Source organism: Eschscholzia californica, unplaced genomic scaffold (assembly GCF_041429995.1).
Source record: "Eschscholzia californica isolate CP2 unplaced genomic scaffold, dmEscCali1.0.p SCAF_3, whole genome shotgun sequence".
Taxonomy (NCBI): Eukaryota; Viridiplantae; Streptophyta; class Magnoliopsida; order Ranunculales; family Papaveraceae; genus Eschscholzia; species Eschscholzia californica.
The window spans coordinates 36281598-36353384 of NW_028238420.1; the positions used below are offsets into that span (position 1 = coordinate 36281598).

At 35.5% G+C, this 71787-nt stretch overlaps 5 protein-coding genes and 2 long non-coding RNA genes across 13 annotated transcripts in view; 4 read left to right on the forward strand and 3 right to left on the reverse strand.

Moving 5' to 3' along the window:
• Nucleotides 1-975: 975 nt before the first annotated feature.
• On the forward strand, nt 976-3114 carry LOC147549898 (uncharacterized). Its single transcript, XR_015237722.1, has 2 exons — nt 976-2409; nt 2904-3114. It is a non-coding gene; the product is annotated as an uncharacterized LOC147549898 (long non-coding RNA).
• Nucleotides 3115-15639: 12525 nt separating this feature from the next.
• On the forward strand, nt 15640-18347 carry LOC147549899 (Excinuclease ABC, C subunit, N-terminal). 2 transcript variants are annotated; one of them, XM_086665626.1, is made up of 4 exons: nt 15640-16074; nt 16782-16920; nt 17204-17337; nt 17450-18347. In XM_086665626.1, the coding sequence occupies exons 1-4, from the start codon at nt 15917-15919 to the stop codon at nt 18222-18224; spliced, it is 1206 nt and encodes a 401-aa protein (XP_086521752.1). In that variant the 5' UTR covers nt 15640-15916; the 3' UTR covers nt 18225-18347. The 2 variants fall into 2 exon arrangements, with proteins under 2 accessions (XP_086521752.1, XP_086521753.1); XM_086665627.1 differs by having other exon boundaries at nt 15884-16509; nt 16560-16920.
• A 157-nt stretch (nt 18348-18504) lies between these two features.
• On the reverse strand, nt 18505-23491 carry HEME2 (Uroporphyrinogen decarboxylase). Of its 2 annotated transcripts, none has more exons than XM_086665629.1 (6): nt 23306-23491; nt 21414-21554; nt 20323-20433; nt 19902-20090; nt 19317-19442; nt 18505-19151 (listed from the first exon to the last, which is right to left on the reverse strand). In XM_086665629.1, the coding sequence occupies exons 2-6, from the start codon at nt 21438-21440 to the stop codon at nt 18636-18638; spliced, it is 969 nt and encodes a 322-aa protein (XP_086521755.1). In that variant the 5' UTR covers nt 21441-21554; nt 23306-23491; the 3' UTR covers nt 18505-18635. The 2 variants fall into 2 exon arrangements, with proteins under 2 accessions (XP_086521755.1, XP_086521754.1); XM_086665628.1 differs by lacking the exon at nt 23306-23491 and adding an exon at nt 21614-22050 and having other exon boundaries at nt 21414-21535.
• Nucleotides 23492-23646: 155 nt separating this feature from the next.
• On the reverse strand, nt 23647-26807 carry LOC147549901 (uncharacterized). Of its 5 annotated transcripts, XM_086665634.1 has the most exons (7): nt 26317-26424; nt 25669-25747; nt 25431-25565; nt 25081-25223; nt 24703-24879; nt 24544-24603; nt 23647-24035 (listed from the first exon to the last, which is right to left on the reverse strand). In XM_086665634.1, exons 3-7 carry the CDS (start codon nt 25537-25539, stop codon nt 23871-23873), a joined length of 654 nt encoding a protein of 217 aa, XP_086521760.1. In that variant the 5' UTR covers nt 25540-25565; nt 25669-25747; nt 26317-26424; the 3' UTR covers nt 23647-23870. The 5 variants fall into 5 exon arrangements, with proteins under 5 accessions (XP_086521760.1, XP_086521758.1, XP_086521759.1 ...); XM_086665632.1 differs by lacking the exon at nt 25669-25747 and having other exon boundaries at nt 26317-26807; XM_086665633.1 differs by lacking the exon at nt 25669-25747 and having other exon boundaries at nt 25431-25529; nt 26317-26434.
• An 802-nt stretch (nt 26808-27609) lies between these two features.
• Nucleotides 27610-30136, reverse strand: LOC147549902 (WEB family protein At2g38370-like). The gene is made up of 3 exons (XM_086665625.1): nt 29639-30136; nt 28037-29502; nt 27610-27885 (listed from the first exon to the last, which is right to left on the reverse strand). Exons 1-3 carry the CDS (start codon nt 29819-29821, stop codon nt 27855-27857), a joined length of 1680 nt encoding a protein of 559 aa, XP_086521751.1. The 5' UTR covers nt 29822-30136; the 3' UTR covers nt 27610-27854.
• Nucleotides 30137-34285: 4149 nt separating this feature from the next.
• LOC147549903 (uncharacterized) lies at nt 34286-35552 on the forward strand. The gene is made up of 3 exons (XR_015238531.1): nt 34286-34440; nt 34816-34915; nt 35344-35552. It is a non-coding gene; the product is annotated as an uncharacterized LOC147549903 (long non-coding RNA).
• Nucleotides 35553-46823: 11271 nt separating this feature from the next.
• LOC147549904 (uncharacterized) overlaps nt 46824-71787 on the forward strand; it is a 32986-nt gene continuing 8022 nt past the window's right edge. Inside the window, exons 1-3 of the mRNA XM_086668396.1 lie at nt 46824-46931; nt 47160-47283; nt 47429-47571. Of these exons, the coding sequence (XP_086524522.1) occupies nt 46824-46931; nt 47160-47283; nt 47429-47571 (375 nt within the window). The remainder of the gene's footprint in view (nt 46932-47159; nt 47284-47428; nt 47572-71787) is intronic.

Here is a 71787-nt window from a genome sequence, read left to right on the forward strand (position 1 = left end):
GTTGAATACGTGGAGGGGATTCTACTGGATCAACAGAGACTAATATTTGCTGGGAAACCGCTTGAAGGTAGGCAAACTCTATATTACTACAACAGCCAGAAGGAGTCAACCCTTCACCTTGTTCTTCGTCTCCGTGGTGGTTGTCTTTAAGTTTATTTGCACTTCATGAAAAAATGAGATGATATTTCTGACGTTAACTTGTAGTTAATTCAACACTTTATGAAATCTTTCCATGAAACACTTTTCTTCCCTGTTGGATCCAAGATCTGGATATATTACCAAACCTTAGTGGAATAACCAAACCTTAGTGGCATGTGTGATGTTATAGCTCCAGAGGCCAGCTTAGATACCCTTCTTTTCTTTGATTACTAGTTTATCATTGTTCTCTATTTGGGGTCATATGCAGTTCTTTATGCATTCTTTGGATTGCGTCTGCTGTATATTGCTTGGAGATCAACAGATTCAAAAGCTTCCCAGAAAAAGGAGATAGAGGAGGTATGTCGTATCGTCTTAAACCTGTTGCATAACATATGTCTTTAGAGTTGTAGAAATTAATTTTGGTTATCTGTCTGTAATTTTTTGTCCTTCTATTGCAGCTCACACTCTTATTTTTCGTAATTTGAAAGCGAAAATAGCGTGCATCAAAACAATAGGACATTCATATTCATATTAAAAAAAAAAGAACAGCAAATATAAGTCTTGGCTACTTTATTGAATGGCGATTTCTTTTTATATGTGGGATGTACATCTCTACTTCTTAATCCCTGTAATTGACTTAATTTGCAGGTAGAAGAGAAACTGGACTCAGGTCATAGAGTAACTACTTATCGACGCATATTATCAAGATTTTTTACTCCCATCTTTCTGGAGGTACGAACTTGCTATTTGTTCATCTAAGATCTCGGGTCATGCATTGTGGTCAACTACACGGATTACCTTGTTTTACCTTGATGAAAAATTCATCACCTAATGATAAACATATAAGTCTTCGATTACAAACCCATGAATGCAAAATTCTGCCTAAAGCAGAGGTGAAATAATTAGTATAAAGAAGAAGATGAATCAATATAATTGGCATATGGTCGGACCAACATAGCAAAATTCTGCCTAATGTTGGTTACTGAGTTGGTTGGTCATCCACTCAGAAAACTTGCTCAGTTAGTTGTGCATCCGCTCAAAAACTTGCTCAGTTGGTTGTGCCTTTAATGTCAAGAAAAGTTTGGTTCTTTCTTCCTTGATTTTCTATGAATCATGGTCATCTATGAAAGCGGAATCTGCAAAGTAATTCTGATTTTTCTTTTCTTTCTTCCTTGCCAGATTTCTGTTGATGTATGGTAACTTTCATTACTACTTTATGTTGATGTATGGTGACTTTCATTACTACTTTACTTTCTCCTTCCCAACCGGGTGAAATTTCAGAGAAAGGCTTATAGTCCTGTAGTAGATTTATCTATTTTTAGAGATACTAGTACAATTTTCTAAATTGTAATGAAGTTTGTATTTGGTCGTTCACATTTGAAGAGCTCATGTCCGGTAGGGTCTTTTTAAGGGTTTTTATATAGCCACAAAGACAAAAGTTATCTTTGTGATAGTAGTTATGATGTACCTCTGTCATGCACTAATATAATGACTTTTGAGTCGATATAAAAGAATCTTATATAGGGATAAATGAAGGATTACATTAGTAGTTTAGTACCATCCCACATTGTCCGGGCAATAGAGTTTTTGAAGTGGATAACTATTTTCTTGCAATTTGGTTTAAGAAAAAAATTGGTGATAGATTTTTGCCGATTTCTGTTCTACTAAAGGTCATCAATTAGAGGCCTTAGTCATTCTAGAACTCCATATCCACCATATGAACATCTGAAATTTAACTCGGTTGGGCTGCAATTAAGGACTAAAAGAACTAGTTTAATCCTTAATGAGTTACCGACATAGCAAAACCACGTTAGTGTCTTACTCCAGCTTTACATTGTCAAGTATTTCAGATATCTGACCTAGTTGTTTATGTATGCGTAAACTTGATCAAAATTTCTAGTTTCTTTATCTACAGGGGGCAAGTTATGAATAGATTATGTATCAAATTTTGCATTATTATTGATCCTCTTCTGCGTCTGACAGGAATACAAGTTGTACATTAACAAATAGTTCTTGGACAACATGGTGATGCACTGTTAATTTTCATGAATGCTTGCTCATCCTTTACCTATCTCCACCTGAAGTTATACATGCATTTCAGATGTCTAAGATTGCTTATTTCTGTGATGATTGACTAACTAGAATAACCATTCTCTCTCCACAGGGAAGAGGCAACAAGAGTAGTGGAGATAACTTTCATGCTGCTCCAAACATCGATCATTCACAAGATTTTGTCAGGAACGACTTGAAAGAGTGGCTTCTCTGGCTGAGGTTTGTGAAGATATTTTTACGTAATGTGGCAATGCTTGAGTACTTATAAGCAAATTAAGATTAAGTTTGTTGTGTACCACATTGCTTACCTTTCAAGGGATTATAAACTAGTTGAAATACACATAAACTAATTTGATCAGTTATAACAAACAATTTAGATATAAATCAAACAGTTATTACAAAAAGGAAAGTCATGACACAAGCCTGAGTGAGAGAGAGATTTGAAGGTTTAGATTGAAGAAGATAAAACGCTGATTCAAGAAGGAGTTGGTTTAATCTTCCGTTGTCGTTTGTTTATATTTGTCGAATCTGATTTATGTTTTAATGAACTTCTAGGTTTAGGTTGCTGTTCTGAGTTGGGTTGTCGTTTGTTTAAATTTCATTTGATCTTCTTCTAATTGTGGGTTTTGAATCTAATTTGTGTATTAGTTTTGGGTTTTAGACTATAACTTTCGATCTATTGAGTTGAATACGTGTTGTAACTCTTATAACAGTTATATGAGTTAAAGATGATGCAATGTGGAGCTATACAAGGTCGGGGTACGAAGTGGTCTAACTCCTGCTGATGATTTGAATGTAACATGTGAAGGGATAAGCGTGTGAGATTTTGATTTTTTGTGTAGTATGTTTGGGTTGGATCGAATCATGTGAAGGGATGAGTTGAAACTTGTGTTACTATCAATCAATATGAGTTGTTTCGTTTTATTTATTGTGTGGTTAGCTTGAGATGTCTGCTTTGTTTTGGTTTTCTGAATTATAAACAGGGTCATCAGTAAAAGCTGCAATATTTTGCTAGCGGGATTCCAGAGCTTTTGAATTTTTTTTTTTCAAATCAGTCATTTATAACGGCCTTTTTGGACAAAGCCGTTACAAAAGGTGGCATTTATAACGGCTTCTTTCAAAAGATCCGTTACAAGAGACAGCATATATAACAGTTTTATTAAAATTTGCCGTTACAAATTACCCTTCTCATTTGCCGCCACCAAAATTCCCGCCAGTTTGGTGAGCCTTTTTATAACGGCTCTCCCACACCAAGCCGTGATAAAAAGAGTAACTGTAACGGCCTAAAGCCGTTACAACTGTATTTGCAACGGGACTTTTTATAACGGCCCATTTATTTTATATAACGGTTCTTGGCCGTTATAAAAAGCTTTTTATAACGGCTTTCCGAGCTGTTGTAACGGCTTTAGCCGTTATAAAAGTGACGTGTTTTTGTAGTGGCATGAGCGTACACTTATAGTTCAAACTAGTTTGTGAGCATTATGAGACCATTACAATGTCGAGCATGTGTTACCATCATCAGATTCGATAAGGGGCAATTACTGAAACCCCCACCTTTTCATAATGCAGATTACTGAAACCCCCACCTTTCATTTATAATTACAAAAACCCCCACCTTTTTAAAAATTCTGTTAGATTTAACTTTATACTTTTAAATATTACTTTGTTACCCCTCATACTAAAACCACCACCTTTTCTTAATAAACTTACTAAAACCCCCACCTTTTCTAATACACTTACTGAAACCCTCACCTTTTCTAAACAGACTTGTCCTCTTACTAAAACTCCCACCTTTTCTAAATACACCTGCTAAAACCCCCACCTTTTGACCACTTTTTGGCTATTTTTTGCTCCTTTTTATGCAATTTTTTTTCTATTTAAACCCAAGTTTGAGACCACTATATAAACTTCACCCCTTCCATCAACAAGTTTTACTTTAGTTATTTAATGGCTTCTTCAAGTTCATCAAATGTGTATCAAAATGCAAGATCACAACAAGAGGTAGTTTTTTTTTACTTTAGTTCTTTTAATTGATTTATATAATTACTGATTTTTCAATATTCACTATGTTTAGGTTATTTGTCAACTTTGCGATCAACAAGGACATTCGGTGTTAGACTGTTCATGGATGTATTCTAGATGCACAAACGACAATTGCAATGGAATTAGGAAAATGATGGTATCCGGCAAACCTAATTCATTTGGTGAAAAATTTCTTACTTGCCAATTTCCCGAATGCGTTAAATTTTGGTGGTTCAAGAATGAACTCAAAAAAGTTACTTTGTCGTCTTCGTCAAAAAAATCGATATTTCAAAGTGGTTGTCATGGTTGTGGAGAACAAAACCACTTTCTCAAGCATTGTCCTTAGAATTTATATCCATGTGAGAAAAATGGATGTAAAGGTAGGATGAAGTTGTTGATTTCACAGAAAGTTCCCAACGATGGTATTCCATTTTTGAAATGTTTAGAATGTGACAAATTTCTCTGGTTGTCCGATGTTATATCGAAGAAAAACAAGTCCAAATTAGATATCACATTAGATGATATATGCTAAGGAGTTGCACAAAAACTTAAATTTAGGTTTTAATGTCTATTGTGGTAGTTATGTCTTTTAGGTTTTCAATTTAAGTTTTAATGTCTACTTGTAATTTCATTTTATGTCTTTTAGTAGTTGTAGTTCTTATTGTGGTAGTTATGTCTTTTAGGTTTTAAATTTAAGTTTTAGTGCCTACTTGTAATTTCATTTTATGTCTTTTAGTAGTTGTAGTTCTTATTTGTATGTGTGTTCTTATTAAAAAAGATGATATTCATAAAAAAAGAGTACATACCATTCCAATCATTAAACTACCATAAAAATCTAACATTCATCCATTTCTTTAAAATCTAACATCCATTCATTTCACAAACATCCATCCGATAAAAAACTAACACCGATTCAACAGAAAACTACCATAAAAATCAACATAAACTAAAAGTGAAATGTAAAGTTGTTGTTGCTGATGACACCTGCATCTCCTATTGTCTGTGTAACAGACACTTGAGGGCCCACTTTTGCCTTACCTTTATCCTTGTTAGATGCCCGTGATGCTGCTACTGCTGCTGACGCCCGTAATGCTGCTAATTCATTCAGAGACCGTGCTGGTGTTGATGCCCTAGGAGTACCTGTTTCCCGTGATTGTGAAGCATGATCTACAGATTGAGTTGGAGTTGCAGACTCTCCAACTTGTGAAGGATTCCCTATTACGGGTGTTGTACTCTTTTTTGAGTTACTTCCGACAGCACCCCCTTTACAGCTCCTGACATTATGACCAGGCTCCTTGCATCTTGAACACTTCCTGAGTTGGCTTGTTGGCGTTTGATTTGGTTCTCCGGCAGACCTATACCTATTCACCTTTGGTCTATCCGGTTGTCTCCTCAATGGAGGTGCATTGACTGTTTCAGTGGTAGGCTGCATATTCAAAATAGGATAGAATAAGAAACTAGAAACCCTAACCTCTTTATAAAGGAAGAAAACCTAGTTGCATAACGTAATAAACATCACAATACAAGGCATTCATGCACATAAAAGAGTCCCCCACATTAAACAACAAAATTCATTGAAAAAAACAAAAGTCTTTAAAACAACAAAGCAAATATTAAAAAAGCACATTTAACATTAAACCATACCTTTACCCACTCAGTAGAATCACCAATTGGATGTATACTTCCTTCATATGAATTTTTGTATGCCCCACATCTATATAGTGCACTACACATGCTACATAAAAGATAAACAAATGTGAGATATAAATCTACATCTACATAAAGGATAAACATAAGTATAAATAAGTAGGAAACCATACTTTTCATATACTGCACCACCAATATCCATTGTAGCACATATAGCATGAACACAAACAAACTTTCTCAGTTGCCACTGTCCACAAGTGCAAGTCATGTCGACTAAATTGACTGTCCAACACTTTTCAGAGTTGGTCAATTTCACTTCAGACTCATTCAAGTTAGCCCAATCAACAGTGTACAGGCAAACTGTAGATTCCATTAACTCCACTTCTTTTTGCATCCTCGGGACCAACTAATCATTGATCCAGTTGTTACTTTTTTCTTTCCTATGTGTATGCATAACCCTAAGCATTTGGTTATGTTTGATGAATAACACACATATCGGTTTGTCCCTCAACAATTTTACCCAACTATTAAAGGACTCGCTCATACCATTGGTTGTATGCTCGGACTCTGAATCTTTGTCATAGAATGCTCGAGCCCAAGTATACTTCGATTCCTTCATCAAGTAGTCATATGCTTTTAGTTCAACTCTCAAATCTTAGTAATGTACTTTTCGAAATTTACCTCTTTGTGTGCTACTCCGGCCCTCCACATAAGACTCTACACGGAAGAATCCTTACAATACTTCCTAAAGTTTGCAAAGAAATGGCGTAAGCAAAATCTAGAGCAAGCTTCAGGAAACACTTTCTCTACTGCTGATAGAAGGCCTTTTCCTCTGTCGCTCATAAATGTAATACTTTTTCCCGACAACATCAAATGCAGCTTCAGTATTTCAAGAAAAGAAGTCCAGTTGGCTTCATTCTCTACATCACAAACCATAATCGCCAACGGGTACAAACCCCCTATTGCATCTAATGCGATGGCTGCCAACAAAGTCCCACCATACCTACCTTTCAGAAAACATCCGTCTAGACCTATTATAGGTCTGCAAAAGTTCCTGAATCCATTCAGTGAAGATTGATATGCAACGAAACAATACTTGAACTGCCTAGTTACCATATCTATACCATATTGTGCAATACTACCAGGATTTGTTTCTAGAATTTTTTTCACACAATACTGGTATCATAACAAATGACTGTTCAAAACTTCCGAAAATCCTATCTTTAAGAAGACACCCAGCTCTATAACTTTTCATGTAATCTATTTTGACTTTGAAATGCCTCCATATATAGTTTTGTACATCTACCGAACTAAAACCAGACGGGTTCTTCCTTGCATGTTTTTCTACGGCATCTGCACAAAACACATAAGAGGCACTACTATTTTTCAAACTAATCCTTTTTCCACATGTATGCTCATTATGTACTCTCTTGACTTTCATTGTCTTTGTACCTTGAACTTCAGACGCATACATATACCATGGACAAAGTTTGACATCATTAACTTCATGAACACCATGATTAGGTTTGGGTTTTCCAATACAAACACACTTTATCCTATCACCTTCGCTCCTTGGAAGTCTCATTTCAAATTTATTCAAAACAACATATCTTTTAGCCATCTTTCTAAATACGCCAACAGATGAGAAAACCATACCTTTTTTAAATTCAAGGGGGACTTGACTTTCATCATTGAACTCCACTTCGAAGTCTTCCAACACCTCAGTGTCCTGAACAAATTGACCAAACTCTTCATCTTCTTTTGCTTGATCAAAATACAGTGGAGGTTGTTGGGTAGAAGGATTATCATTCTCCATAGCCCCTTCGTCTTCTGGTTCATCTCCAGCATCCACATCAGGTTCTTCTTCATGGCCCTCACCCAAAAATCCATGTTCATCCCAATAGGTATCTTCATCTTCCTCTTCAACACAAATATCATCTAATCCCACAACATTGTTAATTACCGGATCAATTTCAACCTCAAAAAATACGGGTATAGGATCAAAAGGATCATCTACTGTATAGTCATCAATGGTTAACGGTGCGTTGCTGACAGTAGTAGCACCACTTATTACAAGACAAATACAATCATTTTCAAACAATCTCATAAAACAATACTATAACGAAATTAGAGAATGTGAAGAAAATCGATTACTTAGTGTTGCTGACAGTGGAGGTGTTTCAGCCATTCGCTTACGAGTACCTTTACCCCCAATTGGGTTCCTGTCAGTCAAGTATGTTAATAAACATATTCTGACATGAAACATACATCACAAATCAAAAAAAAGAAAGGGTAACTTACATTTTGTTCGACGAGCTCATAAGGTCGTCGGAAGATATGAAAGGTACCTTACATTTAATTTTATTCATAAGTTAGATATCATTTGACACGTATCAAACTGAAAATTGTACGAAATTCTCTTTAGAATCTGTCAATAAATAATCCAACTCCAATTATTAAAAATGGAATCTGATCCAATTAGGTTAAATATCATAGTATTTGTATAGTTATAATAATTATTGTATATCAACTGTTGAAGCATTGCATATCAAATTCAGAACTTTAACAAATTTCACTGAAAATCTATGATTTACCAACACATAATCCAATTCTAATTAATAAAAATGGGTACCCAACTAAACCCTAGTCCTGAAAACTTTTTTGCTAGGTTAGATGTCATTGGATTTGTTAATTGTATATCAGTTATTGAAAACATATATATTTAATTCAAAACTTTCATAGTGAAATCCTAATTACTGGCTCAAAACTAAAACTTTAGATGTTAAATGCCATCACTAATCACATGGAAGCTGGATATTCAAAGAGAGAGAAAGTATTTACTTGATTCCAAGATTAAGAGCTTGATAAAGTAATTGAAAATGAATACTACATAATTACTTTAGGATGATCAACAGAAAAGAAATTAATACAAAAGCACCTAAAAGAGTTTTCCCATTCTAAATGCTTCTTAGAGCATGGTACTTAGAGTGCTTCCTTTCTCTCGGTTTGTACTAACGATTTTCCTGAGGAAATTGATACAAAGGAACACGACCATTTGCCACAAAATGCAATAAGAAACTAAACCAATAACTCAAAGACAGATCCAGAATTTCATTAGTCTCACACTCACTGAAATTATCAAGGGAAAAAACTCTAACATTTCACTGATCTCGTAAAAGTTAACCCCAATTTGAACACAACCTCGAAGTCAATCATTTAAAACCCTAAAACCCACGTATCATAGTTGCTTCAGAAATCGATTTAGCCAACAAGATTCATACTTCGAGTAACCCTAACTTGATCAAGCACAAGAAGTCTTACCTCTGCTCGGTTTTTGCTCCCAAAATTTGCTCTGTGGTAGCTCGGTTTTTGCTCCCAAAATGTCCTCGGTGGTAAAGAATGAAAAGGTGGGTTTGCTGTTTGGGAGAGGGAAGATAAAGTCGGTTATTAGTGCCCCCATAATTTTTTCGAAGACGCTCAGTTTTTTATTTCAGAAACGTGGGAGCTTGTTTAACCAATGGATATTTTCGTCATTCCACCTCACTAACGGCCCTACCCCGTTAAATGTGACGGAAAAGTTCAAAAAGGTCGGGGTTTTTGTAATTATAATTGAAAGGTGGGGGTTTCAGTAATCTGCATATTGAAAAGGTGGGGGTTTCATTAATTCCCCCTTGTTTAACTCTATTAGGGGTGGGAATCGGGCGGGTATGGGCACCCGCGGGTAATTCTGAGTCGGGCTCGGGCGGATCGGGTAAGTTTCTCCTCTGTCCACTCGGGTTCTCGGGCGGATTCGAGCGGGCATTTCTGAAATCTCCTGTGATCAAAGCCCGCCCATGCCCACTAAAGCATCGGGCAAGTCGGGCTTCGGGCAAATCGGGCATCGGGTTTCTTTATCTGATATTTTTCTACCTGATCAGAAAACTCTAGAAATTTGATATTGTTCAAATAAGCTTCTCTAAACAAATTGATACCAAATCTTTACAAAACTTATAAATCAAGAATGAAAGAAATACTCAGATTCCGTAACATAAGAAATCAACAACTGATATAGATCTATATATGCAAACATGAGACTTAGTTGTCTTCCACTTTTTTTCTTGTCTTTGTATGTTTCATTAGTTCTTCTTTGTTCTTCCTTCACATCAAAATAATCTTAAAATTTGACCACTACATAGAGATGGAAGATGTACCCAATAACTTATTTATAGAGAAGAAGGTTGGCACAAGAAGGTCTAGTAAATAAGAGAGAAACGGCTAGAGAGACAACGTAGATTCTTTTTCTCTCTCTATGCTACCGAATTTTTCAAATTCAATGTGGTAAACTATTAGGGTTGCTTCAATGTGTAGTTTATATATCTTGGGAGAAACCTTAAATCTACTTTGGGCTTTATAGTGAAATATAATCGACACTCAAAGTGATTGGCATCTATAGGCACCCGTCGGGTGAGCATATCGGGCTCGGGTATGGGCGGGGTGGCGGGCAGAGCTTTTCACCCGAGCCCGCCCACGAAAAATCATCGGGCTGGGCGGGTAGTACCCATCTTCGGGCGCGGGCGTCCATGGACATTGTCGGGCGCGGGTAAACGTGACGGGTATCGGGCTTTCGGGTAGAATTCCCACCCCTAAACTCTATCATTTGCTGTCTTAATACAGCATCATCTCCTCTTCTCTCTTCTTTTTCCTCTCAATTTCTGTTTATTCTTATCTCCTTATTCAACATCACCAAGATCCAGACAAACCCTAACCCTAAATTTCTCATTTTAATCTCTAAAGGGGAGAATTGTGATACGTGCCTAAGTTATTTACTAGTCTAGTATTTCTTATTTGAATAAGTCAAAGTAGTTATTTGTTTCAGTCTAGGTGTTTCTTGTTTGAATTAGTCAAAGTAGTTCGTAGTCTTCCTTGTATCTAGGAACTAGTGTTTGACTAAAGGTGATCACTATAAAAGAGAATCATAATCAATAAAAAGATTACGATCAATTTATTCAAAAGCTTGTTTAGGAGGTTGCTACCCTCGAAGTAGTTTTTATCTTTCAATTCACTGCTATATTCCGAGTTTCTTTAAAGCTTGGTTATTGAAGAACTGAAGGCCCATATCAGTGGTACCAGAGCCTAGATTCTGCGACCTATGGCAGATCCAGATGTTCCAAAAACTCGTTTTCGAGAGTTGTCAGATGCTTTGGCTAAACAAGGTGAGAAAATTCAGCAACTCGACAATCAAAATAATAGTTTTATGCAGGAGATTAAGCAGCAACTTGCTGCGATTAATCTAGCAGTAGAAAAGAACTCCAGAAGTTCAGTAATTGAGAAGAGAGATCACTCAATTGGGTCCACGACCAGCAAATCCACATCTTTTGACTCCGTCGGACTACATAGCAAAGGACCAAGGGTTGATCTGTATACTTATGATGGAAGTGAGGATCCCTCTGGTTGGATTCTACTAGCAAATCAGTACTTTATATTGCATCAGATACCTATAGCACAACGTTTGGTTTTTGCGTCCTTTCACTTGAAAGGAGCAGCCCTACAATATTATCACTATTTACAACATGCTGGTGAACTTAATGATTGGGCTTCTTTTATACCAGCTCTTGAGAAAAGATTTGGTCCTACAGAGTATGAAGATCCAGAAGGAGAGTTGTCTAAACTCTGTCAAACTACTACTGTTGCTGCCTACCAATCTCAGTTTGAAAATTTGGCCCAACGGGTGGATGGTCTTCCGGATAAATACCTCACTCGTATGTTTATAAGTGGCCTTAAAGATGAAATTAAGTTGATGGTCAAGTCTTTTCGACCAGACTCCTTAAAGGATGCAATCGGTCTCGCTCGATTACAAGAAAAACTGTACACAAAGGAGCGAAAAACACTTACAGTTAAGCCACCCAATATTCAACCAAAGACGAAAAGATTATCATATGAGGAAATGAAGGCTAGAAGGGACAAAGGACTTTGTTACAACTGCGATGAAAAGTTTAAACCCGGTCATCGTTGTAAATCTGTTACTTTATTTCTTATGGAAGGCGACAATAACAGTGATGAAGATATGGATTGCTCACCTGAAGATAGTGATGAGATGCCCCCTGAGATATCCCTTCATGCTATTGAAGGGACTGAATCACCTCAAACGATGAGAGTTACTGGAATCTTATACAACAAGCCAATCTATATCCTTATTGATTCAGGTTCAACGCATAACTTTTTAGATCCACTAATTGCATATAAGGTTGGTATTCATGTTTATGCTAATTCCCGTTTTGATGTTATGGTGGCTAATGGTGATAAATTGTCTAGTGAAGGAAAATGTTATGATGTTCCATTAGATATACAGGGGACTCCACTCAAACTTGATTTTTTCCTCCTCTCTCTTGGGGGTTATGATGCAGTATTGGGCACGAGTTGGCTCAAAACTTTGGGGCCCATTCTGTGGGACTTTTCTAAGATGCAGATGCAATATATCAAGGAAGGTGTTCCGGTTAAATTCGAAGGTGTGTTGACTAAGGAGATATCTCTCCTTTCCTGCCCTCAATTACAACAGGCAATCAAATCCACTCCACCTGGGTTATTACTACACATCTCTCAAACTTGTACACTTGGAAAAACAGTAGATCCTCCTCCTCGAATTAAGGCAGTCCTTACTGAATTTTCTGATGTGTTTTCCCCTCCTACCGGACTACCGCCAAGCCGATCACATGATCATTGCATCCCGCTTTTCCCGGGAACAGCCCCAACAAATGTTAGACCATATAGATACCCTTTACTTCAGAAAAGAGAGATTGAACGCATCGTCAAAGAGATGTTACATGAAGGTATCATAAGACCAAGTCGCAGCCCATTTTCTTCTCCAGTTTTATTGGTGCGCAAACACGACGGGAGTTGGAGATTGTGTGTCGATTATAGGGCTTTAAACAGTGCAACTATTAAGGATAGATATCCTATACCTGTAGTGGACGAGTTGCTTGATGAGCTCCATGGTGCTGTTATTTTTTCCAAGTTGGATTTAAGATCGGGATTCCATCAGATTCGTGTGGCTAAAGAGGACATTCCAAAGATGGCATTCCGAACACATGATGGTCACTATGAATTTTTAGTGATGCCTTTCGGTCTCACTAACGCTCCATCCACCTTCCAAAGTCTTATGAATGAGGTATTTCGACCTTTCTTGAGAAAGTTTATATTAGTATTTTTTGATGATATTTTGGTTTATAGTTCATCAGAGATAGAACACATAAATCATCTCAAACAGACTCTACAACTACTCCAAAAACACAAGCTTCACGCTAAAATGTCAAAATGTCATTTTGGGAGTTCGGAAGTTGATTATTTGGGACATGTAATATCAGCACATGGAGTAGCAGTTGATCAAAAGAAGGTTGAATCCATCCTTCATTGGCCCTTGCCAACGACACTGAAATCATTACGAGGTTTCTTAGGGTTGACAGGATATTATCGAAAATTCATTAAAGGGTACGGTGAAATTGCAGCACCTCTGACCAATATGCTAAAAAAGGGAGCTTTTCTTTGGACCGATCATTCAAAGATAGCTTTCGATGAACTCAAGAAATCCATGACCAGTCCACCGTTCTTGCCCTTCCTGATTTCAAGAAAGAATTTGTTATCGAATGTGATGCTTCTGGATTCGGAGTTGGTGCTGTTCTAATGCAATCTGGTCGCCCTCTAGCCTACTTTAGCCAAGAACTTCGCGGTAAGCATCTTCACCTCTCCACTTATGAAAAAGAATTATTAGCTTTAATTCTTTCAGTTCAAAAGTGGCGACCATACTTGCTTGGTAGCTGTTTTGTGGTGAGGACAGACCACCATAGCTTGAAATATTTGTTGGAACAACGAGTTGGTACTCCTTTACAACAAAAATGGTTATCTAAACTCCTTGGTTACGATTATAAGATCGAGTTTCGTAAGGGGTCTCAAAATTCAGCAGCTGATGCATTATCTAGGCGTGATCAAGACTTAAACTTGCACGTCCTATCTCATATGGAACCAAGGTGGATTCATGAGTTTGATCAACTGGCCCGCCTAGATCCTGATATTAAATCTAAACTTGAAGCTTATCAGAATGGAACATTAGATTCTCTGAAATTTTCTGTTGTTAATGGTCGGTTATTATATAAAGGGAGACTATATGTGGGAACTGATTCAACCTTTAGAGAAGCTGTTTTGAAAGAGTTACACTCTAGCCCCATTGGTGGCCATTCGGGTTTCCATCAAACATGGCGTCGAATCAAACAGAATTTTTTTTGGAATAACATGTGTTCTTTTATACGGAAGTATATCCAGGAATGTGAAGTTTGTCAAAGAAATAAAAGTGAAAACAGGAAACCTGCTGGACTTCTCCAACCTCTTCCAGTTCCACACAAAATCTGGACCGACATTTCACTTGACTTCATTGATGGTTTGCCTAAATCAGGAGGTAAAGATGTTATTTTGGTAGTGGTGGACAGGTTATCAAAATACGCTCACTTTATTGCTTTGACTCACCCTTATACAGCGAAGTCGGTTGCTCATGCTTTCTTTGATTATGTTTTTAAATACCATGGCATGCCAAAAACTATTGTGAGTGACAGAGACCGAATATTCCTTAGTGAATTTTGGCAGCAATGTTTCAAATTACAAGGGACTAGCTTGAGTTTAAGCTCTGCATATCACCCTCAATCTGATGGTCAAACAGAAGTGGCCAACCGTTGTCTTGAATCGTATCTCCGATGTTTTGCTAGCCTCAAACCTAAAGAATGGTTTAAATTCCTTACACTGGCAGAGTATTGGCACAATACAAATGTTAATTCTTCTACAGGATTCTCCCCATTTGAAGTTGTTTACGGCTATAAACCACCAACATTACTTTCTTATGTTGATGGCTCTAGTAATTTACCTCTATTGGATGAGCAACTACGGGATCGTGATTCCGTTCTTAAGTTGTTACGTCAGAATCTACTTGAAGCCCAAAATCGAATGAAATTCTTTGCTGATCAGAAGAGGTCAGAACGTGTCTTTGAAGTAGGAGATTGGGTGTATTTAAGACTCCAACCTTACCGTCAGAGTTCTGTAGCTGTTCGGAAGTCCCTTAAGCTCTCACCCAGATTTTTTGGTCCTTTCGAGGTTTTGGAAAGGATTGGGACAGTAGCTTACAAGCTCGACTTGCCACGCTCAGCCCAAATACATAATGTATTTCATGTTTCCCAACTGAAGCCCAAGTTAGGTAACCATAACGTGCCACAAATTTCTCTTCCTCAAGTTACAGATGAGGGTATTTTGGAGCCTAAACCTTCTCGGATATTGAATAGGCGCATAGCTCGCAAAGGTAGGCGAGATATTACTGAAATTTTGGTCCAGTGGGAAGGAACTTCAGCAGACGATGCCACATGGGAGCGACTTCTGGATATGAAGCGTCGATTTCCAGATCTTAACCTTGGGGACAAGGTTAATTTCGAGCAGAACGCATTGATACGTGCCTAAGTTATTTACTAGTCTAGTATTTCTTATTTGAATAAGTCAAAGTAGTTATTTGTTTCAGTCTAGGTGTTTCTTGTTTGAATTAGTCAAAGTAGTTAGTAGTCTTCCTTGTATCTAGGAGCTAGTGTTTGACTAAAGGTGATCACTATAAAAGAGAATCATAATCAATAAAAAGATTACGATCAATTTATTCAAAAGCTTGTTTAGGAGGTTGCTACCCTCGAAGTAGTTTTTATCTTTCAATTCACTGCTATATTCCGAGTTTCTTTAAAGCTTGGTTATTGAAGAACTGAAGGCCCATATCAAATTGCTACTGGTCATTAGTTCTTTTCTTTCGGTCAAGTTCGTGAAGTAGCTCAAATGGAGCATGTAGCCTACTTCATTTGGAACTAGGGTTTCTCTTGAGGAAGTAGAGCGAGATACATTTAAAAACAACTGGAGAGGATTCACCCGACCCCTTAAGTGAAAGCTCTTCAGATAGTCAGATGGGTAAACTCGTAATTTAAATTCAAAATTACCAAAGTATCCAACGGTCGAATTATGCCGTCAATTTAAGAGAGAGAGAGAGAGGGGGAGAGGTAGAGCGAGAGAAATGAGGAAGAGGAAAGAACGAACGGAGGAAAGATCAGAAATAGATAAAGAAGGAGAAGGAACTGAAGAAATTGATAAAGAAGGAGACCAGAAAGGATTCTTCGCCTGTTACCTACTTTGCTCCTTGTGCCCTAGATTCAAAGGCCACACTTATATTGGGTAACCCATCCCTCTTTCATATCAAGTTTCAATTTTTAACATCTTTACATGAAAATTTCAATCCCCAAATTAGGGATTAACTCTATTAGCTTCAGATTAAACCCTCTGTTTGTAATTTTCTGATTCATATCTGACTCCCCGCTACAGATAAATCTTGGGCATTTATGATTTTAGTGATCCCAGATTCAAGATCCAGAACTGATTTATAATTTGTAGGATCTTGAATCACTTTAGTAGTTAGGAGAATATTGATTCAGTATCTAGATCAACCTCACACGAAATTACATTGTTCTAAAAGCTTTTAGCACATCAATTGATTGTGTTTATGAGGTAAAATAGATGATTTAGTTAACAACTCTTGGCTGGAAAGGACTTACCAAGTAGGTTTCCACCTTCTAGGTCTAGGGTTCGAGACACGGATTCATACACCTTAAAGTATGGTGCCTTCTTCAGAAAGAAAAAATATGATTTAGAAAACTTTAAAGTTCATCAGTTCATGATGTTATAACCTGGATGAGATTGTCCTGCCCCAAAAAATCAGTCTTTGGATCATCTCCATATGTGCACCAAATTAGGGTGTAAACAGAGTGTAAAAGTATATGGGGGTATTAGAACGAAAATAATTCGTTTCTTTTTTCTTCATATTATTCGTATAAGTGGTGTTGCAATAACATTATTATTTCTTTTTAAATTGTGGGTAAATGTAGGTTTACAGTGAATCCTTGCCGAAGGATTAAGCAACACAATGGTGAAATGACTAGTGGTGCATGGCGTACGAAAAGAAAGCGACCATGGGAAATGGTATTATGCATATACGGCTTCCCAACAAACGTATCTGCACTTCAGGTAATTTATCTTAAGACGTAGGTGTTTTAATCACATTTTTTAGAGCCTGATTCACTTCAGGATTTGGCCTAATCCTGTTCTTTATCAACTACAAAGGAAGTTTTAGGGTTTAGGGTCTAATTAGCTTCCGTAAGTTCTCGACGGATGTTTTTGTTTGAAGATATAAAGGTATTCGATAATAGAGTTCACTTGGTTCGTAATGTTTTCTTTTTATCTTTAAGTTTTAGGCTTCAGGGCTTAATTATCGTATTCTAAACTACTTATGTCAACCGAAAAACTGCAGTTTGAATGGGCTTGGCAGCACCCAAGAGAGTCTTTGGCGGTAAGGAAGGCAGCTGCAAGTTTCACATCCTTTTCTGGAATTGCCAAGCATATCAAACTTGCTTACACAATGCTTACACTTCCGCCATGGCAAAGGTAAAATGTTTCAGAATGGCAGACCACCTTGCTTTAATTGCATTGTTTTATCTTGCGAGGGAGTTTAACCTAAATTGAATCATTTGTTAAAATGGTTGCTTTTCTGCACCAGCTTGAAGCTCATTGTGAACTTCTTCTCGACAAAATATACTAGCCACTGTGCTGGTTGCCCAAGTTTGCCGAAGCAAATGAAAGTCCAAGTTTGTGCTATGGATGAACTTCCATGCTATATTGAAGGCAACCAATTATTTGATGAGAATGAAGCCGAAGAAGAGGAGGAAGATAAAGATGATGGAAGTGGCAATAGTAATGAACATATTAGTGAAAGATTGATCAATACATCAGTTGATAATACTGCTGCTGTCGATCAAAATATTTATCATGATTGGGAAAAATGGACCAAGGATGACTGTTTAAGACACCCAAATTCTCCAAGTGAAGAAGATAATGAGATACCGGATACTGGTTTTGACAATCAATCACCATTGATGAACCGTAATCTTTCTCTCTCTAGTGAAGATCGTTTCGGACGTCTAGCGGGTTCCTTCACTCAGAAGCATGATGAAGAATGTGGACGTTCGTATTCTTTAGTTGATTCACCTGTGGGAACCCCATTATCTAGTATTAGTAAAACAGCAGTAATAGATGAAGATAGAGATCGTTTTCTGGTGGACGAAGAGAGAAGTAAACTTCAATCGGAAACTCCTAAAGTTACTGATAACGATCAACCACCTTCTTCCTCCAAAAGTTTTGATTCGTCTCCTGAAGTTGAGGTAATAAGTTTGTTGACTCCTTCACCAAACTCTATTGTTCATTATTTTCGTAAAAAGAAGAGACCTTCTGATATAATTGACTTGACTAAGTCACCGATGTTCGTTCAATTATAGAATTTAATGTATTTTTACCGCCTGCAAATGTTTCTAGTCTATGAAGAAGCATTCTATGCTACTCTCTGTACTTGTATTGTTACAGTTCCCCTTTGAATAAAACAAGTTGAGTTCTTAATGAAATATCTTGTTCTTATTCTTCTCCGAATTATTTACGATTAGAGAGACCCTAAACTTATATAGCCCGAACCCGAGGAACTACTTAGCTCAAGAGCTAGTTTCCCTCTGTTGCCCTACCTTTAAAGAGGTTAAGTTCATAGAAACTGAAGGAATTACTTAATTAAAGATAAATCCCTCGCTGATAAAATTAAACAACAATTACAAAGGACAAAATTCCACAAAAAATTTCAACATTTTGAGCAAGAACTTACAACACAGAAATGACCATGGATATTACATTTCTCTCTTTACTTAGTATCTGATACTTTTGGCAACCTCAAAGAAATGGGCTACATTTTCCTCGGGTGTACCAACCACTATTCCATGTCCAAGATTCAATATATGTTTACTTTTGCCTGCTTTCCTAACCGTCTCATTGATCCGATTTGTAATAAACTCTTTTGATCCAAAAAGAACTCCTGGGTCTATGTTACCTTGGACTGCTATGTTGGACCCTATTCGTCTTCTTCCCTCAGCCATGTCGACTGTCCAGTCCAAACTTACAACATCAACACCCGTTAAAGATAATCTTTCGAGCAAACCCCCTGACCCGCTTGCATAGAGGATAAGAGGTAGGTTGGGATGGGTTTTCTTTACAGAATCTACAATTTGCTTTAGATAAGGTAGACTGAACTCCTCAAAGTCCACGGGACTAAGTTCTGTAGCCCATGAGTCGAAAATTTGAACGGCTTGTGCTCCATTATCAGCTTGGTATTTGATGTAATTGGCCATAGAATCGGTAAATTTTTGGAGGAGTGCGTGTAGGACCTATAAGACAAAGAAATGAATGTCAATTGAGAATGAGAAACCTTAACATCCAAAGAAAATCCCTGTGTTCTGACCTGGCCCATGCATTCTTAAATTGCATATATTATAGAATATTATATTTTGCATTCTAATAAAAATAGTAAAATGAGTGACCACATGATGTACCTTGGGTTGTGAAAAAGCTAGTCTTTTTATTTTTGAGAAGTGCTTCGATGAACCACCTTCAACCACATACGACGCCAAGGTGAAAGGAGCACCAACAAAGCCAAGAACTGCGGCTTCATTGTTTATCTGACAAGGTGAAAATACAAACAAATTATATTTGATAGATAAAATGACACCACAGCAATTAATAACCAGTCAGGCAGAAAGTTTGTAGAGGGTTTCTCTGGGAAGGACTTGCATAGTTACGAAGAGCTCTTAGTCCAAGACTCCAAGTATATCATGGACAACGTTTTGGCAGAGCTGAGCCAAGCTCTATCAAGAGCTTTTTTCTCAGACGAGTGAGCCAAGCCATATATAAAGTTTACATGGTAATGTATTCTAGATTACAGCAGACACAATAGAATTTGAGTTGTAAAACCATCAAATTTACACATTAAAATTTCGTCTATTCTAATTTTCAAATCATTAATTTTAGAAATTAAGTTGGAAATTTAACCCCATACTAAGTCCCAGCCAGACAAGTTACAGAACTAATGTACCAGAAATTTAGCAGATAAGTAATTACAGAGTTATATGCTGTCAAACCTCTTTCCGCAAGATTGTCAAGGCTTCCCCGACATATGGAACTGACTCTTCAGGGACAAATTCTGTAACTTCATTAACATCTGCAGCTTCTCGAAGAGGATTGAATATGACTGGACCTTTTCCTTTCACAATGTCAAAAGGTATATTCATGCCAGACAGAGGTGTAAGAATGTCCGAAAATAAAATAACCTGTTACAGGATGGTAAAAATATTAGCGAAGTGATTGTTAACAGTTAACATGTATATAAGATGCTCAAATTGTAGAAAAGGAAACAAGAGATTGAAATATACTGAGCCCAAAATTTTCATAAAGCAAACAGGGATGCCAGCTACGGCATTGAAGCATCTGAAATGGAGTCCCAGATATGCAGGAAAGACAACAGAGGAACAAAAGACGGAAAACACCGAAAGGGCATCTTACCCCATCAGGCTTAAAAACTTTCCATGGTTGTAGAGAGATCTCAACAACAAGGTCAACATTTTCTGATCTTTCACGGAAGGAAGGATATTTTTCGCATAAGGTCATGTAACTCTGTTAACGACAATAAACAAAACATTATTAGTTCCAACTCTGAGATATTTGAATTCACTAGTAATATACTCAAGTAGAATTGCAGGACAGCAGGTATAACAGACAGTGACGAAAATTTTATTACTTTTAAATGATGGAGTTGAAAGAATGCAGGACAGCAGGTAAAACAGACGTTGACGAAAATTGAAATGTTGAAGATTGTAAGTACAACAGTAGTTTAAGAAGTTACATTCTAGACAAATAACTTAGAAGATACTGGATAACCCTGATCGGTAGACCAAAATTCAGCTCAGACTCTAAATACGTAATAACTTGAAGGAAACATAGACCATTTACATGTACAGGATCTTATACCTAAGTAACATACTAACATAGCATCGGCCTAAGTTTCGGTATACGATGAGTTGGAAAGTCAAATGAAAGAAACACAATAAAGGGTTCGACCGGAAGTGCACACCAAGCACTACCCGATATTGGTTTTGTGGTCTTTACCTCTATCGTTTGCAGATAAACACAATATATACATACAGACATTATACCTACTGAAGTAGTTACGAGTGTCCAACAAGAGTAGTTGTGTATCCCACACAAGTATTCAACTGTCAAAGTATAACCCACACGCCAAAAATACAAAAAAGAAGTAGTACCCATTTCATATAAGTTTCCTATGACTTATGCTCCTATATCCATACATAAAATTATGGTTCAAACATTTCGAATATTTCTCTACATTTTGTGGGAATAGAACCATCTAACTATCTTAGTTTGTACCCATGTCGATAGGTGTTGTTAATCGAATATCTCAATCCTTCCTAAACAAAACATTTGGGTCAAACTAGATTGTCATGTTTAACAATCTTCAATTAACAAATCTACTGCAACTCAAATGAGGGGGGATAAGATAATAGGCTTATGAACAATCTTTCATTAACAAATTCTCATAAGCTTATAAATTAAAATGAGAATTGAGTAAAACATGCCTTCATGTACCTCCCTGCTTGTCTCATAAGCCAAACTGGGGGTCTTTCAACATTTTCCCCTCTAACAGCATTTAGCAATAGTGGTTCAGAAGCACTAACAATTTGTGGTTCTGCTACAATTCCTGAAAAATTAGATCCAATCTCAGTTATAATAACAACCCTTCAAAATTATTAAGAGAGATTGACAAAGTAATATATACCTCCAATTGAACAATTGATTTTGAGGTTGGATCTAGAGCGAGAAGAATTGAAGGTGGATTTTGGGGAAATTGATAGAGCAGTGAAAGAGAGAGAACCAGTTACGCAAGACATTGATTCTTTCTCACTCAAAATTCTCTCTCTCTAGTTTTTGGGGTTGAATGGATTTTTTCTGCAAGTTTTTTATTTCTACAGAGAGATAGGGGGCGGGGCTAGTTTCGTCATATTGTAAAGAGTTGCTATCTCTTCCTTCTCAATTGCTCTCTCTCACGTTATCTACTCCAAGATTGTGATTGGATAGCCCAGATCTATTTAGTGATAGCAAGCAAGGTCCCCACCACACCTAGGGCTAGGGAAAAATTATAAGGATTTTAGACTCCTCAAGCTATTTACTTACTATTTTTTTTTATGAGAATATTTACTTACTATTTTGGTATGTGTTAGATTGAATTCTGAAAGATGTTTTAGACATAAATTTGGCTAAAAAGACCTAGTTTTATATGGGTCTTGACTAAAAAGACTTGGGGTAAAAAATTGCTTATAACTTCTCGGACAAATCAACCCAAAGTCATATAAATTGATGAAAAGGACACAGGAGAGAGTTTTTTTTTTTTTTGTTGAAAGACACAGGAGAGAGTTGAAACTAGGGGTGGAAAAAAGATCCGGAAGACCGCTATCCGACCCGTTCGACCGACATAAAAAGTGTCCATGGACACCCGATGGTCATAACGGTCAGTGTCTGACCGGCCCGAAAGAATTGGCGGACGGTCACGGTCAAAATTCTATGTGGAAGGACCGGCCGCTAACCGACAGACCAATATAGACCGTCCAAATAACCGACAGGTACGAGTGACCAAAGAGGTTTACCGACTAAACTGTCCTCATTTTTAGAAGTTGACCGTTGAATTTTATAAACATGAATATATGATAGTTGTTGGCTATAGTCATATAGTCCGCAAGAAAACCAAACATTAGTACATGGCTTAATTATATCTTGTCAAATGATGATCAACTGTGTTTTTTTTATATTTACTTTTGATTTCTTGGTTAAACATCTTTATTTGTAAGTAATTTTGTTTGTGGTAATAAAAAAAAAGTTCTGAATTTAAGTAAATTTTATTGGAAAGCCCGGACCTAGACCTTCCGGTGTCCGACGGCCCGGTAAAATAAACGGTCTTGGACGTCAATGGACAAAGAATTCTTGAGAGCGACCGTCCGAGTCCGCCCGAATAAATAGGTGGTCACCAACCGTTTATGTCCGAGTCGACCGGTTCGATGAAGTTAGAGTCCGGTACCGACCGGTCCGGATCGATTCCCACCCCTAGTTGAAACACAAAAAATGTTGATGAATCTTTTTTTTTACAATAGAAAATTTTGGTTTTCATCAAGTTATTTCTATAAGTTCAACAAAAAAAATCAAGTTATGTAAATTACTTGTATGTGTAGCATACCTCTCCCTAGAATTCTTAAAAAATAATTCAACTTATAAGTGTTTAGTATAGTATTTTAGAGGTTGAGTGAAATCACTGTAATCGTATATCTTCATTGATTATTTTTTGAAACTCTTAGTAATCTAAAATCAAATAATCAAAGTTTTGAGTAAACTTACAAATTACGCTTCCAGTGACATAAATTGTTTACTCTCAAAAAGGGGCGTGGAGAGAAACAAATTAACTATATCTGACTATAACAACCAAAATTTTCTTTGTGAAAAAGGGGTGTGGAGAGAAACAGATTAACTATATCTGACTATAACAACAAGCGACAATTCACAGTCCATCTCTCGAACCGATCCAATGGAATCCTGATCTCGGTGTAAACCGAACACTTCATCCATAGGGCAGACAGATATAATTCCTAGGCTTGTTTCACCATGCGACCCAAATGGTTGCCCAACAATAACAAATTAAGCACCCTGAAATGAAATGGCTGAAAAGAGGGCCTCCCATATTTGAAGTATTTTGCATTAGAAGGGGCAATCAATAAACATTTGCAGCCTAACTGCTTAAAGTAACAAGTACTATTTGAGTACACAGAGTAATGAATGATAAAGTAGATTATGCCCCAAGTAATCTAACATTAGGTATTTTGTTGCCTTCAACAGAATTTTCTTCCATTTTATCTTTACAAATAAACATGTCTTGGTTTAATTATTTACTCATTACCTTGAAGTAACTATTATGTACATAATCTTTTCCTGCAATGAGAAATAAAAGACCATGGCCTGTGGTGTTCTCTTTGTTGTTCTTTTCATCAGCTTTAAGATTCGGAGAGCAGCGATATTTTCTCGTTTGGTGATGAAAATGATTCTTCGGTTTTGGAGGTCTTACAAATACGAAATGTAGTGCAGAGGTCTCTTGACGCTAGAAACTGCTCCGCGTTTGTCATGATCAGAGGCCCGTACTCAAATACCAGCTTCTTACACTGAAATCAGTGAATTCAGATGAGAAACAGAGAAAGCAAGCTTAGGCACACTTTTTATCGAAATAAAAGTTTGTAATGCTAGTGATTAACGAAGTGAGTTAAGAAGGGTTGGGGATACTTATATGTTGCAAACCCCTACAGGATAAAAAATTGGGGAATGTGGTTGGTGATTATTTTTACGGGTCGTGCCAGGCCCTACCCATTAAACAGGTTGTCCCGGGCCGCCGGTCCGACACGACCCCTTGATAACCTAGATGATTTGTATCTTCGAGATATAAATAACATTTGATGTTTTTCACTCTAAACCGAACTTGTAACGTAGTATCTGAAATGCCCATGTCCTATACGCAAGTAGTACAGAGTGAAAAGTAAAATATGAATGAACACCATATCGTTCTTCTGGGCATATGGACCGGGAACTTGTGAATGGTGATACTAGACAAAGTTCGGTTTTTCAACTATCTAACAGTTCAGCCAATGCCTCATAAAGAAACATCCTTAAACTTACCCGCTTGCTGTATTTCTTCTCCGCATTGCACGCCTTAAGCAGAATTTCAATTATCTCCAACTACACCATAAAAGCATTCATATCATCGGTAGTAAGTTAAAGCATCACATAAGTGGAACAAGAAAAGATTGAAGGATTAAAAATGTGAGTAGAAGAAACCTGTGTATCAGGATCTTCCAATTTATCCATAACTTCCTCTATAGCCTTATGGCACATATGGCAGCTGTCTGGAAGTTGCTCAGCACAGAGATCCATCTTGTGACAAAAGTCCCCAGGTTGTAGTGTTTCTACCTCTAAGAAAAATAGAGGTGCATAGTAGTCCACCATTATCTTGCACTGTCAAAAGTCCGATGAAAGACCGAGAAAGAAAATAAGAATCTTAACGCGTGAATGGGTGGATATGGGTGAGAAAGGATTAAGGCACCAATGCCATTTGTCAAACATTTTCAAGAAATTTTTTCATTTATATATCTTGATAACATTTTTTTTAGTTAAAGTGGAGTTGACGGATGTTTATGAATTAGGTTAAGTAATTACCTCCTCTTTGAGAGAGAGCATCCGAGAACAAGCTAGATGAAGGGTGTTAACAATCTCTGTTTGGGTTTTGTTTTGACGAAGGTAGGTTAATGCTTCGGTAGATACCTTCTCACACATTGTGCACACCTTCTCGTTCTTGAGATCTGCACCATAAGAATCAATTCACATTTGGCCTTCCCATAGATTAGTTTTTTCATAACTAAATAGTCGGAAGTATGTCATTAACTTGAGTTTTTTGCCATCACAAAAAGGTATGATTTCAAGATACAAAGGAACATCTCAATACATAAAAAAATTTATGCATAAAAAGAACGGAAAGAAGATCATAGAGCTAAAGCGTAAAGGCTTACTTGAAACATCTGATACAACCAAGTCCCTTGCATCCACAAAAACCCAGCTAAGGCCCAAGGCAAAGAGAAATAAAATCCCTCCTCTTACACCCATAGCGCCTGAGGTCATAATAAGTCAAGAACCAGCACAACAACCTAATCATGAATTGATCAAGAAAACATCAAAATTCTTGTAATTTTAGCATCAAGAAAGCATTTCGTAATTTGAGAAAAGGCGGAGGTGGTATTTTAATCTGACTCATCTGAATCTGACTAGTCAGCTACGCCCTTTTGAGTCTTAGTCAGCTACGCTCTCTTGAGTCAGATTTGAGATATGACTGTGAGAGAAAACAAACACCATTGGAGTCTGATTGTGGTTATTCAAGTACTCACTAGTTCTAGAGTTAGTTTCCTACTATTAAACATTTATGTGTCTATTTTAAGTATTTATATTATCTCTCTTTTTTATACAGTAAGATTTGAAATTTAGTCTCCCCACCCAAAAGATAATCACATTACCATCCAACTAAAGTGAGCTTAACTTATTTATGTTATCTTTCATCTTCCCCCCATTCACTCTATAAACAACTAAACTATAATCCCTAAATAATTATCTGAGATGGTAGTAATCTAAATCAATATCAAGTTACTTAAAAGGAACGAAAAAAAACTTTTCTTCCCAAGTCATATTAAATAAATTTAACAAAAAAACCCTAGAACTGATAAACTAACTCATTATAAACAAATAAATATACAAATTATAAACAAGAATTACAAGCAATTAAGAACTAAATCAGTTCTTATATACCTAAACAGATTGGAGACTGCAAATTTTCCATACTTTCAAAACAGAGTGGTGATAAGGTAGCTAGAGAAAGTAGAATTCATAAGAAACAAGAAATCTTACCTTCAAATGTTGACTCTGATTTGGCTAGAATTTGGTAAAGAGAGTTTGCTGTTTTTCTATCTAACCAAAGAGATCTTTATTTATTGGCTATAACCTCTTGCTTTGATCATTCCAATCCAATCATGAAGTGGGTTGTTTTGTCTTTATACAATTAAGAATAATTATATGGTGTCTCAAGGATTACTCAACATTCACTAGTCCCACCTCCTACATATAAGACCAAGGACTTTCAAAGTGGTTTCACTTCGAAGATGTGGGGAAGATATTGCTACACATAGGGCATCTCAATGTTGGTTCATTCATCGGATGGTTATCGGGAAGGAAGGGATCAGTATCAGATCCAGGATTTGAAACCAGGGGAGCTATAAGTATATACAAGCCGTGACACATAACAAAAGAAAAATTATCAACCTAGATACATTATATAGTATAGAGTATCATAGATGTACATCAAAATATGAGATCCAACCGGCAAGAAATACTTGGACTTCATTTTTTTTTTTTTATTAGGATGATTGTGTGTTTTGATGCTCCTTTTCACACAGAAACATTTTTCTTGCTTACGTAGGAAGTCTAATCGTGCACTACTGAAAATGGAATCTAATCTTTTGGAGTACAAACCCGGATAAGTATCTAAGCCTATTGTTTCTAAATTATTATTTATTGGAAGTCAAATATTAGTACCAAACTGGAACTACTATTTTCCGAACAGTTTCAGTTTTAGCAGAACTGGTACCATGACTGAGATATCTCGAACAGAAAAAATACATGAATTGAACTAGAATGAATGTATTCTAAATCACCTATAGGAACCAATAGTCTACTACCCTTACGTTCATCGTTTCAAACTTAAAAGGGGATGCCACAAAATCTCTTTGAATCCAATCAGATCTAGAACAAAAAGATGCTTTAAACAGGAACATACTTAGAACTTAGAAGAGGTATAAGAAATCATAAATGCTAAATGGCCCGAAAAAGGGGGCCGACCACAGGGGAGACGTTGATCCGGTCAGCTCCCATTGGAGGGGCCCTGTCGAGAGAGAAATTACCCGTGCAGTGGGAACTGGCCACATCAGCGTTCGGCCTGTGGTCGACCCATTTTCGAGCCATTTAGCATTACTGTGAAGAAATCAAGTTCTCTCTTAATAAGATCAAATTATCAATCCTCATATCTCAAGCTTTTTGCACTTATTCTCAAATTCTAATATTGTACCAATGACCCTTTTCAACAGAAAAAAACACTGAAGCAATGAATCTGTGAAGTGAACATGGAAACCATTCAAAAAACTCAAGTGAAGTAAGAAGACATTCATTTATGGCATTAACAACTTGTACACAAAAAGAAACTTAACGAGAACTAATCTCGCTCTCACAAGTACTAATCTACTTTCGCACAATTCAATCGCTGGATTTATAATCGTGTTTGAGACCAAAATCCTAACCAGTCAACATGCCAAATCCTTTATTTCGAAAGAAAATGATTATGAACATAAGGTACATATAAAGCAAACCAAATAAGTTTGCACAGAAGGTATCGCCTAGACTTCCTGCCCTTTGCATGTAGTCCACCTGCCATAGTATTTCGATCAATTTTCATCATCAGGAAGGCATGAACTCACAATAAAATATCGAGTAATATCACACACATATTGATAATGAACAAGCACGAAGAGAAATGCAAACAGTTCATGAAAACAAATTTAGTTTCGAATTTGGTTACCTTGTAGTCTGCTTCTTCTTCTTTTTCTTCTTACTATCCTTTGCCGTTAGAAGTGAGAAACGAACGAAACCATGATTCCTTTTCTCCAAAGAAATCTTTGCATGAGTGTTTGCTTCTTTGAGATCCGGATGAGGAGATAAAGGTCCAATTTGTTTACCAAGCATCTGTGCTAACGACACCTTTGGTTTTCTCATGGCATTCTCTTTTTGTATTCTCATCTCGACATTTTCCGGCATAAGTAGCTTCCTACTTAGTATTTGCCCTATCGATAATGTTTGCTTTGGTGCGTGATTTGAGCCATCACTAACCATATTAGTCTCGTTCAAGTCAAATTGCCGAGACTCTTTCCTATGACGAGACGGGTAAGAATTCTTGAACTTTGTCGAATTATGAAATGAACGCCTTTTTTGACCATTATCCAATCGCTGTTTCCTAAGTGCTTCTTCAATACCAAGTGTTTCACTATTTGCAGACTCTACCCTAGTTAGAGTTTTCTCTAAGAGCTTTCTACTCACCTTAAGTTCTTCATCCGCTTGCTCTACCTTAGATAAAACTTCCATTTTCGATATATTTGCTTCATCAATATGATGCATCACATCTAACACTCTCTTCTTTGACTTCTCCTCAGCTTCTTGAGCTCTTTGAGTTAGAGAAAGGTATTCTTCAAAAGGAAGAGTTACTCCATTATGTCGTTCTAGGATAACTTCGGACGAGATTTGATTACTTGATATAGCTTTGATTTCTGCTAGAGCAACGGCTTCTGTTGCTCTAGCTGCTTCAACCATTTTCACAGCTGCAACCAACCTAATCTCAGCCATTCTCATACTTGTCTTCGTCTCTTCAATTTCCGACATCGCTCTAAATACCTCGGATTTTGCAGCTTCTCTCATCTGTTTGAACTTCTCAGCGTCGGAACTTAACTTTTGAAACTCCTTTGAAACATCTACACGATTCTCCGAACTATCCTTGATCTCACCATTTTTAGCCAATTGGAGCTTCACCCTGGTCTGCTTCAACTCCTCCTCCATTGTAGAAATCTTTGCTGTATTCAAACCTACTCGCTCTCGAGTTTTCTTCAACAATATTCTCTCCTTCTCTATCTTTGTTTCAAGTGAACCAACAGAAGCTCGAATTACAGCAAGATCACTAGTTGTTCTGTTTAAATTCACCTTTGCTTGCCTTAATTCCATTAAAATAAGACCAGGGGAAGAACTTGGATACAGACTCAAACTTCCGAAGAAATTCCTTTGGGTCTCAGCAAGATTATAAGGATTTCTGTTTTCTTTTTCAGTAACATTTTTCGATGATTCGGTTTTTAGCTGCAATTTCAATTCATCAACAACCCTTTTTGTACTTTCTAGTTCTTTTAAGACCTCAAGGGTTTCTCTCTCTTTCATAATTAGATCCTTCTGCAATTTTGCAGCTTCTTCTTCCACTTTGAACATTTTACCCTCCTCAATTGTGTTCTGTTTATAATTAAGCAAAAATCCTTTTAAAAACCCTAAACCCCATATATATATATATATATAAACAAAATACAATCAAATTAGGAAATGAATTTGAACAGAACAAAGAAGCAAAGAAGAAAAAAAGTGAACTTGCCTTGCTTCCAGAGATTGTGAGTTCCTGGGGTTTCCAAAAGCCACTTCCTCCAAATAGGGTAACTGCTTCCCTTACTGATTCATAAGGAAGAGAAGTATCAATTTCAGCATTAAAACAGTTTTTGTTCTTTTCCTCTTCTTCTTCTTCAATATTACCTAAAACTAGGGTTTCAATTTCATCCATTTGTAAGCAAGTTTTTCAGTATCCTGGACAAGGGTTTTAAGTATTTTAGTTACTTCAGAATTGGAAATTAGGGTTTTAGATGCTGGTATTAATGGAGTTTAAGGGAGAGAAGAAAAAGATAGGATTTTTTTGCAGGTCCCTGGAAAAGCTCTAGACATTGAAAATGATTACAGAAAATTTAAGTGAGAGTGGAGGGAAAATCTATCAATTCAAGGAAGATCTAGTGCCGCCCTTCATGGCTGGATTGTTATGCTGTATATTTACGTATCTTGTTAAGTTACTTCTGATATCTAATCCATCGACGGCTCTAAGCTTTACTACACTATGTAACGGTTATGAATAAATGGATCAGAGCCACCAACGTTTGGTCGGAGTGGTAAGAGGTGTAATCTTCCACCTTAGAAGTCAAGGGTTCGAGCCACACGCTGAACAATTCAAAAAAAACAAAAAGAAACAGTAAATGGATCAGCAATTGATTTATGGATATGATTAGGTTTTTACTTTACTTTTTCAGATTCTTTCAGTTAATCATATAATTCTCAAGGACAACCCTCTCATTGATTACTGTTTTTAAATCGAGCTAATTACATGATTGATGTTATGTGAGGGAGGTAGTGGATTAAGATTTTTATTGACATTTAAAAGTCTCTAGATCTTTTTCGTTTCAGACCTCCAAAGATGTTTTTTGTCTTTTATTATTAGATCTTCAAAGTTCTTAAGACCTTTTAAGTTTAGCGTTATTGATTTCGACTTTTTTTAAGAGCTTTGGAGTTTCGTGTTATTGGTTCAGACCTTTATTTAAAGATTTTTAAAGTTTCGTGTTATTGGTTCAGATCTTTTCTTAAGAACTTTAAAAGAACGCGTTATTCATTTTTTATGAAAAATTAAGAACTTTTAATCAAAGATCTGGCCCAGAAACTTTTCCAGACAAATTTACTCATAAATTAGTCAAATTCAAAGATCCATCAGTTTAGGTGGATCTTTGAATTTCTTACTTTGGGTATACCTAAAAATTATTGTGAAGCCCGTGGGATAGGGATGCAAGATGTGTACCCGCACTTGTTCCCCAAAAAGGTCATTTCTTTCTAATAACAAGTTACATACTCTCTACCTCCACAATGTTTTTTTTTTCTCTCTCTCACACACAGGGTTTTCCATCACATAATGTTTTTTCTCTTCTTATCCATCTAGTGTTGTTGATTTCTCCTGATCTCAAATCTCTTTTTTTTTTCTCTCTCGAACTCCTAATCTAATTTGTCTGTCCTCTTACTGTTGGGGTCCCTCCTTATATAAAAAGGATTCCTAATTGGAATAGGATTTCCCTTATTCCTTGTTTGGGGAAAAAATATAAACTTCTATTTTTTCAAACCTAAAAAGGAATTCCTAATTCTATTGGTAAACCTCCTTATTTGTCATTATAAATAGGGAATGAAAGGGATGGAATTATTCAAACTTTCAGGTTAGAGAGTAACATACTTTCAGTTCAGAAAGTATCCTCCCAGTTGGGAGCTCCCAGTTGGGAGAGTTAGTAGAGAATCCATTCGAATCATATCCTCTCAGATTAGAGAGAGATAGAGATTAGAGAGATGAGAACAAAGAGAGGCCAGAGAAAGAGAGATTTCTGAAGTGGCTCTTTCAAGAGAGATTGAAAGAGAAGAATATTGGTTTGAAGAAAAGAAGATTATTAATCTTGTGAAGCAATTTAGTTTGTGGTTATCTTCTTCAACCTTTGGTAATCTAGGATTTGTTCAAATCCTAAGGAGTAAGAAATTTCTATTTTTTTGTTTCTTTGTTCAGTTTATCCACCATAATTTTGGTGAAGAGTTGTTATTCAAGAGTGTTTCTACACAACTTGATGAATTGGTTAATCCTCTATTTGTTTAGGGAAGAACTGTTATCCAAGAGTGTTTCCACACATCTTGAACAATTGGTTTATCCACCATAGGTTTGGTGAAGAATTGTGTAACCCATTATTTAATTATAGTGGAAGATTTCTGGACTAGGTCCCGTGGTTTTTTACCTTCTATCTTGGAGGGGTTTTTTGCCACGTTAAATAATCTTGGTGTTTCTACTTTTACTTTCACATCGTTTATCTTCATATTCCTGAACAAGTTAATTAGGTTATTTTTCTTAACAAGTGGTATCAGAGCTCAGGCTAGATTTATCGTTTAGAAATATGGAAGGGAAACAGTAGTGCACTTTACACATGATTCAAGCGAATTCGTGAATAAGAGTTGAATGCAGTTGGAATGTGAGTGATCAGCGGATTCAATACGTATTGAAGAAAAAAGTGTTGGATATCAAGAAAATCCATATAGAAGACAATACTTCAGATATGATGGAAAAAAGATTGTTCAACGGGAAGCATGAGCTACATAGTAGTATTGTTGTCTTTAGAATGGTGGGTCCTTTTTTCATAAGTCGGGAGGGGGAGTTTGTTGAGGTCCCTCCTTATAACCTAAGTTTCCCATCCTGACTTTGCCAAGGTCATCAGTTCTGTAAGAGTTACAGAAATCCTTACATGGAATAGCACGATACGAAGCACCTGAGTCAACCAACCATGTTGTTTCTGGTTCTGACTCAGTCATACTTAAGCAAGTGTCTCCACAACCTGAGAGTAAGATAATGTCATCACCTGATACAACAAAGGGGGTTAGGACAATTCTGTATCTTATTAGATAGATCTGTCCAGAAAGATCGCCTATCTTGGAGGCGGGGGAGGACCATAAATGCACCATAAGTCCCAAGGAGACACATTAGAGTCAGAGGTAATAGTTATATGAATTAAATTACAAGAAGAATAATTAATAGTGATATTAATAGAAGAGGACCAGTAGAGTAGAAGACCTCCACTCCGGGCTATAGAAGGTACAATAAAATTATAAGGCAGATCAAAATAGTCTAAGGAAGGGATAGAGGAAGAAGATGAAATATGTGTTTCCGATAGAAACACTAAGTGGGGTTTAGTAGCCGACAGGAACGCTTTAAGAGTTGATTTTGTCGGGTCGTTCCTAAGTCCCCGACAGTTCCATGCTAGGTAATTCATTGTTCCATCGGCACTGGGGTTGTCGTGACCCTATCAGACGAATTGATGTTGGACATAATGCTGGATGAGCGTTTGGAGGATCTTCTTCTATGACTTGCTTGTGCTGTGAATGTACTAGTCGATGGAGATGTTTGTAGTATAGTAGTTGATGAAGGGTGGATATTGTATTCTGGATCCTCTGAATCAGCATTAGAAAACTTGAGTTTTTTGGCCTGAGATAGAACATTTAAAAGATCACCAAAATTATCAGAAATAGGAGGTATAATAGGGTTCGATTCCGGGCCAGATCCGAGTATTCCCAAATTCACGGGATTATCAGATAAAGACCAAGAGCCCTGTTCTTTAGGTCCACCTCTAGCATTCAAAGGAACTCTAAAAAGATCACTATACCTCGGTTCCATAGCCTTAAGAACAGTTTCTTTTTGTTCTTGTGTAATTTGCATTTTCAGTAAATCACTAAACCGAGGAATATAGGGACAAAATTTGATCGAGTGTCCTATGAGCCCACATTTGGTGCAGAAGCGAGGAAGCTTCTCAATCCGGATTTCTACACTAATAAGAGAATATTTTGAAATATTCAGGTTGACTCGTAGTGGTAAGGCCTTAGTGACGTCTAATTCAACATGAACACGTCAAAAAACGCTCCATTTTTTTACTTCTTCAGGCGTAGTGGGATGATAGTTTCCTAATAAACTGGCTAATTTGTTAACTGTAGATGAGTTCAGGAAACCAATAGGATTTCGTGTAATTGAATCCAAAACCAAGCTTTGTCAAAACAATGAGCACCCGGTGCAAGAATGGGGTTACAAAATTGTAGGACAACTAGATCCTCCATAATCACCCATGGAGAGCTCTCCAAAGCCAGACATAATTCACTTGCAGTACTGAATCGAATGAGGAATGAATTGTCGATAACATCGGTGAGCGTAAATTTGTTGGGTCCGTGAAGAACTCTGGAAATGCGCAACATTGCTTGACCCAAATCTACTTTCCGGTTGCTACAGAATTTGAGAAGTCCATTTTTGGGAAGTTCTTCAACTTACATACAATCTGAACTTTCAAAAGTCGGAGTATCATGATCCTCAACTGTTAATGCCGCAAATTGTCGGCGGAACTCTGATTGCTGGTCTGTCATAATGGAGATGAAACTTAAGAATAGAATAGAAGAAAAGAAGAAGAAAATTGAAAGATTAAGGAGACTATATCTCAAGAAGATAAAAGAGAAGAATATAAGGAAGGATAGGCGGCCGGAAGAGAGATGAACCGACGCAACCCAAAGGAGAACCGCTAATAACCCTGAATAACTGCCCAAAAGTTAGAGAAGATCTGAAAAAATCAAAACCGAGAGAAAAAGTAGGGGGTGGCGCCACTGGCAGTTAAGATATCTCCGCTCGGGAGCCCAAAAAAAGAAATAGTTGGAATTTTTATTGTTCTCAATATTTGGACTAATTGCCACAGTGATATGAATGCAGTTCTGGTGGTAGATGTTGAATACACTGACAAAGTTGGATAGGTAGCTAAAAAGATCCTGAAGCTCCACATTGCTGGTGCATGGATTTGTAACGCATCAATTGTAAGTTGTTATCTGTTCATAACTTGATATAATGATATCTGAATTTAGTATATACTCTGTTCAATGTTTCTTGGACTGTGATTGTTTCTTCTGCTATCCATTTTATGCAAGTGTTAGAACCAAAGCGTCCACGGAAATATACTAGTTCTCATTTTTTTGAAGATGCAATATACGATTGACAAATTATTGTATTTCTGTTCTTCATACATAACTACATTGAAAAATTATCTCGCCATTGTTTGTCATGGAGTAGGTTCAACGGTTGACCCAAGTAATTTATTGGGTTGTTACGTGTGATTGATTTCCAGTCGCTATTGTTTATCTTCTTGTTTCTTTGGTCTTGAAATAACAATATTGATTGATATATTAATTCAGGTCACGTGTATGCGGCCATTTTTGCTTATGCTTTGAAAGTCAAAAGCTTGAAAATGACAAGACATACATTAAGAGCTATGGGATAAAACATGGCAATCAGGTGGGTGTCTAATCTTTATCTTTGTATATATATATGTATGCTTTAGTTTCAGAGCTAATTCTTGTATGCACTTGGTATGAATATGTATTTGCCCGTTTCAATCTCACAGAAAAATATTATTAAAAGATGAACAATTGAAAAAAAATTTGCTTGTTAAATTACTAGTTGATATTTGTGTTGTGTTCCATGTTCTTTTTACAGAGTTTAGTTTAGCTTTATATCATCCTTATGTACTTCACTGATTAAATTATAGGGTGAATCAAAATTACGAAGCAGTTGAATTATGATTTTAATAGTTATTAGCTAGCATTTGTTCGAATCGTTAATGTCATATTTGGTTGAAAAATGTCATTATACTGTTCTTAATTTTTTTAAATTACCATTGTTCTTCATTGATTTATAATGATATTTTATATCTCTTGTTGCAGGAAAAGTTGGAGAAGCCAACCGTAGTACGAAACTCTTTTTATAAATATGTAGTGCTTTCGACTCTTAGATATAGACATGGGTTAGTTTAACTGCTTATCTAATATATTACGTTCATATTTTGGTTAACTCAATTGATGGATGTAAGGCTGTAGAGGGTTTATCAATGTACAAACAATTTTTAATGAATGAATGAAATAGATTATTGATATATCTCATTAATTCTTCATTTTAGTTATATATATATATATATATTGAAAAAGTGCAGGTGGAACAGTAGGTACAAGTTCAACAGGGTCACAATTAATGAATGTCATCGGCAATTGAGACGTTAAAAAATGCAAGATTTTTTGCTACGGATTTTTCGGTAGCTTATGGATGTTTAACGGTCATAGTTTTTTGAACATTTTGTTACGACCAAATCCATAGCAAAAAGGTTTAACTAATAGTTATGGACGAGATTCGTAGCAAACAGTTCGTAGCTAAAACCTTTTGTGACGGCAGTATTAGTTACGAGGTGAAGGACGTAGCAAAATGTCTTCTGCTACGGATATATAGGTAACTGCTACGGCCTCTGTCCATAGCCAAAGCCCATCTGTTTCGGGTGGTAAACTCAAAAGATCGATCAATTACCAATTAGTATTGAGGAGGTAAACTCAAAAAATCCTAAGATCTTAGTCCCAAATTGAATCTCTGGTCTAGTTCGACCTTCAAGTTATGGGAGGGTAATGAGGTTGAACGGGTGGGATTCGTTTAGAGTCTCACACAAATAAGAATCGTGTGAATATTTAGAGATATTCTTGTACATATCAGGTATTTCCTTTATGTATATCCTTTATTATGCAATTTTTTTTTTGTAAACACTACTAGTATAAACGACAAGGGGTTCGTATAAAACCATCATGTTTTATCTTATCTATTTATTACTTTCAAAACCTAATTTAGGGAGAGAATAGAGTTATACCTTTAACATTTGTTTTGATCCATGCATCCAGCGGCGGATGGAAGAAGGGACTATGGGGGTCTATAGACCCCGCTCAATTTATTTAAACAATGATATGACTTTTAATCTATAAAACAAATGACATAGTTTTTAGTGCCATGTCATAACTTGCAATCATAAATCTCATCCGTCAATATCTATAGTTCAATTTTCACCATTGGATTTTTCCCCACTAATTTAACTACCTCTCAACATATAACTCCCCACTTATTCTTAAAATAACTACCTACAATTTTCATCTTAAATTTGTGTTGGTCATGTTAATATTGAGGCAAAAAATATTTTTATTTTGATTTTCAAGAGACGAATTTAGTAGGAATTTGATCGACACATCTTTTTGTTGTATGATTGTAGTCTGTCTTCATCTACTAACATGATCGACAAATTATCCCATGGCGGAGACACGGGTTATACCCTAGTTAAGAAAAAAAGGAGATTAGGAAAAAGAGTAATGCCATTATAATTAAAATTGCGTTATATCTAAACAGCAGGTTTTGTTGGCTTATTGGTATAACTCTTGCATTGTTATCACTGAGGTCATGGTTTCGACTTCACTTTTTCACATTTTCAAATGTTTAGTTGCGTTGGAAGTACAAACACAATTAAGTTCTCCCTGTACGATGACAACATAAATCTTTTTTAGTGGGTTTGTCAAAGCTTGGTTGGAGTTTAGAATGACCGTGGTGACGAGATCAAATCCTTTAACCTTTTTTTGTGTAAGGACTTTTTTTTATATATATATTTTGGTTACATTTCGTACCATATTTTATGATTTTCCAATATATTTTTAACTGTATCTGTAATTTTAGAAAGACTGATTCATAAATATATCACATCATCAATTTCTATGATTTTTTTTTCTACAATTTTTTTATTATCCATAACTACTTACTGAAAATTTCTAAAATTCTGGAAAAATCACGGTTTTATTCTACTCAATTGCTTTATCTTTCTCAATACAAAAGTATCCAACAAAACTAAAAGACTTCAAGAACTAACTCAACAACAATTCAATCTTATAATCTTCTTCGATTTTTGAATTCGGTATAGTCTCTCAAGGTTAGTATATTTTTTTCTCTAATCGATGTTGTAATTCTTCGAGTGGACGATAATTTTTTAGACCCCCTTGAAAGTAAATTCTGGATCTGCCACTGGATGTACCTCGACTGCTCTTCATCTTTTGAAGAAATAGGGAGTGTTAGGGTTTTGGTATTGCATAGTGCAAGATGAGAGCACACAAGAGAAAAAAAGAGAATAAGTGAAAACGAAAAAAACAAAAATTAAAAACAAATTCTTAGGGTTTGTGTCAAAATGAGCGACATCTGAATTTCGCGGTAGGGCTGTAAACAATAGCTTATCGGATTGGATTTAGGCATATTCGTATCCGATAGATATTTTATATCAATATTCGAATCCGACTCCGATAATATTAATGGATATCAGAAAATATCTGAAACAAAAACAAAATATTACATTTTAAGTTTAACTTTTTAATTATTATATCTAAATAATAAATCTCAACCATCCATTTTATTTATTATTAGTAGTAAAATTTATATTTTGATTGTTTTATATTATTTATGGATTGTTTTCAGATCAGATATTGGTGTATCTGTATCCGGTAAGCAAAGACACGTAGTGAGGTATAAGTCTGGCCCGTCCATTTTTGTTGAGATCGCATCCGGCGACCAATATAAAATTCTCTTCCTATAATTCCAATAAAAACAAAAGGGTATTATTGTCAATAATTAGTTAAAAACCCAAAATCGATTACAATCTCCCTAAAATATCTCTCCGTTCAAACTATCTAAACTAATCTCCACCTAATTTCCCCCTCTCCATTTTTGTCTCTCAGGACCTCTCAAATTCTTTTTTAACTACCCACACTAAAAAGTATATCTCTTGGCCCTTAAATCTCTCTGGATTTCAAATTCCATTTAAACCGACCCCAGTCATAATTATGTCTCTATCTCGTTCTAATCTTCTCTCATGTAATTAATTGTCTTATCCATGTCTAAAAAGAAGGGAGAAATGGTCAGTTTTCAAATCTATATCATCTTCTATTCTTCTCTCTTTGAATGAATTTCCTTCCGGGAGATGCTAGAGTGACTTAGAGGATGACATAATGACGTGGAATTCACTAAAAGACAAGGTTTTTTCAAAGTTTGACTACGGTGAGGACCGCTTATGTTTCTAAATGAAGAAATATGTCATCCTCTAAGTACCAAATTCTAAGTCACTCTATCATTTCCCTTTCCTTTATTGTTTTATCTTTCAATTTTAAGTTCCTTGTCTTTTTACTTCTTCTAATCTATCCTTTTAATTGTTTTGCTTCTAAGTTGCAGGTTTAACATTTGATTTACTATTTTACAGGTGACATTAAGTTTGGCATTTGATTCTACTTCTTTCTTATTTGGTTTCTTTTCAATAAAAAACTCTTCATGTTCAAATTATAATTTTAGATTTAATTTGTTTTCGCTTCATCTTCTTTTGAATTGCAAGTTTTTTTTCTTTTTATATGACGCTCAAGTGGAGTTCAAATTATTTTGATTGTTTATGGTTAAAGTGTTACTCTTAATATTATTAGTGTTACTCTTAATATTATTTGTGCTTATCTTATTGATGTCTATTTCTTGGATGGAGTGATGTATTTAATTTCTATAAATTATATTGCAAGATATTGTCAGTGATTAGATGAAGGTGAAGATGGAGCATACCATGATTTAGTACTTTAGCATAAATTTTTTAGATTTGTGTAGCAAAAATTGAATTTAGATATTTCTTTTAACCTGCTTCTCTTATTTTGTGTAATTTCTTCACTTGATGAATCGATAATGTTCAATTTTATTTATTAATTTATCATTAATTTATTTTTGTATAATTATTACTTATCTCAAATTTTTCCATGCATGTCTAAGCTAAATATAATTTTAGTTTTTCAAATATATTTTTGTTGTATGTCTTCTATGTGTATATTGGCAATAGTTTAAAATTTGTAAGTTGTTTTCTTTCTCTATCTAAAAAACCCCGCCTTACCAAAAATTAAATTAAAAGTTTTTTCCCTTTCATCTTTTAAAAAAGTTATATTTTTTAATGAGTTATTTCCTTTGGCCCCCTATTCTGTGACCAGCTTCCTTTTTGGCCCCCTATTTTCCGTAAATTCAAATTTGGCCTCCTTTTGTTAACACCGTCAATTAACTTTGGTGATTAACTTTTTTGATTCCATAATTACCCTTGTTATAAAAGTGTTTTTTAAATTCAAATTTGACCCCCTTTTAAATATGGATTGATTCTCAAAAATTTATAACTTATTTAAACAAAACTAGGAGGCCAAAGTGAAACTGTTTAAAAAACATTAAAGATACTTCTCTCACCTCCATCTCATCCCCTCTTTGTTCCACGTCACAATTCGCCACCTCATCATTTGCTCCGACCACGGTCGCCGGCCGGCCAAATATACCGGCGACTTTCAACTTTTTTTTTGTCGACCGGCGACCATCGTCGGATAAGATGATGAGGTGGCGATATAGTGATGATGTGGAACAGAGAGAGGATGAGATGGAGGTAAGAGAAGTATCTTTAATGTTTTTTAAACAAATTCCACTTTGACCCCCTAATTTTGTTTAAATTAGTTATAATTTTTTGGGAATCAATCCATATTTAAAAGGGGGTCAAATTTGAATTTAAAAAACACTTTTATAACAAGGGCAATTATGGAAACAAAAAAGTTAATTGACGGTGTTAACAAAAAAAATAATATCCTTCATATTCATGAATAATATCCCAAAAAAAAAAATTTCATCCAAATATTGTCTCTAGGTAACTGAAATTTCATGAAACCTATTTTTTTCCGGTAACTGAAATTCCATGAAACCTATTTTTTTCCGGTAACTGAAATTTCATGAAACCTATTTTTTTTCACGAAAATTTCAAAAATAGTTATTTCTTTCTAAATTTTTTTTTTCAAAATCATTATTTATTCAAAATTCAATATATTTTTCAAAAAATCATTTTTTTTCAAAATCATTATTTTTATTTTTTTTTAAAAAATATAATTTTTTTTCAAAAAATAGTTATTCCTTCTACAAAATAATTATTTTTCAAAAATCATTATTCTAAAATAATGATTTTTGAAAAAAAGAATAATTTTTGAAAAAAAATAATGATTTGTAAACAAAATAATAATTTTTGAAAAAATTAAGGATTTTAAAAATATAACGATTTTTGAAAAAAATAACTATTTTTGAAAAAATAATGATTTTTGAAAAAAAAAATGATTTTTGAAAAAATAATTATTTTTTGCCAAACAAATTAATGATTGGTTGCCAAACAGATTAAGGATTCATGATTCTTACTAAATCCCACTTTTGATAGGAATCCTACTTAGGAATCCTGCAACCAAACACACCATAAGGGTAATTATGGAAACAAAAAAAATAATCACTGAAGTTAATTGACGGTGTTAACAAAAGGGCGCCAAATTTGAATTTACGAAAAACAGGAGGCTAAAAAGGAAGCTGGTCACAAAGTAGGGGGCCAAAAAAGAAATAACTCTTTTTTAATCCCTTTATTTTCCTTTAGGTTGTGTTTGATATTAGGGAAATAATTCCATGGAAATAAAAGAGTTTCATGGAAAGTCTTCCACGAAATTTATTCTGTGGAAATAAGAGTTATTTCGTTTGATAGTCATTTATTATTCTGTGGAATTACGATCTCTATTATTTGGCTGACAACTGACTTCTACGAATATAATATTCAATTAAGAGTTTTTATTTACTCCTCATGTAGTCAAAGTGACATTTTTTTTTCTTTTATGCTACCAAAATTACATTTTCGTCTTCATGCTGTCTAAATTATATTTTTACCCTTATGTTTTCAAAATTATATTTTTACTCCTGTGTTGTAAAATTATTTAGCTTTGTGTCATTTCAATGTAAAAGTGTAGACATGCCATTTTTACAAGATAAAGGTAAAAATGACATTCAGACCACATAAGGGTAAAAGTGTCACTTTGATTTATACGAGGGTAAAAATGTCATTTTGACAACATAAGGGTAAGATGTCTATTTGATATTATAAAATGGTAAAAATGTAATTTTTGCTATATAAAGCCAAAATGTCATTTTAACAACTTCGTAAACATGTCATTTGGTAAGAAGGGCAAAAATATCATTTGCCCAATGTATAAGTAAAAGTTTATTTTGCTAAATTTTATGAGTAAAATGTCATTTAGAACATATACAGAGAGAAATATTAGGTTTCAAGTATCCGAATATATTAAAATATATTTTTATATTGATTTTTGACTTTCCACGGAAACTAATTCCTAGGGTGGAGCAAGGAATTAAAAGTGGGTTATTTCATGGAAATAGATTCCCTAGGGAATTAAAGTCATGAAATTATACTCGTATCAAACGGTGAAAATACCTAATTAAGGTAAATTTTCTTTACGAAATCTCGGAGAATTCGTAATACCTTTAGATGGTATAGACCATCTAGGATGAAGCAGAGACCTGTGATGCGCATAGCTAATACGAATTACAGGTCCATGTATAATGTTGGATGGTATAGATATGAATTCCTCAGAGCATAAACGTCTACTTATATGCACTATCTCGATATACACACACCAATGAGAGCTTATGCTGGATCTGGTTGGTAAGAGAGGAAAACAGTTTAGTTTTATTGGCTCCAATGAAAAGGTGGGTTCCCAAATATTTATCAAGAGCTGAGGATTGGTGGACTTTGAAGTTTTTGATAATTATACGCTTGAACTTGGGGTGAGTGTTTTTCGAAAAGAAAAATAGATGATTTTTTTAAATTGATCAACTGACAAGAAGCTCTGCAGAAGGTGTCCAGAATATGCTGAAGCACGAAAAGATTAACCAAAGAATTCTGACCAAAAATAATACAGTCATCAGCAAAAAGTAAGTGTTTGATTTGAACACTGGATCGGGGAATTTTGAAGCCCTGGAAAGGAGTGTCACAACAGTTGGTTTCAAGCAGTATACTAAGACCTTCCATCGCAATAGTGAACAGAAAAGGAGAGAGCAGATCACCCTGCCTAATGCCCCTACTAACATTGAAGTGGGACCCGACCTTCCGTTAATAAGGACGGCCATAGTCGACGTCGAGATACACTCGTGAATCAGCTTAATCCAATCATCTGAAAACCCCATATGACGCATCACGGTCTCTAACAACTCCCACTCAATCTGGTCAAAAGCTTTAGAATATCAAGTTTTTGAGCAAAATAGCTTTTAGAAACTTTTATGTATTTAAAAGAGTGAGTCAGCTCTTGACTAATAATAATAATAATGTTGTCGGTGATTTTTCTGCCCGGGACATAGGCCGCTTGGAAGGGAGAGATAATATCTGGGAGAATCAACTTGAGGCGGTTAGCTAGAAGTTTGGTGATAATCTTATAAGTGGTATTCATTAAACTGATCGGCCTATAACCAGAGGTGGATTGAGGGGATTTGGTTTTACGGATAAGGCAAATATGGGTATGGTTCACTTGATTATGTAGCTTTCCTTTTTGAAAGAAGTCAACTACCAGTTGGCTTTAGAAAGTTAGTTGTGGGTTATTTTTGAGGAATTGATTATTCTCGAAGCATGTGGTATCAATATTCATCTAGAGGAACACACTTTCGACTCGGCTTGGTTTTGGATCCAGATGCACGTCATCCCGTTAGGCCACTTAAATTGTACTGCCGTGAATAAACTTGCAAGATTACTTGGTAACTTTCTTCCAACAAACAAGGAGGATCCCGTTAAATGGGCAGTTCATGGTCGAATTAAAATAGAATTTTCTTTACTTTAAACCCCCCCCCCCCAAACGTGTTAGCCTTCGTCTGTCTAATACTAAATTAATTTCAGTCGAATTACGGTTCGAACAAAAATCTTGCGTGTCGGGTTGATTAATAGGGCATTCCATTAAATTTAGCTCTATCATCCTTCAATTTAACGATATATTATTAAAATCGAATCTTACAGAGGAATAAATAATTTAGCTCTATGGAGCCTAAGTACAAAGACTTGTTTAAGGTTCCTTACATTTTCAGAGGTACGGAGAGGGAAATGGAGTCTTATAACTCTCTGGGTGGTTCTATCACCGGTGGAATACCTAGTTTTGAGTCTAATCACAGGAGACAACCCCTCATATCCCTCCAATCCATACTTCTTTGGGGATATACTCACTTCTTTAACTTACGCTAAAAAAAACTGAAATTATTTTTGATGATGGCCACATTGCAGGTAGGTCAAACCAGAGTCAGGATCCTACAAATATGGTTTTGCATGGGAGTGGAGCCCATTTCACACTCATGACTAAGGATTGCGAGAAGACTCCGATATTTCGAAGGGGGGAAACGGTAAGGAGGACAGGACTCTTCGTTCATACAAGCGCACCTCCTCATATCTTATCGCCAACTCAATTTCAGAAAGGGTTACCCCCACCACAAGGCCACACGAATAACATGTCTTGCCTGGAAATGTCGGGGTCTTGGGACTGCTCTGGCAAAAGCTACTCTTTATCTCGACGGCATTAGGCCATGTTTGGCAATGCGGAATGAAATGTGATTCCTTGGAATCACATTCCTATAACGTGATTCATGGGAATCAGATTATTTCACTTTGATGTTTGGTTTGACCAAGAATATGAATTCGATTCCTGACATATTCCTAACTTAGTGTTTGGTTCGTCTAGGATAAGAATGTAAATTTTTGTAAGAGTTCGGTAATATCCTTTTACTTAAACTGCATAAATCCTTGTCTCTTTCTTTCGTTTTTATTCATGGTTATATTTGTTCTTCAAAGAATTAGAATGAAACAAGAATATCTATTATATAAAATAGGATGATGAGTGCTGATTAGGACAAACCCAGAGATAAATTTGGCAGTCCGTCTCAAATCAACCTTAATAACGTTGAAAAATTTGACCGTTAAAATAACCCACAATCTTTCCTTAAATCACCACCAAATCACCATAACCTAAAGGGGTATTTTGCAAAAGGGTCGTAGATAAGTATCGTGTTTTGCGAAAGGGGCATGACCGCTTATTATTTTGCAAAGGGGTCGTGGACTAGGATTGACCAGTTAAGTTTTAACACCGTTAACTCTAACTACATTACTTAAAAAGTTATGGTTATATTTAAGTAAAGTTGCCTAATCTGACATTTGTTTTACACGAATATATCTTCTTCTGTTCATCTTTTTTTTTTTTTTTTTTTTTATTTCTCTAACCTTTGATTTTCATTGGATAATAAAGTGGTGTTGCGGATCGATCTTGCTTAACTCTTGATTTTCTTTCTTCAAAAAAGTCAGCATCTTTCTTGCCGAAATCACTAAGTACGTAAGAGTTTTTTACTTTGTATTTTAGGGTTTTTTTTTACTTTGTCTTTTAGGGTTTATTACTTTGTATCTTAGAGTTTTTACTTTGATTTTCACTGTATTTTAGGGTTTTTTTACTTGTTGTTTTAGGGTTTAGTACTTTGTTTTAGGGTTTATGTCAAATTAGGCAACTTTACTTAAATATAACCACAACTTATTAAGTAATGTAGTTAGTACTAACGGTGTTAATATTTAACGGTGTCAAAACTTAACGGTGTTAAAATTTAACTGGTCAATTATAGTCCACGACCCCTTTGCAAAATAATAAACAGTCATGCCCCTTTCGCAAAACACGGTACTTATCTACGACCCTTTCGCAAAATATCCCTAACCTAAAATCTAAAGGATGCCCTCTTTTGTTCAGCTTTAGCTCCTCTATGGTGGTCCTTCTTCTCCCAGAATAAGCCTAACGCCTTTTTTCCATCTCTATCTTTAGTTTTCTGACTTTATTCACTCGTTAATCTACTTCAATTTCGTTACTATATATCTCCAAAAGATACGACTTTCTGATGCAGGCGCATAACATGTGGGCCCACGTCCACGCGTGCCCACATCCTATTCGGCAATAATAGTAGTCCTAGTTAGTATAGGATTAGGAAGTTACTTTAATTTGATATTTCTTTATTTTGAGGTTTCTATGTTTTGAGTATTTTATTATTTTAGGAATCCTAGTTTGAGTCTATCTAGGAAAGTTTGTTATCTATAAAAGGAGGTCTAGTCTATTTTATTATTCATATTGAAGAGAAAAACCATTGAAGTTAATTAAGTTTTAGTTTATTTATCGTTTTCTTTACAGTTCTTCGTTTATTTTATTGTTCTTATTTTAATTCCGCTGCGTCTACATCAAGTGGTATTCAGAGCCATTTTTTTTAACCAATCACAATGGTTAATCCTACCGTTCCTGCTACAACAATCAAAGAGAAGACACCAACTTTTGCCTCCGAATGGGACAACATCAACAAAAAGTTATCCTCGGTTACAAAATTGGAAGAAGCTTTCGAAAATTACAAGAAGGAAAATTTGGAAAAATTCGACAATATCAATCATCGATTCGATCAAGTCAATGATTCCATCATGAAGTTATCTAAACAACTCGAAGGCATATGTAAGTCTCCCTCTCCCACCACCACTCCTATCTCTTCTACTACAATTCAAACCTCATCACAACAACCACCTCCAACCACCACCAACACAACCATTGACATCACCACACCAATCCCATTACCCCTATTCGGCCACACTATCACCAACCCATGCCCGACTTCAATCCTACCACCAATTTGTTCATACACCAACCCTACACCACCACTCTAACTGATTTTCCCATTAACATACATAAACCCCACAACCGTTCCAACCACACCACCTTTCTCCTTCACCGATCAACACACATCAACCCGACCCGGTTCGTTCTCTCACCACTCCACTACAAACCCGAAAACAACCCAACAATACCCCTTCCATACACCTCGGCAGTACTACTCACCAACCACCCTCCCACTCGAGATTAATCAACCTAACCGTGACCTAGACTTCTCGAGAAATACGAATGATACACCCACTCGCCTACACTCTCAAGCCGTATCTCCCCACCTCACACCGAACCGAGGTACTTCGTCTTCGAACCACCGAACCGAAACCCACCACCCCTTTCCCAACCGAGAACCGGAACCCCTCACCCACCAAGTTCAACGTTTTTCCGACACCTATCCATCCACCCGAAACCGGCAAACCGAATCATTCACCAACCGACCCACCGATTTCCCGTCCTCCCCTCATAACCGAGACCGAAAATTCCCCTTGACCCATCACCATAATCGAGAGGAACTTCGTGAACAAAACCGAACACACTTCGTTGAACCCGACTACCCACCTTACCGTCATGAACCCCGTCTTCAAAACCGAACCCACCCTTATGAACCGGATCGACCCAAAACCCGTACCAACTATCAAGAACCGAACCCTATTAGGTCCATACAACGAAACCGTACTGCTCATCCACCACGTCCCACTTATCACGAACCCGACGACCACCATCCCGATGATGATCACGATCCTCCACCGGCTTATTCTTCGTACCGTATCCGAATGGACGTCCCATCATATGACGGTTCCATCAACATTGAAAACTTCTTGGATTATATTGCTCATTTGGAAAATTTCTTTGATGTTATGCAGGTATACGGACAAGAACAGGTAAGATGTGTTACCGGATATCTTTCAAAAACAGCTTTAACATGCTGGAAACAAGAATCTGAACAACGACGATTATCAAATCTTCCTCCCTTATCCTCGTGGTCTGAACTTAAACCACTTATGATGACACGTTTTCTCCCTTCTGATTACGAAAATCAGTTATGTCTGGAATATCTTCGTTGTCGTCAAGGATGACGTTCAGTTGAAGAATATGCTTCCGAATTTCAGTGTTTGAGTACTCGGCTTAATCTCCCCGATACTAAGTTCATGAAATTGGAAAAATTCAAAGATGAACTTCGAGGTTATAATAAAGATCTTGTCAACCTCCGTCCATTCTCTTCCGTCTCTGAATGTATTAGTGTGGCTCGTTCTTTTGAGTCAGATTCTCGATCACTCTATAAGGGAACTTCAATCGTTCCAATTATGTTCGACCACCTACAGATTGAATCCATATAAAAAACTACCTACGGGTAAGTGTTTTCGTTGTTTTGAAACAGGTCATTATTCTAATAATTGCCCGTTACGTGGTAAGGCAAACTTGGTGGAAAAACAAGATCACTTGGATTCATTCGATAAGGAGATCGATCATGTCAATATTGACCCTGATTCAGGTGACCGTGTTATGCTAGTAACTCGTAGGGTACTTTTTACTCCTCTTGAACCCTGTCATTCTCAACGGAAAAATTTATTTGTTACACGAGGTACGGTATTGAACAAAGTTTGTACGATTGTTATTGATAATGGGTGTGTGGAAAATTTGATTTCATCTAGACTAGTAGCTTACTTGGGTATTCCTACTATTCCAAAACCACATCCTTCCGTACTGCTTGGGTTCAATCCGGTAATGCTACACGTGTTGATCGCATGTGTACCTTTTCACTCTCTATTGGCTCTTTCTATTTGCCTGACATTACTTGTGATGTTACCGATATGGATCTTTGTCATATTATTTTGGGACGCCCTTGGCAGTCAGATGTGGATGCTATTTACAAGGGACGTTTGAATGTTTATGAGTTTCCGTGGAAGAAGATTATCACTTTGTTGCCGATCGCGGAAGGATCTGCTGAACTTACCTCCTTCCAACATTCGGTTCGGGACGAACCTTCTGGGGAACAGGGTGCTGATGCAGGCGCATAACATGTGGGCCCACGTCCACGCGTGCCCACATCCTATTCGGCCATAATAGTAGTCCTAGTTAGTATAGGATTAGGAAGTTACTTTAATTTGATATTTCTTTATTTTGAAGTTTCTATGTTTTGAGTATTTTATTATTTTAGGAATCCTAGTTTGAGTCTATCTAGGAAAGTTTGTTATCCTATAAAAGGAGGTCTAGTCTATTTTATTATTCATATTGAAGAGAAAAACCATTGAAGTTAATTAAGTTTTAGTTTATTTATCGTTTTCTTTACAGTTCTTCGTTTATTTTATTGTTCTTATTTTAATTCCGCTGCGTCTACATCACTTTCACTCTCTATAAAGTCCTCCACTTTCCGTATTTCATCTTCCTCTCTTCATCTCCTTCTTTGCAGGTATGAATTTTCCTTCGTTTTTGTTCTAAAAATCTTTGTTTCAGCTCGATTTTATATATGTATGCTTGTCTAATTTGCATCTTAGATTCTCTTTGCTTGATCCTATGTATTTCAAATTTTGTCATATGGAACTGCAATGCATCTATCTGATCAATTGTCTGATCGAACTAGAAAAAATACTATTATATCAGGTTGTGTTAGGATTGTTTTCTACTCCAACTAGAAAATTAAATGGAAAGATTCTTGGAATATTATTATTTTCTAATGAATTTTGTTTCTTCTTCATTTCTTTTGAGTTAACAAGAGGTGATTTCATTTCCCCAGTGTTTCTCCAATCTTCAGACTACAAGAGGTGAGTTCATCTTCAGTATTGAATCAAGCATGTTTCTGTCGATTTCCATTTAATATTATTTCATTTGAATTATTGCTTTATATCTCCACCCTTATATGCTTTCTTATGATTTTCTTGGTGAAACAGTAATATATCTTTTCTTATGGTTAACTTCAAAAGCTATCGATAACAGTTAAGGCTTGAGTAGTTACCGCGTTACAATGTCTCTAGGTTCTGCTTTTCTATTTCTGTGTCAAAATATGCTTTTCACTTATCTTTTACAGTGTGTTTGGCTTTAATTCTTGAATTATTGAACCAAGAAAATCCTCTCAAACTAGAAAAGATAAGAGGTTATTCTGAAGCATTCAATATGTGGGCATGTCAAGATAAGAGGGTCCGAATTCACTCAGTTTAAAAGAATAGATACGATTGAACAATGCATAACTATGTGAGATCAACAGGAGTTCACGTTAATTTTATTTTGTGCCATTGAGGGCAAAAAATGAAGAAACCTGCTTGTATAGTCTGTAATCAAATGTCGAATGTAGCTTGCTAACCCGTTTCTGATTTATGCTAAATATTCAAATTGAATTCAAGCATGTTGTTTTAGAACTACTAGTACTAAACGTAAGCACAAAATAAAGCCATGCGATTCCAAAATAACAAGAAGGGATTGGGGTGAAATTGAGGCAATTATTTTTGAGTTATTTTGCGGACAAACATAATTATCGGGTGACGAGTTTGGGGCATGAAGATGTTCATTTTTGAGTTTGGGGCAAGAAGTAACTTTGACTAACTTTATCATCCAAAAAGTAACGACATCTAATAACCCTTAACGTTAGTTGACTCTTGTATTAGTTAAAAACGTCAGATGCTCCAAACACTAACTTTTAAATTCACATGCTCCTAACACAAGTTTTGCAATTTTTTCAGAAATATTCAAATAAAAATATTATAACCTATTTACCTCCATTAACGATATTCACGTCAACTTCTACACTCACATAAACTCATGAACCTCGTACACAAACCTACATATCGTAGAACGTGTGACCACGAAATTTGATTGTATTTCATCCATTTGTCACAAAATAATTGATCTAAAAATGAATACATTCATAAATATTCATTTGTTCATAAATGTTAAAGTATCTTATTGTTAAAAAATAATCTCTATCAATATTCAAGTAGCTTAGTGTTTTTCAAAAAGATCAAAAGGTAGTAAATTTACGATGATGTAACAGAGAATGACATTTTGTATCAGGATAATCCAAGTTTTGGGTGAAAAAATCTTAGATGGACCCTATTATTGTCTCTCTCCGTCTTCTCATTGTCTCAACAAAATAAGGAAGGGTTCCCTTCTTGCTAACCCGCATGGAGAGTTTTAAAATTTCAAGTGAAATTCTTCCCCTCCATCGCAACAATCAGAATATATAGAGAAAGTAAGAGAATTACAGAGTAACCTCGAACTAGGGTTTCACATGAGACCCTTTCCCTTCGTCGGAGACGAAGGAGGGTTACGACGAAATAAATTTTCTCTTCGCTGAAACAATGAGTAAGGGAGAAGGAAAGAAAGAGAGAGAGAGAGAGAGAAAAAAAAAAAAATATTGAGTAAGCAGGTTTATGTAAATATATTTTATGGATGTTATTACATTTATTTGATTTTATTTTGAATATTTCTGAAAGAATTGTAGCTATAGTATTAGGGACACTTGAATTCGAAAAATTGGATTTTGGGGCATCAAAATTTAAATAAAACTAGTGTTTGGGGCATCTCACTTTTTTTTACTAACGTGAGAGGTAGCTTACGTTAATCATTGTTTGACGCCATTACTTTTTGGATGATAAAGTTAGTCAAAGATGGTCCACGCCCTGTAGCGCCCCAAATCCCAAATCTCAAGCTAACGCCATGAAATCGAAGATTTGAGACCTTCAAACTGGATCCACGAGCAACGCCTACCATGAGTGCACTATCAATACCTGAAAAACTAAATAGCAGGGTTAAAACCCAACTGCAGTAGATTTCCTCAAACCTAAGTCTCGGGTAGGCAAACTCAATCTCCAATCAAGGAAACATTGCATTCATATTCATTGTTGACGTTATCTGAAATTTAATGTGACAACTAACATAATACAACGTTATTTACCTCATACATGTAGAAACTAACAATTTATATTCCTGATTATTAGGTTTTTAATGTCCTCGCATTCTAATCCAATACTAACTCTCATAATACAACAATCTTTCACATCACACACATAATAGCATCACACACATAATAGCATCACACACCCATAATAGCATCACACCACAAATATTGGCTCTAATAAAGAATTACAAACAAGTTCACCAAACCATTCAAGCCAACAACACATGACAAGTCAAAATGGATGATGCTCATAATAGATCCTCACGTGGATCACAACCTCAAACAAACAAATAACACTAATAGTTAACAAATATACACTCACCATTATAAGGTATCATCTACCTAGGAAATACATTGCTTAAAGAATGGAAACCATGTGAATTATCTCAATAAATTCGCTCATTGGAGACTGTCTCGACACCTAGTACAAAAACTATTATAACTCCTCACTCGGAAATCCAATTAATGAACCGTTTGAACCAATAGAAAGTAGACAAACAGACCTTTCCAACCATATAAGTTACACACCGAGATTCATTATCAATCAATACCAGATTCAATTTTAATCTACACCGAAATATTGTCCTCTATAGATATTTTATAGAATTCAAGATAGAACTAATATCTAAATCATTCAATCATTCTTTATAGAACTTATGTGATTAAAAACACTAAACCTATCATGGAATAAATTGAAAAAGCCTACAAAAGAATTAGGAGATAGGAAATCTACCTCTTCTTGCCTTAAATGACATCAAGACCACAATCATGCCTCTTTCTCTCTCTAGAGAACTCTATCTCCTTTCTTCTTTATTCATTATTCCTTCACTAAGGAGTGGCTTGTTGGAGATTAAGAAGATATACCAATTATATCATAAACAATACATAGATATCTTCAATTTGTTCATCAAAATCTTTTCCAAAGAATACCATTTCTCTTTCTCTCTCTAAGTTTTATTCTAGATCTACAAAAAGGCTCTACACGCGTTTTTATATAATCAACGCAACCAACCCTATTTTTCCTTCTAACCCACTTCTATTTTATGATACTCAAGCCCACACTAACTTACTCTTCATATTAGACCCAAATCCAAATTGACTTAGAGTTTTGTTATTTCCACCTAATATGATATAAATAAGAAAATAGGGGTGTTACACGCCCCAAACTCAAAAAAGAACATTTTCATGCCCCAAACTACTATGTACTTATGTATGCCTTTTTCGCAAAATAACTTTTATATTTAAGCTTTTTGAAAGGCAAACAAATTGGACACCGAGACAATTAGTCCAAGAGACAGACATTATATGAATTGTGAGCATTTTTTAGAACTTTTGAACTTTGAGGGTCTCTTTAGGCAATTAAGATGGTTTTATTCCCTTAATGTAGTGAGAACAAATTCGAATTTCCTTCAGATTTTTTTCGTATGTAATTTTTTATTTTCGATCTAGAACCAAAGTTGTAGTTTGTGTATAACTTATAGTCATCAATTGATATTTTGTCTTATATGTCATTTATTAGTTTGATTTTTCAGAAATTAAGAACAACCATGCTACTAAAATGTAGTTTTTTTTGTTGTAATTATATAATGTAGTTGAATTGGTAATTTATTACCATCATGCTAATAACGACCATCTGAGTAAATATGACAAGTATAAAACCAAACCAAACCACTAAATGCCCTACTACTTTAGATCGCTTCATGTCAATGTTGAAGCATGTCATTCTGTTTTTGAATGTTAATAGAGTTGAACTATCGTGTCATACATAATTCAGAATCCCTAATTTGCTTAGGTATTGTATCATCTAAAGTGTTTCAATCATAATTTTATTTTTTTTAATTGTCACATAACATAACGATAGATCTTAATTTCTGATTTCAATCTCATTCTATCAATTGTAAGTCAATATTTGTCACTCGATTCTTTCGAAAAAATTAAAATTAAACTGCTTGTAGGATAATGAAGAAGTTTTGAAAAAGACAAAATTTACGTGTTGAAGTGTGACATCATGTAATGACTATGTATAGATGGCAAACACCACTGGATCAAACCACAAATATATTTCTTCACGTTGTATAGAATTCAACATCCATTTCATCATATTGCATTTTCTTCTAGTTGAACGAACTGTGTCGTGCCGGAGGCACGGGTTATATCTAGTATTTATAACAACATAATCAACATCCATTTTTGAACTAGAAACTTGTAAATATAAGGTAAATGTAAATACATATTTATAATAGCATAATCGACATTAGTTCTTGAACTACAAACTTGTAAACATAAGGTAAATGCCTTCTCAACGTTACTGTCTTTGAGGTGTTTGTTTCGTGAGATTTTCGATACACCCTCTAGCACGGGATTGTGATTATGATAAATATTATGATATTAAATTATTTGTTAATTTATTTGATTTAAATTAAATTTTCGAATCATGTTATAATATTTTATTATGTATAGTATAAACCTTTAGTAATTTGTTTTATTTGAGTTAAGACTTTTAAGAAAGAAACTAAATAAGTTGTTAAACTAGCTTTAAATGTTATTCAAATAACTTAAGCAAGGTAGTATATGTATGCTATCATAATAATACTATTAAATTATTAAAACAACCTTTTAAATGTGATAGCAATAATATAACATTAATAAATTATAAGTAATTTATCTTAGTATTATAATTGTGTTTAATAATTAGGTTTTTAATTAGACAAATAGATGAGTTAATATTAATAAATTATAAATAGTATGTATAACATTTTCTACCTTTTATTTATATATATACTAACATAATTTGATGGTACGTACAAGCGTATCATTCATTAGCTATTACTTTGTACACTTGACCGTAGAGTTTGAGATAATAAATATTATTACCTAACAGGAACTTGGACTTTGCATTCTATTAGTTTGCAAATCCCCTGTAAAAATCACAAGAGGAAGTATGTACATATTCAAAATAACTTATTCTGTTTTTCAACTATTATTTTTAATTTATATTTTTACATATGACATATTAAATCATTCTGACAATACTAAGTAATCTTAAGGTTTGAATGATGATAAAATATATTTCTATGAATTGAGCGTCTATAAATAAACTATTGAAATTTATTTTTAGAAATGAACAAGAAACACCAACAAAAGGAGATTTAAAAATGTTGTTTTTGTCAAGGAAAAACAAACTAGAGATTTCAGAACTCGAAAGCTTCTTGATTTTTTTTTAATTTTTTTGTATTTCAAATGTATATAAAGTAATAAAATAGGGTGGACTCCCATTACTCTTTTTTTTGCTTTATGTATGTTAATATCTGAATAAATAGAATTTTTTTGTTTTTAAACTAATATTTGTAATATAGCAATTCTAAAATCTTAATTCACATAGAAATACCTTATTTTAAGTTTTACTAAAAATTGAAAATACATAACAATCTTTACATACAGTTTAAAAATATAAATTAACTTAATAAGATGATCTGGACGAAGATGCTACTGTAATTAAACACCAACCTATAAATACATAATTACTTAGCCAACTAATATTTAAAAGATTTTTTTGAATGTTAAAGCTTCTAAACCATAATTTTATCTATATATGTATATTGATTTCATAAATAAATACTTTTAAAATAGTTTAAAAATATAAAAACGAAAAGATTTAGTTGAAGTGCAAGGAAATGCAAAAGTAAGCTCAAATTCTTATACTAAGAATTGCATTACATAATTCTAAAATTTTTTTATTTCCATCTTTCTGATATAGAGGTGCGAGATACAAATACTTTTTATAAAGCTTGTGTTTAGTTAATGATATTAATTAGACTTATGAGAAGATCGAACTCTATACCTTTGTATTATGAAAATGGCCACTTACCAACAAGTTATAGCAGTAATTTGTTTATTGTTTTCAGTCATCGCCCTCGTCTTCGTTTTACGTCATAAGTGAACAAAAATGAAAAGTTTATGTTAATTACCTCCAAGTATGCCTTCCAGACACATGGTGCCTCTATGCCTTAATCATTGCGTCTTACATTATTATCTCATTTTTTATAGATTTAGGTCCGGAAATAAATTCTCATAATTAACAATAACCTATTAATATTATTTCATGTTTATTCTCTCTCTTTATCCTTCTCATTGTCAGTCTCTCTCGCTGTTTCAAAAAAGAGAAGTGATTATAACTTATTAATATTAATAATCTAAACACGTTAGTAATATTAAATAAATTATTTATAACATATTAGTATTATATTGTTTTCATTACTTTTAAATGTTACTTTAAGATAAATGATAGAAAAGGTCTTTCATAAGAAATTAAAATTTATAAATTTAATAAAGAAACTAAAATTTATAAATTTATAAATTTATAATTTTTTTTATAAATTTAATAAAGAAACTAAATAAATTATTAAACTACTTTAAATGTTATTAAAATAACTTAAACAAGTTCGTATAAAAATGTTATTAAAACAACATTATTAAAGCAATGGCAAAAATAAAGGATTACTATGTAAACTACCACACAAACAACGTTATCTTAGTAAAAAGATAGCGGAACGAATTTCACTTTCATACTTATTCTTGCTTTTCTTTGATGGTCATTCTTGAACTAAACACTTGGACATATAAGACAAATATACTTACATGTTTATAATAACATAATCGATATCAGTTTTAAATAGAACTTGTAAAATAAGGTAAGTGTACATACATATTAATTTAGTGTTTTAGCGAGGGTTTATATTCATCTTCAAATTCCTAACACTAAAGTATTTTTCGCGATTTAGTGTTGTACCGAGGGTTTTAATCATCTTCATATTTTTTTTATACTTGTATCTCCTTCTTTGCTTTCAATTAACAATATAATTTTGCATTAAACTAATTTTTGAAGCCAAAATCTAATCTAATGTGATCATACTAAGTTTTTGTGGGACCTAGAAAAACGTTAAAGAAAATAATTTACTAAAGCATGCGATGTAAGATTATTTTCACTCTCGTCTAGTGACCAGACGCAGTACCTAGATAACTCGAGTTGAAAGTCATGTCAACTCAAGATTGACTTTTCTTTTAACTTGGATAAAATATCAAAAAAAATTAAAATGGTACAAATTTTTTTTTTGAAACCAAGCGATACTATTTTTCATTCATAAGTGATTAAATCACAATGTTACATGGATGATAATTCTTATTTCTCTCCTCTGAAAACTTCATGAGAGTTACTTTTAAATGTAAAGTACCTCATGAAGAGAAAAAAATTGACTAGACACTGACTCAATAAAATGACCCTAAAGGTCGAAAGACGAAAAGATCCTAAAGATCGTGAATGAAAAGACCCTAAAGGTCGACAAAATAACAGGAAAAAACTAAAAGAACCACCGCCGCTGTCACCGGAAAACCGCCTCCGTCACCGGAAAATCGCCTCCGTCACCGAAAAACCGCCACCATCACCAAAGAACCGCCGCCACCAAAGAAAAACCGCCGTCACTGTGAGAAACCATTGTCCTGACGAAGAAGCCACCCTGTATCAAACCACAAAACCACCATCTTCTCATACCATAAAACATACCTCTACCATTCCCATAAAAACCACCACCAGCATTGTTAAACATATCCCTTTACTCCACCACCCCACCACCACCACTACCACCACCTCTGTACACCCCCACTTTACCCACGCCACCACCGCAGTATCTTCACTAAAACCCCAATGGAATTAGCAGTAGCACCACCACTGCAACACCATTCCACCATCACTCAAACCCACCACATAACCCACACCACTACCCCAACACCATCACGAAACACCACCAGCTCTAGCCTTAAACCCCATTCACACACTACCACCACCCATAACAACCACTAAGCAAAAGAAGATCCAAAACCTAGCCTCCATGACATGATCTCACCATGAACAACTCGCACCGCCACGAATGATTCACTGTAAGAGAGAGAGAGAGATAGAGAGAGAAAGGGACGAAACCCTCACCGGATCTGGCGAGGGTTTCTGAAGAAAACCGGCTACTGAAAAAAGTTTTTTGGTTCTTGAAACCTAGGAAAGAGAGATGGTACAAACTTTTGAAAATGAAAAATTGGTAGGGCCGTTAACTTTGACTTCCAATTTGCACAAGCAACCAATTTTAGGCTTCCGTGAAAGGAAAAATGTTATTCCAACATCCTTCTAAACTTACTCATTCATTTGGAATTCATGTTAACATTTTCTCCAAATGGTCATTTCAAGTTTTTATAACTGAAGTTATTTTCATAAATAACATAATTTTATTCCCCTTATGGAATAAAAATTTGGAGAACGAAAAATTTCACATATTTACATACGTTTTAATAAATATATATATTTTGTTAAGAAAAAGAACATCTAATAACTTCATCTTTTGAATTTTATTCAAACCGGTCTTAAAGTCCAAACTGTTATAAATCTTTGATTTATGGTGGATGACCACCACACTTGGGTAACTCCCACCACCATAAGTTCTCCACCATTATTTGTATTCAAGCACCATTACTCTCCATTAGTTTTGTAACTCATCAAGAGGCCTATATAAAGAGCTTTCTTGTTAGTGAATAAGATGTACCAAACTAGTGTACCAATGTACCTAATATACCAATATATCAAAGTAGAGAAATCATCTACAAACATATGAATACAACTCTAGTTCTTCTTGTCCCTTATCTCTTTGCTTATATTTTCATCATCTTTCTTCTTCCCTACCTCTTTTATTTTTCACAACACGTTATCAGCACAGATTGCTCTATGATTAAAGGGAAGAAGAAATTATCAACTCCTTGATCAAGATATAAGTACATAAAGGATTTGTAAGTTTGATCAATTGTTATTGGTAAGTTAAAAGGTATTTGGACCTTTCTTTGTTGAATTTACAAAGTTTTTATTCTTATTATTGCTAATAATTTATTTTATTGTTGTTGAGACATATTAAATCATATCTGAAGGATATGAGAATTGCATAGATGAAAGGATTAACATTCCAATCTAATATGAATGTTAATGCAACTCATTCGATGGTAAGGTTAATGTAAGTTATATCTTCAAAAATAAATTAGTCTTCCTCTCATAACTAATATTTGGTGTTCTATGAATATATTCTAAGTGCATATTTTGATAAAAAAAAAAATTTACAGATATATGACAATTAATAATTTTTTTAGATATATCTTAAGGATGATAAAATTATCTCATATTCAATTCTCCCATCTTATAAGACCTATTAATAAAGATTCTTTCAGGAGAAAATTTAACCATCTGAGTTTGGTTACAATGAAATTGAATCATCTATTTCTATATGATATTACAAACCTGAAGTTTGGTAACCAATATGAGTAAGTTAATTATCACCAAAACGGTGAACCCTTGCAAAACAAAATTGGTTTACTCATTCCTGGAGAATGAAAAATATTGATATTTTAGTATTGGAATTACTTTCCATTGATTATTAAGAGTCCACAACTGAACTCGTAAGAAAAATACTTCATCGAGTTCAGATTGAAATGAAGTGGCAAAAATGAACATCTCATTTCACTGTATCAACATACAGTCTGATTAGATTTGAAAAAGTTCTTCACGGTGGAAGACAACCAATTTTTGTGAAATTCTTTTAAGGAGAATACAATATCACACCTTTGGTTGCACTTGTATCGCAATAAAATTTTCATCAAGTTGTGATAATATCTTCTTACGTGTCTATGGATGACAACGAGTTGAAAATTATTGGAAAATAAAATTTTTTGAATATCTGCTTTCATATTACATCTGAAGTTATAATACACAAAGAAAGTGATGATGGATTTTAATAAAAAAAAATCGAATGAAATGACATCTCATATGTAATCAATCACACCTGAAGTTGTTATTAGAGCAAATTGCTCACACCTGAAGTTGTGATTAGATAATAATTTTGGTCCAACAAATCATATGGTATAAAAATAGAAATCAAAATTTGCCTGAAGCAATTGATTTCCCTTTCGTCTATGTCACATCCTTGAAGTATGTGCACATAAATAAGACGAAAATCTATCGACATTAGGGGGAGGAAGTCCTATATTAAATGTCGTAAAATACTTGATATTGATCGAGTCCCCTCATTTGGAATCAATATACGAAGATTTATACCTCCAAATTTTAATAGTTTCCAGAGCTTAATATTCTCATACACGGATAAAGGTCATGGAAAATGATCAAAGCTAATCAAAGTAGCATTACTCCTAGAGGAATAATTTTATAAAAGAATCCTCCTGAAGAGGCTATAACATTAGAAATGAATATGTGATTCATATTCCCAATAAAATTCCTCGATGAGGATATGTGTAAAAAGAGACATTGGTCTTTTACTTAGGCAAATACATGAGATTATTAAACGATGTATGATGTTAAAATTTGAGAAATCAAATAAATCATTTCAGACGATGTATTTATGAAAATACTAGCTACTGGGAGCATGTTGATCCCGAGTTACTATAAGTAATTGGTAAAATTTTGACGAGATAGTTCATTATTTTTAGATTTTTTACAAAAATTTTAAGTGTTCAGACATGAAGTCGAAGCACCAACCAAGAGTTACCCTGAAGGTAATGAAGTAGACATATGTTAGAGTTGAATTATAAAGGATTGATAAATCCTATTGTGACTCCTGGAGAGTTTATCAAAGTTTGACAGTAGAGTATTGAAAAAGATTATTCGAGTAACGAAAATCTTGAAAATGAACATATTCTGAATTACTAAAAGGCTATAGTTCAAAGCAACTCATATTGTCTTAACTTATCATATGTCATGGAAATTCAGGTCCCGAAGTACCTAATATAGTACAGACAATACATTATGTGTGTTGTAATGTGGTTTTAGAAAACAACCATCATTCATATATAAAATGTCAATCACGTTGTATTCTTTTTCCTTCGCTAAGGTTTTGTCCTATTGGGTTTTCCTTATCAAGGTTTTAACGAGGCAACTGTGCATATTGAAAATTATTTCAATTTTTTAAAAGTTGTAGTCTTTTTCCTTCGTTCAGGTTTTGCCCGATTGGATTTTTCTGACAAGGTTTTGGCGAGACAACTCTATTTTAAGACAAAAGTCATCGAATGATGAATTTAACACCTCCTATGCGTGTCAAGTGGATTGTACAACGAAATGTGATAAGTGCATCAATTTCACAAGCTGTTATAGTTATCTTACCGATATACATGATACACAAATACGAATCACTAAATAGTGACTTCAATTGATATCCCAGAAGGATTTAACAAGCTTCGATTTAAAGTATACTTGAACTTTAAGGCATTATATAGATGCAACTTGAAATGTCAAATGCTACTCATTACATTTGTGTGTATAATACCAAAAAGAAGCTGACGATAAAAAGTTGAACAATGCCCTCAACCTTCATGAGGGAGAGCAAGTTTATGAAGACACTATATACTATATTTTCACAAAGTACTCTTTTTCCTTCGTTAAGAATTTTTCCCATAGGGTTTTTCTTAACAAGGTTTTAATGAGGCTGATTATGTGTTCATCAAAGATGTACATAAACAAAGAATTTGTACTCTTTTTCCTTCACTATGGTTTTGTCCCATTGGGTTTTCCTAGTAAGGTTTTAATGAGGCAATATCTGATGTGGTGGACATCCAGGGGGAGTGTTATAAATCTTTGATTTATGGTGGATGACCACCACACTTGGGTAACTCCCACCACCATAAGTTCTCCACCATTATTTGTATTCAAGCACCATTACTCTCCATTAGTTTTGTAACTCATCAAGAGGCCTATATAAGGAGCTTTCTTGTTAGTGAATAAGATGTACCAAACTAGTGTACCAATGTACCTAATATACCAATATATCAAAGTAGAGAAATCATCTACAAACATATGAATACAACTCTAGTTCTTCTTGTCCCTTATCTCTTTGCTTATATTTTCATCATCTTTCTTCTTCCCTACCTCTTTTATTTTTCACAACACAAACAACTAATTGAGGAAATTTCAAGTAATCACTCCTATTTATTATTTCAGGGTTCGGGCTAGAAGTTCATGCGCCCAAAAACTTAAGATGTCTTCACAAAAATATATTGAGTTAATTCCTATATGGCCCCCTACTTTGTGACCAGCTTCCTTTATGGCCCCCTTTTTTTCGTAAATTCAAATATGGCCCTCTATTTTCAAGTATATGTCAATACTACCCTTCCTAATTCTAAATTTAAAACATTTCAAAAAACTTATTATATTCCTCTTTTGACTTGCAATAATTCTTTTAAATTATTTATTGGGTACGATGTCATTTTCATTGTTAAGAAAGAAATGAAATGTTTTTTGTGCATTCATGAGCGTACAGAAAGGATGATTATTTCTACCTATTTATACTATGTAGACCCAAATACATTGCGCAATGATGATATCTGCATAATAACTGTACATTGTTTGATCTTAGTTGTATCTATTTTTTCTCTTGAACAAATAAATAATTGTTTCCTCTACTTGGTAAAAGGCTGCGACTTTGGAAAATAAAAAAAGGCTCTGGGAATAAATTTTCTGGGGAATTCACGTTTTTTTTTTAAAATCTCCAGTGATTATTTTCTTATGGAGAATACAGAAAAATTTACAATGTACAAAATTCACTTCAAGTAAATTTCTTTTATTGTAAGTCATTTCTTCATCTTTCTTCTTCTCTGGAGAAGAACTCACCCACCTCGTCCCCTCCATAACTTCTAGCCAAACGTTTTGTTCTTCCATCTCCATCAATTCTCTTATTTATCTTCCTCTAATCTCCAACTCCTACTACCTTTTTTTTTCTCTAAAATCAGAAACAAAGTTAGAGAGATAAAGAGGGAAAAATGTTCTAAATCATAGAAATCATCAAACAAAATCTCTTGAAGCTTAATACATCTTCCGTTAGACGTCCAAAGCAAGTTTCTCCATCCATTAATCCTGTCCAAGAGAGGTAAACACATTCTAAACCCTAGAAATCAATTACTTTGAGCCCTAAAACATATTTGTCATCACTTCTAAACATGTTAGGTTTGTTCTCCATGTTTTCAGGGTTTAGTGATTAGAAGAAGACAAAGCTTTGGAGAAGAAGATGAAGAAAGGAAGAAACACTTGGAAGGAGTTTAGGGTTTAAATCCATAAAAATATTTTGTTTAAATTTATAAAAGTTTCTTTTAAATTCTTTTATGAGATATTATAAAAGTTTAATGTTTTTAACTCCAAAATTAAATGCCCTACAACAAAAAACAGAAAGAAAAATGCCAATCGTAGTTGACCAATTTTGGAGAACTTTTTTATTCTCCGAAGATTTTTCTTTATTCCCCAGAGTCGCGGCCTGGTAAAATCATCTTGATGAGAAGCATTACCTTGTTATGCTCATACTAATGGTCAGGGGCGGACCTACGTAGGGGCCTGTGGGGTCACGTGCCCCCACAGGCCTAATGTTAGGTCTTTTGTTTCGATAGAGCTCAATGCCTTTACATAGAAACGCAACACAAATAACATAATGGATTAGGCATTGGCTCGGTGGAGAGGGGTATCAACCTACTTTTTCATTTCAAATTTGTATGGGTAAAATTCTTTTTGCCCCTTACTTTTTAATTGCCTATCATATAGGCCGTGTAATTCTTATTTTGATCCTTTATTTTAAAATCACTACTTCTTTTAGTTTGTCTCTTTTGTAAGTTTGATGTTGACCCCTTATAACTTTGTTACAGTTGTGTTATATAATTTGAGTGTGTATGCGACTAATTATTTATATTGAGATACACTCCATACAAGGCACAAGTTAGCACTAGTCAAGTTAGTTGAGAATGTAACTATAAGATATAAGAAACTCGCGTGAATATCGTATCAAGATTTTTGAATGATTTACACCTGCTTATTATAACTAAAGTGCCCCCACAACGAAATTTTTCTGGGTCCGCCATTGCTAATGGTGGTGGTGGTACTAGGAGGTGGAAGGAAAAAAAGAAGAAACAGAAGTTTTGTTGTCTTAAATAATTTGATAAAACTCATAACTGAAATTTTTTCTTGTTCTCAAAAGTGGCTTTCTCGTTAGTATAGTGCTCCTGTGAGAATAGTCCCACATGGGAGTGTGTCTCTAGCAACCAAAAATATCATATCTAAGTCTTCTTTACTCATCGCCAATTGGTTATGAGTTAGATGATTACAAACTTAACATGATATCAGAGCTAGGTCCAAACGTGATACACTTAAAACCACATGTGTTCATAGTCTTTGTGATTCAAAAGGTACTATTGGTATAGTACTTCAAAAAAAATAGTAATAGTATTTATCTTCCGTGTCCTCTTATATTTCTTTCCGTTCTTCTAGTAATTATTAAAAATAATTTGATGACAAACCCTATAGAAATAGTGAACAGGTGAATATTAGGTTTTAATTTGGCACGAACAAACCAATCGGCTACCATTTATCGATTTTGATTAGGATAGCTCTCGACATCAAAATACATCAAAATTGGGAGGAAGAAAGAACAAAGCTCTCTCTCTCTCTCTCTCGGCTAATTTTGGAATGAAATCAATTAGAATGAAGAAAATAACGAGGGAGAAACAAATCATTCCGGAAAATGGGAATCACAAATCCACCCCTTTTCCTGGATTTGCTATTACCTCATTTTGGTGGAACCCCATTCCCGAAGGAATAGAACTCCCCTTGCATTCCCACAAGACAAACAATAATCTGGGTTTTGATTCTCAAGAATCACATTTCATTTGCACTTCATTCGCGCACGCCAAACATTACCTTAGTTTATTAGGTACAGGAACAAGAAGAAAAAAGTGTCCCTCTTGAGTCACTTTTTTGCAGCAATACCGGTCATCGTTACACACACCAATAAAACTTAGCAAGAGCTAGAGCAGAATGGGTTTAAAACTACCCATTTGTAGGCTTAAGAGGTGAAGGCCTGTTGGAAGTTGCTGGGATTGAAAGAAAATTTGGGGTCCATATATGAAAACTATTAGGGGAAGTTCAATGGGAAATTTTATATGCGCTCACCGTTTCTGTTTTTTTTTTTTTTGTTATATACGCTGACATCGAAGGTAATTTTCATTTAAGTCAAACAAGATGTGAGTGCATATAAAAAAGAAATGGTGAATCTATTTACAATTCCCAAGTTGAATTAGTGGTGCCCATAATTCTAGGAGTTGGCTAAAGTTCTATTCAAAACCCATAACTATATTGAGCCAAGATTTATCCTAAAGTGGTGGGACACTTGGATCCATGATGAACCCTAAAGCCATAATCCATTTTGGTGAAAAAATTGCTTTTGTATATTACCCATTTTCCTAATAATTGCATGTTAGCAATAAATCATATAATATAGATACATCATAAAGATGAATATGATGAAATGGGCACATAACGACATTGAGAAGAAAAGTTGACATCCGTATTATTTCTAGGGAAGTTTTATAAGGCCTCCCCAATTTTGTTAAAGGGCCTCCCCATGAACCATTTTACTTGTTAAATTATCATTGAGGGGAGGCCTATTAACAAAAATGAGAGGGCCCTATAACATCTCCCTTATTTCTATATCAGTTCCTCAGCAACTAAAGTTAGTCATTTGGAAGTAAGATAATTTTCTTTTGGAAATTTAGTTTTTTTAATAATTGGAGAAACAAATTATAGTAAAAAGTAAAAGGGTTATTTAGTGATTAGACCTCATTTATTTATCAATATTAGGGGTTAACTCCCAAAGCGATAATATTTCAGGGGTTAACTCCCATTTCCTCTTTTTCCGTCAGAAACTCGTTAAGTAGCGCGTGTGCCACTCACGTGTGTTTTTCTGACGAAATTTCTCTCCTCAGAACCATTGGGGTATTTAGTGATTAAACCCCATTTATTTATCAATATTAGGGGTTCACTCCCAAATTGGTTTGATCAGGGACGTGGCTGAGATTTTGAGGGCCCTGTGCCAAATTTCAAAGAGACCCCATATAGAATAAACAAAACTAAGAAAATCTCACCAAATAATTGGTAAAAATGATGTTAAATTGATAATCCGTACAAACCTAAAATATATTGAACTTAAAATAAAAACTAATATAAAATAAACAAAAAACACTACAACCTTTGCATTTTTAGACAATCTAAAATAATTTTCACTTGAAATTTTTTCTCCTTGCATTTTTTGAAGCAAAATCATCTATTAAATCTTCGTAATCAAACTGATCTAAAAATTCACTTTCGGTGGTGAGAAGAGCCAATCCATTTAGTCCCTGTGACGTAGTCGATCTCAAGTATGATTTCAAAATTAGGACTCATTTGTCAACAAAACATAATATATGTTGTTTACGGTGTAAAAAAAGTTAAGATAATTTTAAATAAGTGAATAATCAATAACATAAACTTAGAAAAAAATTAATGAAATTGGAGAAAAAATGAGTAGAAAACATTACTGGAAAGTTGAAAATCTCGGAGATGACGTTGTCTTCTAGTTTCTCTCTATATAGTGAACTTTGTAAATTTAAATTTGGTATAGATATTGTGTAATACCATTGAAGAGAAATTTTTTTTTATAAAGAAACTGAAAACAAGAATAAGTCTGAAATTGAAATAGAAGTTAGCAGATCTATTGTTATTTATAAACGTTAATTGAGCGAGAGAGAGAATTAGAGAGAAACTCAAAAAAATTTAAAACCCTAGTTAATTTGCCAGTAACTCCCTAGTCAAAGTCTGAACAATAGTACCGTTCTTTTTTTTTGCATAGAGTAACAGGCTAATACGATAAAAACAGCTTGGAGTGAGGGATGCACTAAAGTTCCATTTCACTTTCTTTGCCCGCAGGTTCCATACAAAGCACAAGAATAACTTTCTTTTTTCTATTTTTTTTTTGAAGAGAATGGTTTGTTTGGTGAGTTTAACACTATAAAAACTTTGCATATTTGTTTTAACTAATGGACAATATAAATGGCCCCTGGGTAAAGGTGGGCCCTGTGCCACCGCACCGGTAGCACCCCTTTACCCACGGCTCTAGGTTTGATACATCTCATACATTTGATTCATGACTTTCTTACATTACAATTCTTAAATGTGTTGCAAGAATCTTTGAGAGTAGTATTGATTACAATCTGAGCTTGGGTAGAAGAACTTGGTTGATTTGAATGTTTCTTAGTCATTGGGCAATACTTCTTCCAATAACAAGGATCACCACATCCATAGAATCCCACTGTTAAATGTTGTTTTTCATGATGTTTTCTAGACATAAATAGAGGTATTGCTTCATCTAGCCACTGAAAGCTACCACACTTAAGGTATTGGGACCTCAAATACTTCCTTCCAGGGTTTCTTGATGTGCTTGACACCATAACTTTTCGGATGCCCTCACACTTTCCATTTGTGCATGATGAATACATAAATGGACGTTTCAAGGCTTCATGTGATTTCACCTCACAGACTTGGAATCTCATCTCATGTAAGAAAGCCATAAATCAAATGTATAAGATGTATCAAATCAATTTGGGGAGATGGGCTTTCAATCACCAGATAACCCAACGGTTCCGAGGAGGGCAATTTCGTCAGAAAAACATAAGCGAGTGACACACACGCTGCTTAACGAACTTTTGACGAAAAAAGAGGAAATTGGGGTTAACCCCTGAAATATTATCGTTTTAGGAGTGAACCCTAATATTGATAAATAACTGAGGTCTAATAACTAAATAACCCAAAGCAAAAATTTGAGCAAAGGCTAAAATTGAAAGCTACATAAACTGTAAGTCTGTAGCCAAGTATATACAAGGACATTTGGTGTTTTTTTTTTTGTTGAAAAAGGACATTTTGTGGTTGAAACTTGAAAAGAGTTTGTACTTTCTCGTAATAAATATTTCTTCAAAAAAAATATATTGTCAAATCTAATTAAAAAAATACAGAAATAAATGAGGGAAGAGGGTGTACAAACTATTTATAACTTGTGCTTATGTTGTTTTCTTAAAAGTCAAAGTCGAAATTCAGATCTATGTGCCGGCATAATAAATAGATCAAAATTTAGGGAGATTTTAAAGGCAAAGCCCGAAGTTGTTATAGGCAATCTCGCTAAAGGCAATATCTGGTTTGGTTAAAGGCAATGTGTCTTTAAGAGGCAATGCCTAAACCAGAGTTTGACCTAACGACGTCAAGCTGCCACCGACAACCTCCGACCGGCGACTTTACCTAAATAAAAACTCTCTCTTTTTCTTCCGAATTCTTCTTTCTTTTTCTTCTTCTTCTCTATACTCGCTCTCTCCTCTGTTTTCAAAAAAGCACAAAGTGTTTGTGATTTGGGTAGGGTTTATGTTTAAGAACTTCCCGGAATGTTGAATAAAGAATTAGTTAAAAAAGTAGGGAATTAAATCCATGGTTGTCTGGATGTGAATCACTTTCAAATAGTGAGTTACTAACATCCAAACCACTTGTACCAAAAGGATCAGAATGAATTTCCTTTCTATCTCCTCTACCCACATTCAAAGAAGATGAAGGATTGATATCACGTCTTGTTATAACTGAAAGTCGCGGAAGCTATCGAACCTATCCTAGAAATTGATCCGATTATGAAGATTAATTGAAAAGCTAAGCCAAAATCAAATATGCGAGCAGAATTTAACGAGGTTCGGCTTTAAAGCCTACGTCCTCGGGCGAACAAGAAATATTTATTGAAGGATAGATGAAGACGACTAACACAACCCGCAAGTTCGTCCCAAGATGGTACAGTATAGAATTTAACCTTCTATACTAGATCTTCGACAACCGAGAAATTAAACACCGCTCAAAACTATGAGCAAAAATTTCTCTCTCACTTGCTCTCTCTCTTTAGCTCTCTCTAAAGAAGAGTTGTTGTTGCTTGTGTTGGTTTGTTGATTGATGATACTCAACCCCCTATTTATATATTATATAAGCCGGTGGGATTCTCCAATTTTGGAAACCAAATTGAATTGGCACTAACCCGCCAATGCATCTAAACCGCCAATGCCATATTTAGAAACTGCCTTAAACTGCCAATCCAAGAAACCGGCAATTGAAGCACCGTCAATGGCCTCTCACAATTCTCCACCTCGTACACAATTTGATACTCTTCAAATTTTGGACGAACATCAGGATACTCCTTGTAAGATATATCTGCTTCTTGTAACTTCATCCGACTGCACCATATGACCATGGCTGCCTACGTACCCTTTTACAGGATCAAGCCTACCGTAGTTCTACTAACCCTTCACATAAAGATTACCTTGTCGCCATTACGCCCTTTCGGGCAACTTAACACGAGCCGATTTGCAGCAATTCCAGACAATGCTGAAACTTGCTACATGTCACCACTTTAGTCAACATGTCCGCGGGATTCTCATCTGTGTGTACCTTCATGAGAGAAACATCACCTTCCTCTATGACATCTCGTACAAAGTGATACCTGACATCGATATGCTTAGTACGAGCATGATGAACCTGATTCTTCGCCAAGTGGATTGAACTTTGACTATCACACCATACATCCACGCACTCTTGCTTAATCCCTAGATCATCCAGAAGACCCCACAACCACAATGCTTCCTTCACACCCTCGGCCATAGCCATATACTCGACCTCCGTAGTAGATAACGCAACTGTAGATTGTAACATCGATCGCCAACTAACTGGAGCACCATGTACCTTAAATACATAACCAGTAGTAGATCGTCTTCTATCTAGATCGCCAGCATAGTCCGAGTCAACATAACCGCTTACCTGACATGTATCTCCACCAAAGCACAAACCCGTATCAACGGTGCCCTTCAAGTACCTCAAGACCCACTTCACAGCTTCCCAATGTGTCTTCCCCGGGTTTGCCATAAACCTACTAACCACACTGACCGCCTGTGAAATGTCCGGACGAGTACACACCATAGCGTACATCAAACTGCCAACTGCACTAGCATACGGTATACGATCCATATGATCCTTCTCCACCGTAGTAGTGGGAGATTGTTTTCCCGAGAGCCTGAAGTGTGGTGCCAAAGGTGTTGACACCGCCTTCGCATTCTGCATCCCGAACCGAGAAACTACTCGTTCGATGTAACCTTTCTGATTTAAGTACAGTTTCTTACTTGACCGCTCTCTCTTAATCTCCATTCCCAGTATCTTCTTTGCAGCGCCCATGTCTTTCATCTCAAACTCTTGACTGAGTTGAGATTTCAACTTATTTATCTCCACCATGCTTCGAGAAGCAATAAGCATGTCATCCACATACAAAAGGAGATAAATAAAGTCACCTTCGCGAAGCTTCTTGATGTATACACAACAATCATAGTCACTTCTGCGAAAACCATGCTTTAGCATGAAAAAATCAAATCGTTTGTACCATTGGCGAGGGGATTGTTTCAATCCATAAAGAGATTTCCTCAAACGACATACTTGATTTTCTTTACCCTCAACCTTGTATCCCTCAGGTTGAGCCATATAAATTTCTTCTTCCAAATCTCCGTGCAAGAAGGCGGTTTTAACATCGAGTTGTTCCAGCTCAAGATCCCTGTGAGCAACAATACTCAATAGCACCCGAATAGAAGTATGTTTCACGACCGGTGAGAAAATCTCATTGTAGTCGACCCCTTCTTTCTGTGCATAACCATTGGCCACTAGTCTTGCCTTATACCTTGTACCCTTGATTTCGGAAGAATCCTCTTTCTTTTTGTACACCCATTTACAACCAATAACAGACTTACCTTCGGGCAATGGGACAACCTCCCATGTCTTGTTCTTGTGAAGAGAATCCATCTCTTCTTGCATAGCAACCAAACAACTCTCTCTTTCCGCCGTGGTAATAGCTTGTTTGAAGGTGACCGGCTCGTCGTCTTCCACCGAGAGTGCATATTCAACCAGATTTGCCTGCCCGTAATGCCTAAGAGGTTTGTCTGACCCTAACCTCTGTACCGGCTTATATAACCGTTTCGGCCTAGTGTGTACCGAAACATCCTGCTGTTGTTGTTGTAAAACTTGTGTACCTTCCCCCTGAACCTCCTCATGATCGGGTTCATCAATTTCCTCATCCTGAGTTTTATCCTGATGCTCCACCTGATCATGATTCCTAGAAACCCGTTGGTCTTCGGCTTCTACTTCCACTACTTGAGCTTTAGTAGACCCAACATCACCACAACTAGGCACCATAGCTTTCGCCATAGCTACCATAGATGACTCATCAAACACCACATCTCTGCTGATTACAAACTTCTTGTCTTCCGTACACCATAGCCGATAACCCTTGACTCCTGTAGCATATCCTAAGAAAATTGCCTTCTTTGCTCTATTGTCAAGTTTGTTACCTTTAACATGGTAATAGGCCGTACAACCGAAAACCTTAAGTCTCCCGTAATCTGCATGTTCACCTGACCATACCTCGTAAGGTATGCCGCCATCTAAAGAAGAATGTGGAGACCTGTTCACAATATAACAAGCTGTAGCAACAGATTCTGCCCACCATTCTACGCCTAATCCCGAATTGGAGCGCATACATCTAGCCTTCTCAAGTAGTGTACGGTTCAATCTCTCTGCGACTCCATTCTGCTGAGGTGTGTTTACTACTGTCCAGTGCCTCACAATGCCTTCCTGATTACAAAACTCCTTGAATGCCCCATCCGTGTACTCGGTCCCATTATCCGATCTTAACGTTTTCAGCTTTCGACCAGCTTTGTTCTCAACCATTGCTTTCCACACCAGAAACGTGTTGAATACCTCATTCTTATGCTTCAGAAAATAAAGACAGACAAATCTCGAATGATCATCAACGAATGTAACAAAATACCTGGAACCACCCTTGGAAGGTAACTTTGCCGGTCCCCAGACATCGGTATGTACGTAGTCTAATACCTCTTTGCTCCTGTGCTTGCTTGAAGAGAACGTCACCCTGTGTGCCTTCCCGAACACACAATGCTCACAAAACTCCATGCAAGGCTTCTTCATGTCCTTCAACAAGCTTTTCCCGCACATCAGAGATAGACCCTTTTCTGACATATGCCCAAGGCGCATATGCTAAAGCCTCGTACTAGCCGTTGGATCCCTTCCACTGATTCCTACTGCTACATCTCCAGTAATTGTTGTCCCCAAAAGTTTGTATAAATTACCGTAACGAGTACCTCTCATTACCACCAAAGAACCCTTAACGACTTTTATGGAGCCATTCTCTATAATTATCTTACAGCCGTTCCGCTCCAACACACCAAGGGAAATTAGATTTTTTCGCAAATCGGGTATGTGTCTTACGTCCGTCAATGTTCTCACCACTCCATCGTGCATCTTGATACGTATTGTTCCGAGTCCCACAGTTTTACATATACTATCATCACCCAGTATAACTGTACCACCATCTATACTCCTATAGGTAGTAAACAACTCCCTATTTGGACACATATGGTGTGACGCCCCTGAATCAAGCATCCACTTATCGAAGATTTTCTCAGACACCTCTGTCACCGAGAAACATTCTTCCGCCTCTTCTGACACATATCCCGCCTCTTGCATCTCTTGTTTCTCCTTGTAGCCTTCGTTCTTTTGCTTCAACTTTCTCTTTGGACAAGCCGCTTTAAAGTGGCCAAGCTCACCACAACTAAAGCACGTTTTCTTGAAAGAGCCTCTAGATTTGGATCTAGATTTCCCGTCCTTTCCCTTTCCCCTTTCATTACTCCTCCCCCTCGTTACAAACAACCCTTGTGCTTGTTCTTTGTCTACTCCACCCGACGCCATACTGCTAGTAGCAACCTTACGAAGGTCATCCGCTAATAGCGAATTTCTCGTCTCTTCCATGCTTAGACTATCACCAACAAGCATCAAAGTTTGAACAAGGTTCTCATAGGATTTAGGCAATGAAAGTAACAATATGAGGGCT

Bases quoted from the DNA above. Each gene is read 5' to 3' on its own strand.
- HEME2 (XM_086665628.1), bottom strand. From the start codon at position 21,725: ATGTCTTGCGTAACTGGTTCTCTCTCTTTCACTGCTCTATCAATTTCC. The intron at 21,536-21,613 runs GTATATATTACT...CTAATTTTTCAG, and splicing joins AATCAATTGTTCAATTGGAG to GAATTGTAGCAGAACCACAA. The intron at 20,091-20,322 runs GTAAGATGCCCT...ATCCTGTAACAG, and splicing joins AAGTTTTTAAGCCTGATGGG to GTTATTTTATTTTCGGACAT.
- LOC147549899 (XM_086665626.1), top strand. From the start codon at position 15,917: ATGAGGAAGAGGAAAGAACGAACGGAGGAAAGATCAGAAATAGATAAA. The intron at 16,075-16,781 runs GTAACCCATCCC...GGGTAAATGTAG, and splicing joins AAAGGCCACACTTATATTGG to GTTTACAGTGAATCCTTGCC. The intron at 16,921-17,203 runs GTAATTTATCTT...GAAAAACTGCAG, and splicing joins CAAACGTATCTGCACTTCAG to TTTGAATGGGCTTGGCAGCA.
- LOC147549901 (XM_086665630.1), bottom strand. From the start codon at position 26,248: ATGGAAAATTTGCAGTCTCCAATCTGTTTAG. The intron at 24,880-25,080 runs GTAATTACTTAA...GACTTTTGACAG, and splicing joins TGCTCTCTCTCAAAGAGGAG to TGCAAGATAATGGTGGACTA. The intron at 24,604-24,702 runs GTTTCTTCTACT...TTTATGGTGTAG, and splicing joins TGGAAGATCCTGATACACAG to TTGGAGATAATTGAAATTCT.
- LOC147549902 (XM_086665625.1), bottom strand. From the start codon at position 29,821: ATGGATGAAATTGAAACCCTAGTTTTAGGTAATATTGAAGAAGAAGAA. The intron at 29,503-29,638 runs GCAAGTTCACTT...AATTATAAACAG, and splicing joins TCACAATCTCTGGAAGCAAG to AACACAATTGAGGAGGGTAA. The intron at 27,886-28,036 runs GTAACCAAATTC...ATACTATGGCAG, and splicing joins AAGAAGAAGCAGACTACAAG to GTGGACTACATGCAAAGGGC.